The following is a 72,089-nucleotide window of genomic DNA, read 5'->3' as shown; positions in this document are numbered from 1 at the left end:
AATTAAAACAAATGAGAAAAGACAAATTCCACGAAAAAATAGAGAATCAGTGGAATAAAATATGGAAAAATAAAAATCAGATGAAGAAAAATAAAAGAAAATTTTAGAAATTATTTTGGGATTTTTTGGATGTAAAATGAATTTCCTATGAATTTTAAAAGAGAATGCAATTAAAAATGAAAATAGAAAGAAAAAAATTAATATCAGAAAAAACACTGAGCATTGGATCAAAGCCTCATCAATTGACGTGTCAGATCCAACACTCCTCAGGTTGGGGCGCACAATTGGATTTAGCTAAAATGAAACACGAGATTGCATTTAAATTGAACCAATCAGATTATTTCATTTATCCAGCGTTTATTGCCAAACTCAGATGACCTGAAACACTCCGGTCATCTTATCCAATGGTCCTCCACCGGAGTTTCATTGTTTGGTAAATTCAGGACATGAGACCACTACCAATGTGATCGCCTCCTCATCGTGAATTCAACCTCATGCTCCAAATTCATTTATCTAAACTGAGCACTGGGAATTTCAGAAAAGTTTCAAAAGAAAGCAAGTCACAAAAAATAAAATTAAATGATGAACACGATCAATCAACAGCAGATAAGTTAGGGGAAAGCATCAGAGAGTGAAGGACTACATTGTGGTAACTTGTTTGACTTCAAATGGTGCTCAGAACTACCTTGTCCAAATGGTGATCAGAAGTTGATGAAGTTCGATCTGGTTAGAGCACTTCAAAGGTCTCAGAGCTTGGGAATTGTTGCAAAAGTTTCAGAGGATGCCGAAGATGCTAATGGAATCAAGAAATTAGATTGAAATAAGCTGGAATTCAAAATACGATAGTTGAATTTTTCTGGAAAACTTCAGATTGCAGCAGGGGTTTCTTGGCTCTCCAAAGCTTGGAAATGAATGCAATAGTTTCCTCTATTTATAGGGAATGCGTTTGGATCCAAATACGTGTAGAATCAAGCTGAATTCATGTAAAACAAATTTGATCATGAAGTGAAAAAAATGACTTACAACTCATCAAAACTCAGACAAATGATACGTTTCAAGGGTCAATTAACTTTTAGAGACTTGGTTAACCATGTTTAGGTCCAAAACACATGCTAATTTGGCTTGGAATTAAGATTAGTTAAGTTCAAATTTCGGGCAATGGTGATTTCTTCAGTTCCAAGTCACCATATTCAACTCAATGGGTCATCTTGCTCACGAGGCTTTTTGGTCCCATTCTTTTTGCAATGTGTTGACATCATAATTCCAAGAAAGGTTGCATTTGGATGCTTGAGCACAAAGTTACGGCATTATGAAGTTGGCATGAAAAATTGATCATGTAACTTAGAAAAGTTTAAGTATCCAATGGCTGAAATTAACCTGTAATGTTTCAATAAATTTCATGGTCTTCCAAGCATATTTTGACTTTGATCCTTGAAGCAAACTTGTAGAGTGCATCATAAATGATAACGTGCAAAAAGAATCAGCCTCAAATGTTGAAACTTGAAGAAGTTACAATCCTTGAAAGTTGAGAAAAAATCACCTGAAAATAGGTCAAATTTCACTAAGTCCACAAATGACTTATCATGTCTCCAAACTTTTGATGATCCTCCAAGCATAATTGCCTCTTGTCATGTAAAGAGAAGTTGTAGAGGCTGTTGAGAAGAGTAATATGAAAAAAGAGTCATTCTAAAATATTGAGAATTTAAGGAGTTGTGATGTTTGGAACTTTGATTTAAAATGTTGACTTTTTCGTCAAACCACTTGGAACAAACTTGTGTACTTGGACTTTTCTTGCATTTCAAAGCACATGGATGATCATAGAAACTCAAAATAAGGTGTCCATGAATGTATCTTGATTAGGTTTCTCAAAGCTTGAGGTATCTTGGCGAAGATGGCATGGAAATTAACACATGAACCTTTGACTTTTCTTGAGAAGTAAGCAACAAAACTTTGATGTACTCTTGATTAAAATGAGATTGAAAGGTGCTTTAGAACCTTAGAGGTCATGCATTGAAATATATCCCCCTTGATAATCAATGGTTGACCCCATTTTATCTTGAGGAATCGACACAAATCCTAGTTGGGGAGCCCTGCTTGATACCCTTGATGGAAAGTCCTACCTTGCACAATAAACTTAAAGAAAACAAAACATGTTTTTTCTATTTTGATTAGTGGTTAGATAAGTAATGAAAATATAAACACAAAAGTAAAACACTAACAAAGAGGTGTTTTATGATCCTTGCAAAAGCAAAACCCAAAGATGAGAGAGAGGGGGACCAAGAGGTGACCTTGTTTGTGTGCAAGGATGCCAATGGTATGTGGGATCTTAGGATTAAAAATTAGGGTATGACATCCAACTTTATGTTTCTTCATTTCATTCTTCATCAACTTTCATCAGAAGTCAATGAACTTAAAGATAAGATCAAATGGGAATATGATCAAATAGTACATAGTATAAATTGAACATCCTCTCCACTACCTGATTTTATGGGCAAGGACAATACTATACATCACACATGTCACTGATTTTATGGGCGAAGGACAGTACACAATATCACTCATTTTCCATCCAACAGTGGACAATCGCTCTATGAGCTTTCCCCACTTTTCCCTCCAACGGTCTTCTTCTTATACTATATAAGTGAGACTTAGAGACTTGAAGAAAAGCGTTGGTGACATAATATTTTGACAAGTCTATTTTCTCTGTGAAATGTTATCATTTGTTTGTACATAATTTTTCTTTAATTGTTTGTTATTCATTTGTGTAAAATATGCTTGTATAGAAGCATCTTGTAACACACAAAATATTATTCAAACTGTCTGTTTGATTCCTTAAGGAGGTTATCCTTGAGAAGATAAAGAAGGTTGTTCTTTGTGAGTCCTTAAGGAGACTAGGGTATAATTGGATCCTTGAGAAGACAAAGAAGGTTATTCTTGTGATTATTGTAATCTATTGATTATAGTGGATTAAGTCCTTGTGTATAAGGCAAAATCACCTTGGCGGATGGAGGGGAGTAGCTTTGAGTTTCAAGTGAATCAAGAGAAAAATACTTGTGTTTTTATCTCTTTGTTATTAACTTGTTAGTGGTGTTCTTGTTTTGGAAAAAGCTTTTGCTTGTAAAACCCAATTCAAACCCCCATTTCTTGTGTTTTCACACTTTCAGTTTCCTTGTTCATACTGCATATAATCAGCTTCTAATCAAAACCATACAACTTCAAGAGATTGTCCTTCATAATAATTGAGAATACTTTCTCAATTAGTTGACATACACTCATCAGATTGCTCTTCATGCCAGGAGCATACCAAATATCCTTGATCAGAATAGTTTTTTCATTCTTCACTCCGACCTTGATATTTCCCATTCCTTCAGCATTCAAATACTTATCATTAGCACATTTGATCTTTGTCCTCTTTCTAGAGTTAAAATTAATCAGCCATTGTTTGTTTCTAGTTAGGTGATTTGAGCAGTCAATGTTCATATACCACCAGTCTAGCAAATATCCTCAATCAGATTAAGAAGCCATCAATAACACGGGTTCATCATCAGACTCTCCTCTGGCTATGTTTACTTCTCTGATTTCCTTTCCTTGTTTGACCAACAGTCAGCAGCAAAGTGACAAAACTTCTTACAACAATAACATTGAATCTTCTTCTTGTCAAACTTCTCATTTCCCTTCCGTTGTTTCTTCTCATCAAAGTTGGAGACTTCTAACTTCTGATAACCACCACCGTGCCTCTTCTTGGCCTCTGACCAATTCTTGTCCTCTAACCAAGTCTGCTTCTAATTCTTTTTACCAGAAGACACCTTCAGAGTCTGTTTTACCTCTCTTTTAGAGGTTCTCTCAGTCAAACACAACTCGTGTGCCTCTAAACTGCTCTGCAACTCTTCAATTCTCATGGTGCTAATATTTTTAGAATGTTCAATTGCCACAACAATGTAATCAAACTGAGGAGTAAATGATCTCAGTACCTTTTCAATGATTACTTGTTCAGAGATAGTCTCTCCACAAGATTTCATCTTATTTGTGATCAGAATCACTCTAGAGATGTAATCAGGTACATTCTCATTGTTCTTCATGTTGAGATTCTCATACTGCTTACGTAGAGACTAAAGCTTCATCTTCTTCATTGATGCATCACCTTTTAGCATTGTACCAGTGTGTCCCACGCAACCTTCTTCGTCGTTGAATCAACGATCTTCTCAAACACAATCACATATACACACACTGATGAATATAGAACAATGTCTTCTTATCCTTCTTCCTCGTTTCTCTATGTGTGTTTCTTTATGTTTCAGTTGCATTTGTTGCAACAGCTGTATAACCCTCATTGACGAGATTAAGAACATCCTGAGCGCCAAACAACACACGCATTTGAATCATCCATCGATTCCAATTATTTCCATCAAAGACTGGAAACTATGTGTTCAAGCTACCGTTTTCACCGTTCGTCTTCGATCTTGTGCAAGAATTCACTCAGATCTCACCAAACACATATGTTTTCCAATTCCTCAGAATCAAAAAATGTGATTCTATTATGATTTCGAACTTCAATTCACTGTGAAATTCAGAACCTAAATCAATCACACACGTCTCACGTTCACTCGTGTTTCTCTTGGTGTTTTCCGTGGATCTGAACTAGAGCTCTATATATCAATCGTTGGTGCACAAGAAGGAAGAAGATGAAGATGATGATGATGGAAGAGAGAAAAGTTGTAAGTAACTTTCTAACCGAATTTTGAAAAATTCAATTATGGATCAAATTCTCATTACAAACTAAAATCATACTTGATTTATATACTAATCATGATCTAAAGTAAATTCAAATGCAAACTAAATTAAAATAATCTAAATTATATTTAACAATATTATTCTCACCCATATCTTCCCTACGGAATACTTCTAAAATTGGAGCTTAAAATTAAAATGTCAAACGTGGTGCTATCACTAGCTCCCTCATTAGACAACCACACGCTTTGAATTTTATAAGGAGCTTAAAATTAAAATGCTTTATTTATTCTTATGTAACTGTCGGTTAAATAATTCAAGGAGAAATTGGGTATGTGGATCTCTGCGAAAGTATACTTCCAAATTCATTCTAAAAGTATATTTTCAAACCTTTTTTTTTACAAAATATAGGTATGACTCAGTTAAATATGAATTTGATGTATTTGAATATGTCCACAAATATATTTCCAAATTCAGAATGATATTTTTAAATTTTCAAATGATATTTCTCTACCACTAAGGATGGAAGAAGTACTCACCAAAAATTAAGGTCCTATAGCAAGATCATTATCAGAAACATCAATTATTTAATGAATCAAAATCATTTTTGTTACTTATAATAGTGACGAGAGAGTGTACCATTTTTGCAAGTCTTTCTTTTAAGAACATCAATTATTTAATGAATCAAAATCATTTTTGTTACTTATAATAGTGACGAGAGAGTGTACCATTTTTGCAAGTCTTTCTTTTAAGAAACACAAGTTTACAACAGTCATTCGTAATGGGCAGGAACTGCTAAAGGCTAAAGGTAGTTTCACATAAATGAAATCTAGATAGCAACCAAGTTTGTTTACAGATAGCATAACTACTCATCTCTTTTGTCATGTAAAATGAAAACATGAAACACCAAATCCTGCATCACTGCCATCTTTTTCATCTTAGTGGTTTATTTAAACCATAAATCAGTTCTAACTGCGAAAAATCTGTTTCTGTTCATGACTAAAATACGGATAAGTTGAATATTGATGCTCTGAATCCACATTTTTTTGTATCAAAGTTCTGAATCCTATAAGACCGTGTAACACAAAAGTCTGTGTCAAACTGATAAGACTCGCCTGAGCAAGTAGCATTTATATAAGGTGGCAAAAATAGGATTACTTAGCTCACATTTTAACACTTGGAGGAGATCAATAACAGACTCCAAATTCCAGAATTATTCAACTAGAAGCTAACTCCGCAATACAAGATGCAATTCTCAAATTCAAATAGTACATGGCACAAATAATCTCTAAAAGGAATTGGAGAAAAAATATCCATACATGACAGTATTTGATCTATATAAGGTGTTTACCAGGATATTGAGGAGTAAACAGAAGTCAAATAATTTATTGAGGAGTAAACAGAAGTCAAATAATTTATTGAGGACTTGAGGTTGTGATGTAAACATTACTGATCTATCGCCCGATACATGCTCTGCATAATCATTTACTCTCAGCATCATACAAATCCGTTCTGAGTATTGCCATTAAGGAGAAACATGACAAGAAAATATAGATTGACAGAAAAAGTAGTCGATGGACTCTTGAATTTGCCCAATTACAAGGTCAAAATTCTGAGTTAGAAACTTACAAGTTATGTTACCATCCAATGAATGAAATTTAACTCTAGTTATACAAGAAAATATAGCATATAAATTTGACAAGACTAGACAACATGTGAGTGGGAAATGGAATGCTTTCCACACATATATTTGGCCATTTATTAGTTATTGTATTCTACAGTTTGATACCTTTCAAAATCCAAATATTAATGAAGAATGAACATCTTTTTAGTATCACTCTGGCTTGCATATGCCCTATTTACTGTCATAACTCATTTAGGGTTAGATGTGGCTATGGCCATCAATGAGGGTGTGCAAAGCAGGCTACTGCACAGGATCTCATATTTTTCAGGGTTAAGCTATAGCTAAATGGAGCTCATAAATATTTGTTAGGTTAAATCGTAATTAAATAGAATCTTTATTTATTTTTCCTTTGGTAAACTGTGACTAACCTACACATTGTCTCCAAAATCATGAGACGGCTCTGGTAGTAGCAATGAAAATTTCAACATTCATAAACTGATCTTGGACTCCAACTACTTCTGTCTACATACATAATATCATGACTTTGACTTCTGGTAAAGGGCAATGTATGAGTAATGCATAAAAATGAAAATGCCAAACAAACCTTATTCGTCCATCATTGGAGTTGAAGTATTCCCTTTTTACAATACTATTGGACTAGTTAGCAGTCGGCAGTCCTAAATACCAATCCTCAACACCCTAACTGATCTTAACCCTTCGGCTACCTCCTCTAAAGTCAAATTATAGCATTATAACCGTAATGAATGAAGATTAACTGAAATTGGAAACAACAGTATTGAAAATCAATAAATAACAGTCATTGTTAGTAACATCTAGTAAACAAAAACAATAACAACAACAACAACCAAGTCTTATCCCAATAAGTGGGGTTAGTGATATCTAGTTGACACATAAAAATTATTTTGCGAAGAAATTCAGGGAAAGATACATAAGCTGTGATTCTAAGCCCCTTCTTAACAATCAAATTTTGACTAAAGTTAACGCTTCATTGAATATAGTGAATCCAGTTTAACAACAGAAAAATTACTCACCACACCAAAATTTTAGGACCTGATCAGTTTGCAATTATTTCTTGATTTCATTTCCTATATTCATTTTCAATTACAAAAGTACTATTTTGCTTTCCATTTTCTCTCTGTTATCCATTTTCAAAGTTTAGTATGACAAATATTCTGATTGTTTGCATTGGTTGCTACAGAAAACTTGGAAACAAGAAACAAAGTGACAAGATAAACATGGAATAAAAGTAGAAAACATTTTCTCAGAACAAATGGACCTTTAGGTGTCTCAAAAACATTATGGGAAAGGCGCTTCTATTTTTGGTGCTTAGCATTGACAATAACCAGATAAGATGAGGTCAGAGCCCTATCATGTTATTTCCCCTTTCTCTGTCTACTCACAAAAACCAACAAAGCAAAAGCTAACAAGTATTACATATCCAACCTCCAATAGACTCAGAGAAGCAATTCAAACTCTAGTAAGTAAAACACAAAACATCCATTCAAAATCCCAAAATGAAAAAGATCAGGATAAGACCTAATTAGATTGACTTACTTGAGCGGCATAAACACTACTTGTGTTAAGAAATGTGGTTGGATCTAACTCAACCCTACAAAACCGATTGGTAAAGTGAGGATTGTCCCTACTTATAAACACATGTTCAAACCATATATCGTCCGATGTGGGACTCTTAACACACACCCTCACGCTCAGGACTAGACAACTGGAGCGTGAAAATAAATGGTGGTTGGCCCGATAGCGGAAACCATAGTAGGTGGCCCACAGGATCTTAAATCAGGTTCTTGATACCATTTTAAGAAATGTGGTTGGACCTAACTCAACCCTATAAAACCGGCTGGTAGAGTGAGGACTGCCCCCACTTGTATACACATGTGCAAATCATATATTATCTGATGTGGGACTCTTAACAACTTGTAAGACTGTTTAGAGAAGTTATGAAAACAATTTATGATATTAGTTTTAATTTTAAGCTTATGAACATTAGCACTAAGATAGCTTATGAAAATTGTTTATAAGATCTAAAAAACAGTTCGACTTTATAGCTTAAACATAAACACTTATATGATAAGCCCTTATGCTATAAACACTTCATTGAGTCATCCAATTTACTGCATTCAGGGTTTTAAACACCGGTCGGGTCGCGTAAAGACTTTCGTGTTTTCGGTTGGTACAGGGGTAGCGACACTGATTCGGTCGTCACAGTATGAATTAGCCATAATTTGTTCTTTAACCTAACAACGGTGATAACAGTATCGGTATTGGCATTTGCAATACCATTTTGTCGCGACCATTTTCACGGTCGCAGACCGTTTTTAAAACCCTACAATCAAACAAGGGAAAAATATATCATCTAAACTAAAATATTATGCCCCCAAACTATTCTCAAACCTTGAAACCTATTTTGAAATAGAACAGAAAACCCTAAATATCAGTTTCTTAACTCTAATTGAGAATCTCAAGCATGCAATGACCAAAATTAAGTTACAATAGTATATCATAACATCTTTAGAAAAACTAAACTACCAACAAAAGCACATGCAAAATTCATATCATAACCATTGAATTTACAGAAGAAGAAAAAAAGGATACATCAAATAGCCTCCATGGGCCAAAGCCCCAACCAACACAGCTGTAAACAAACGATCTCTTAGAACAGGTTTACTCCGCAGCGACAAACGAACTGAAATTATATATAAAAAAAACAACAGAAATTAATTCATGAATGAATAAACAATAAATATTTGAATGAAAGGGGACAAAAATGAAGAAACTAACTTAGAGGTAGAACAGGTGCATATATGAGAGGCAAAAGGAACTTAATTGGGGCTCCATTGTTCTTCTTTCTAGCAACAGGTTCTCTATAGCAGTTAAGAAATGGAAAACGTGAAAAAGTTAATCATGGAGATGAATACGAAAAGTGAATAATTAGTGAATGGAAGGGTAGACAGAACTGGTTGAATGGATCGAACGGCGACGACGACGACTGCGGCGGCGCCATGGGTTTGGGATCGGTCGAGATCGAGAGTTGTTGATACGAGATGATGATTTTTCACGATACAATGAATAACAGCGATCGCTTTTTTCTTGTTTTTTGGGTATGCAGAGTAGCCATTTTTTTAATAATATATATTATTAATTATTAAATATTTTAGTTTTTTTAGTTTTTTATAATAAATAATTAAAGGTCTATAATTATCCAATGACAACTATTAAGCTTTATGACATTAACTTAGGGATCGATTATTTTCTCTTCGGTTGTATTCTCTTCGGTTCTATTCTCCTTACTTCAGAATTTATTGATCTTCTCTCTGTATGCTCAAATCGCTTAAGTCCATTTTCAATCATCTTCTTCACTATAGAGGTTATCCCAACACTCTCTCTAATATTTTAATTTTTAATTATATCATGTCGAGTCTTACCACACATCCACCACCTCATCCTCATCTTTGCTATACTTATTTTATTTTCATGTTAATTTTTAACCATCCTACATTCTGTTTCATATAAAATCGCATGTCTTACCGCTGTCCGATAAAACTTTCGCTTCAACTTGAACGGTACTCTTACATCACATAAAACACTTGATGCATTTCTCCATTTTAATTACTCAGCTTAAATTTGATGGTTTACATCTGCTTCTACTTCTGCATCATTTTGTATTACGGACCCAAGATTCTTTTAAACCGTGTTACTTGGGTGGTAATATGGTCTCCAACTTTCACCTCTAGGTTAAAAACGCTTCTTCTTTTGTTGAACTGACATTCCATATACACTGTCCTACTTCTATTTAGATGAAAATCATGTGTTTTTAAAGCTCATCTTCAAGTTTCCAACCTCTCATTTAAATTCTTCTTCGACTCTCCAAAAAGAACTATATCATCTAAAAAACATGCATCTCGATACTATGAGTCTATAATTATATTAGACTTTAAAAATGAAAATTAAATAAAAATATTTTTTTATAAATGAGACAACAATTAAAATTGAATTGAGTACTTTTTTATTTGATAGTATCATAAATAATAGTATGATAGTCTATGTTAATCTTTGTATATTTGGTTTTACGTTTTGGAGCATTTAAAATTGGTTTTGGATGTGTAAAATTGATTCTAATTCTAATATGTTTGATTGTTTTCGAGTTAAAATGATTATGTATTTTGATGAGATAGAATATATAAACTGAATGGTCTTGAAGCGGGTTGAATAAGTCATTCCCCTAATACAGATTCTTAAATAAATAAATTAAAAAAATCAGAGTTTTACAAATGAATGCGTAGTTTGCTAACTGAAGCGAAAGATAGCAGGGGTTTTACAAAACATATGATTGAATGAATATCACATCTAATTTAGATAATAAAAAATCACAATATTGGGAATAATTAAGTTGCTTTAACATGTAACTCAACAATTATCATGATTCAATTTTCACACACGACTCAAATTGAATTGAATTAATCGACTGATCAATCTATCAACAAAAGTATTTGCAGTCATAATTGCTAGAAATATTATCAAAATAAGTAGATCAATCACAAACCTAAGCTTATAAAATAAATCACTATAAGTAGATAAAATATATCAATATAGAATCTATGAAGACAATAATGAACATAAACATGCAAATTATACAAAAATGTAAAGAGATATGGATATATAGATTTGTACACCAAGTTTATACTGGTTGAACACTTTCGTCCTTGCTTTGGGTTTAGTTTAGTCTTGAATGGCAAATCACTGAAAATTCGTAAGGTCTACCAATATTTTACAAATTAATATACATAATTTTTGGTACAACAGATAATCTAGATAACATTTTACTTCAAAGTCAAGTAATGTTTAAGCCAACACATATCTAAATCTAGATATCCCTTATGTTATAGTAGAACACTCAAAACTGCTGATATCACAAGATCTTCCCTTGATCTTGGCCCAAATACCTTGTTAGGCCCAAATTTTCGCTCAAGATTATGTTTTGTAGACATATTTACTTGATTATATGTGTTCCTTGTTTGAACCCTTTTTCGACCCAAGGATCTTGGGAAGTCTCAACTTCATTCTACAACTGCCTTATTCTGATACTACAGAAGTCTTGAATGGAGTATAAAATAATATTTTCTTGTTGAAAGTCATACTTCATGCACCATAATCACAAAATAAAATCGTAAATATGATTCATACAAAATAAAAAGATTCCCTAATGTACCTTGTATGTACCATTCCCATTCATTCTTTAAAGTGGAGTGTTAGTGTAAGCTCTATAGGCCAATAGTTTTATTAAAAGTTGGTACTTGTATCGAATTATTTATTATTAATTAAAAGGAATTTCTTTATTATGTTTGTTTTTCCAAAATAATAAAGTCCCTAGAATAGCTAGTTTGTTTGATGAAATGTTAAGCGTGACTTTATCATGAGATCTCATTAAACATAAGAACATTATTCTTAAAGTATCTATAATCGAGTTTTATTATGAAGTGGGATAATATTAAAGCACTAAAACTATTATATGGGTAGACTGATGATCATATCTCATGGATCATGGTTAAAGAGTTATCAAGTCTTCACATATGCATGAATATTAAGAGTATTATTTATACTAGATTGAAGTTTTATGAGAATACTACATAGAATGTTATGCAAAATGTCATAAGTTATTCTTATTGTGATAGTGGTGTATACCACCTTTCAACATAAAACTGCTATGTACCCTAGATGTGGAGTCAAGTACTTTATTGTTGGTCAAACATTGTTTGTAACTGGATGACCATAAAGACAGTTGATGTGTACTCCATAAATCATGCTGAGGGACACGAGTGACCTAGATGAAATTTTCATATGTTGTGTAACATGATAAATGTCTAAGGGCCCAATATTGAATTGGAAAAGGGTGACACGGTCTATGACGTGTGTTAAATATAGACATAAGGGTATAAGGGTAATTCTACACACAAACATTATCACAAAAAGGTTTTGTCAAGTCACATGACATTTTTATAACTTAGATAGTAGTGATGCATTTCTAGATATCACTCACTATTTACTATATTAAATGTCTGATTTAATATAATTGTCAATGTCATGAGAACCTACAAAGTCACATACATAAGAACAAATTGATGATAGATAGAATAAATAAGAAACATCGTAAGTTATGGTGTACTTAAGAGAATTATGGAACTTTGTAATGTACAATGTACTTAAGTGGAATATGGAACCCCGTATAATATAATAATAATAGTTATTATTATTATAATAATAATAATATTAATAATAATGTGTTTATTATAAAAATAGTTATTATAATAATATAATATTATAATTATACATATGGTGCACTTAAGTTGGGCTTTTTCAGCTTATTACCCAGACAATTGATTCTATAAGTAGAACCCTTATGTAGAAGTTTTTATAGTTAATGAAAATAAGTTTGAGAAACCTTAGTGTAATCCCTCTCTCTCAAAGTCTTCATTCATAGTAACTAGCACTGAGATTGAAGGCACTCTGTTCGTGTGGACTGAGTAGAGCCATTGACCATTGTTTATCGCTTGTGATCATTCATTTGATTCTACATCAAAGATTTTAATCGTCATGATATGAAACTCTTTCTATCACTGATCATGCTCATTCTTAAGGACCGACTTAAGGGGAAAAAATTCGTTGTGTATTGTATCGAATTTCCCGTAAGTGGTATCAGAGTCACTTACGAAATCATGAATTGGATACACTACAAAAAAAATATGTAAATTGTGACGGTTTAATTATGGCGTTTAGCTGAAACCGCCACAATTTACGGTTGATTTAACCGGCCTAATATTCATAAATAAATGACGGTTTTAAATGCCATTATTTTCTTAATTGTTTTTATATTCACGTTTCCAAGCCCATTTTTTCCCTCTTCCATGTTTTTACAGTAAAAAAATAGCTTATTTTTTCTCACTTCCTTTTTTTAATATTCTCACTTTCTTATTTATACAAGAACTTTTTTTAATTAATATAAAAAAAAATTAATTCATTATAAATTAAATTTAAAAAAAACGCTAAAGTTTGTTTTAGATCCTTCGTCTCCAAAGAAACCAAAAACCTTTTCTTCTTCCTTTCTAACATTCGTCTTCCTTCCCATCTTTTTTATTTCAACTTTTCCTGTTTCCTTTCAAAATCACTCAAGCTCTAACCCTAAAAATAAGTTGAAATTCGAATCACATTTATTGGACATCAGTATCAATATCGAACCCTAACAATCAACCTTATCGCTTGAGCCTGCATTTTTGTTTCATTCAGTAGCAAATCCCCAATCGCAGTTCTGCAATCGGTCCTTATGTTGCTCTGTTCCACTTCTTCGAAATTCAGAGTTTCACAATCGGTCGTTTAGCTACTTGGAAATTTTCATTTCCGCATTCGGAATTTTAAGGTAAAGTCATGGTTTCTCTTTTCTATGCTAAATATGGAAATTTATGGACAAACATGTAAGGATTTATAAGAGTTGGATTTTCTAATATCATGCTTTATGTAGATCAATTTTCATACATTTTGTTTGATTTTGTCATTTGGTTGCTACTTTTATTTTTGAAATCTAGGTATTCTAAATATGTCTTTTAAAAATTTGAGTTTATAAATATACTTGATCATTTTCAACACAGAAAAATATTTGGGATACACAGAGGTTCACTTATAAATGTCCTATTATTTATTTACTGTATAGATTATATTATGATATCAAACTATATACTTATAAGTTGAAATATGGTTTATGGCCAAATATATACATTCCATTGTCTTTACTTGTTTCTTAGTGCCTGGTGATACTTTAAATCCACTTCTATAAATTGGTCTAAACAATTACATTCAAGAATTAACAAAAAAGTGAAATCTGGAAACATGAATATTTCATGTTGTGCGAATAGTTGAACTTTTCATTTTGTATGTTGAACGGATGAAATTTAAGAATTGAATGTTCTTACTTTTCAATTTATTTTTTTGGGTTAACATAAGGTCCATTACATCCAAAAAAGTCTGATAATACTTTATGCTGTTTTTTTAGCAGACTTTAGTGAGCATAAGATTGACCATGAACAATTTGAAGAAAAATGGAATAAGCTGAAGTCTATTTCTGCAAGATCAATTAGTAAGAAATTAGATCTATATCTCTCCTTTTTTATTTTTTCAGGTATATATGAACATACATCTATAAAAATGCAGCTTTTAGATATATCTAAAACACTCTTTATATTGATAAATAGATATTCTTATATGCTAAGGCCTAAGAGTTATCTTGCATTACTCTTTTGAATGTGTACAATGTTGGAACATAATAACGACCTCATAGTTGAATATATCATTCAAGAGGAGTTTCTTGTAAGTTAATGGGTTATTAATTCTTTCTAAAATAATAAGTATCTAATTTATCTTTAAACATATATTTTAGAAATATTATTTTGCGGTAAGTTTAGTAACATCCTGAAGTTATAAAGGATTCACATGCTTCTGAATCGTTCAAGAGTATCTGACATGCTTATGAAGTAAGAATATGTCACTAAACTTTTATAAGCATTTCTTAATTTGATGCCAAAAAGAGATTAATTCAATATATGCATAAGGACTCGTGGCTAGATGTGTTGGCTGGTGTAGTTTGGGATATATGTAGGTTTTAGACATAAGACTTCCAGTCATGTGTTAACCTTTCAATGAAACTTGACATTTTCCAGCTAATTTATTCATATTTGCATGCATTGTTACTTAATGATTCTGAATTGGAATGCTTGCAGGTAAACTTAATGAATTATTCTTCACTTGGAAATGGGTCCCTCTCTAGATGGGTTATAACCTTAAAGCTAAGTGGAAAGTTACTTTCTAACACCAGTAGGAAATGGGTCCTTCTTATGTTTTATGTAGAAGACAATGTACTTGTTGGTAATATTGTTGGCAACAATAATCATCTCTTTTATCCTTATTGCATCTTTTGTTCTTGTTGTATTCATTTCCAGTAATATACTTGATAGTTCCATGATGATTATTGAACAATATGATTTACATCAATCAAATTTCTTAATATTTATTCAATTCTATCATTTCATTATAGGTTAACCTACATTTGGTTTCTAAATGTAATGTCTTATATGTAATATCACATTTTATCTGAGAAAAATAATATATAATAGTATATAAAGTATAATTGTCATACTTTAGCATAATTCGTCTATTATGTAATGTTACATTTTAATAATTTGTTAATAATATCACAAGAATAAAAAAGTTAGTTTGGTGTTTTTGTGTAATACATTAGCATGATCAATGGTGTAGATATACATACTTGTTGCAGCCAGTGGAGGGACCAAGATTATTAGGAAAGTTAACCCCACATTTACTAGGGAGGCCAACAAGAGCATTCACAGTCAGTCCGGGCAGCATTATAGCTGCATTTTCGATACACATACAGACTGCTTGACGACTAGATTTCGTCGTAACATGGTTGTTTGAGACCGTAACGTCATTGCAACATGGTTGCAAGATAACATCTATGATTGCGGCCACGTAAGGGACGCACGGTGCTACGAGATTTTTTACTTGCTCTAGTCTCATGATAGGATTAATGGTTTTGCATCAATGCGTTGGGTTTGTTTTTTTAATCGTTTTGATTTACAGGAAATATATATGAATCATTGGTACTTGAAGCAGAAACTGATATGGATGTTGAATTATGTAAGTCAATTCTCTCTTCTTTTATGTTAGAGATGATATGAAACCATTGTTATAAGAATTTCACAAATAGTCTGTCATAAACTATTAACTAATAACAACAGTGATTTAAATCATGTTATGAAGTAACATGGCTCATGTTCTAATGAGTGAAGTCTTGTATACATATGTTTGTTCAACGCAAACATCTTATGTAGTAGTATGGATTCCTATTATAGCTATCTATATTTCTAGAGCAAATAACATCTTCTATCTCACAATTTTCTACTTCTTTGCCTATGTAGTGCGCCACTACGAGATTGTTTACTTAATTCATGACAAGCATGAAGAACAAGTTACATTTGTCAATGAGAAAGTTCAAGGTAATATTCCACCGTTTGCGACTTCGCATACATTTTTTTCCAATATTTTATAGAATGAGTTCATTAGGTTACCATTTCAACATGGCATTCATGCTAGTGTTTTTAAAATTACGGCTATAGTACCTTATATACCGTAACAAAATTTGAACAAATCGCTATTGTTATGTGATACACTATTTAGAACAAATTGTTGTTAAAAAAATAGTGCCACTATAGTATTGTTGTGTTTCAGAAAAAATCATTCTAATTTTTCTTTATCTTTTAATGAAAACATACTTCTGATTAATTTGGTTGTTTTTGTGATTTTTATCAATCATTGGCAGAGTTTTTGAGGGAGAAGAAATAAAGAGTGTGGGGAGATTCAAAGATTGGGCCATGAGAAGGTTTTCTTACAAAATACATAAAGTAATAATGCACACTACTTTTTGATTAATTTCAAGTTGGATGTGAAATTTATCAACGAGTTTAAAACTTTGTTGGACAAAGATGAAAGAGTCATTCGACATCTTTTGGTAAAGAGGGACGAAGCAATCACTGAAGATTTCCCTCCCATTCCCGGGTATAGCACAATTAATGATGAAGAACTTGACAATGAATGGGATGATGTAGCCGAAAAGGAAGATGACTTTAATGATGATGTTGGAGTAATCATCAGAGATGATGATGATTTGAGAATGTTAGAGAGTCAAATATTAAAATAACGAAGGATTGAGAATGCAGCTAAATAGGTAGTTTTTTCTTTGCCTTGAATTTTTTGTTCCTTTGTTTTTTTGTAGGATATAAATTACATTTGAACGTTGTGACTGTGACTCTAATTGAATGAAGATCATAGTTTATATCATATGTTTTTTAACTAGGCAACTTAGTGAAATAAATAGATGTTTGTTAATTGAAAAATTTAAATTATTTTAACATATTTAAAATATTTTTTTAAATAATTTATGTGAAAAATATAGCAGTTAATGCGAATGTAATTATTAGGAAATTCTGACGGTTTTAACGGACATGATATTTTTTATGCGAAATATAGGGCGTTTAAAACCGCCACTATTTCCAAACAAAAACTGCCCGTTTAAACTATGTATATAGCGGCGGTTGGTACGGCGTTTAATTGCTAACCGCCATAAGTTTCTTAGCGGTAGCCAAATTTATGGCGTTTTACAAAACGTCGTATTTGTTAATTATGGGGTTGAAACTGCCACAATCTTCTTAAAATAATCGCCACAATGTACACGGTTTTTTGTAGTGATAGGTGATTATTTTATGTATTTTATGTACTTTATGATTTAATTTGATTAAAACACATAACGAATTAAATAATAATTGACTAATTAAATATTGGCATTATATCGTGTATGATTTGGATGAATCGATGTTGATTATGCTTCGGAATCCAACTTCTGTATGGTGAAGCAATGATACATCGATTATTGATAAGTTACACAATATGATTGATCAATCTTATATATGATATAAGTAATTCTGGTGCGATGATGGTATATTGGATATATTGTTTCTGTTTCATCAATTAGATCATGTAATTATTGTTATTCTTTTGAACAATAAATGTTCATCTACTTCGGAATTCGACTTTAGTATGGTGAAGCAATGACCTTTTAATTAATCGAATTAAATAATTGATCGTTATAATCTTGATGGTATAAATGAATTGCATTAGAGTTTATGATGGCACAAGAGTTGTGTTGTCAAGAGTTATAAAATTAGATTTATAACGGCGCAAGAGTTGTGTTTTTAGGATTTGCAAAATTTTATAATATAATAATAATAATAATAATAATAATTATTATTATTATTATTATAAAAGTTGTTGGAATAAAATTGGTTTGTACCATAAGGTTTTGATAATAAGAAATTATTTAAAAAACAATTGGGTATACTAATAGATGTTCAAGTGTGCAGGATCATAAACTAAATTTTTTTATATAAACTTAGTAATGATACTGAAATGAACATTTAAAGAGAAGCTAAAAGATCTAGAACTTGAAGGATCAGAAACTGAGAACTAGATTCTGAAGACTCAAACTATGGAGGAGGTCAACTTCTGAAGACCAAACTCTGAAGAAAGTAAATCTCTGAAGACTCAGACTCTGAAGGATCAGAACCTGAGATCCATACTCTGAAGGCTCAGACTCTGAAGGAGGTCAATTTCCTCTAAAGTTCTCAGACTATGAGGTCAGCCAACGCAAAGATCTAGAAGACTCTGATAAGTCATTATAAGACTCATAGTGCAATTTGTCTTCTTCTGATCACATGCAGATCCAAACAAAAATCTACACATACAACTGAGATGTAACACATAATTCCTCTTGAAGCAAATTGATTTCAAATATCTTTTCAACGACGTTAAGCATATCAAATAATATTCTAACGTCTATGATCAAGCTTCTCCAAGACTCACTTGTGCCAGCTCTTCTCTTCAACGACTTTTTTGTGTGTCTCTATATAAGGAGTTGGAAACTTGAAGAAAGATAACCAATATTTGACAATAAAAAGAGTTTTTACTCTGTCAAACCAAAACACAAGTTTAATTTATAATTTCTTATCATTTATATATTTTAGAAATTCATAAGTCTTAAGATTTTTTTAGTTGTATTTTATTTATACGTCTGATTGTATATCAAGTGTAATATTCAAACAATCTTTTAAGTTAGATTATAAGAAGTCTCTTTCTTGTGTGCTTGAGAAAATGAAGTCTCTTGCCTGTGTGCTTGAGCCTTAGAAGTATCTTACTCGTGTGTTTGAGCATTAGAAGTCTCTTACTTGCGTGTTTGAGCATTTATAATCAGTTGTGATTATAGTGAAATCCCTTGGAAGTGCAAGGGAACTGGACTACTCTCATTTTGTGGGATAATCCAGGATAAATTTGTGTTAGACAATAGGCGACGATCTAGAGGGGGTGATAGATCCCAAGTTAAAAACTTTACAAAAGTTGTTTTGAAAAATTTAACGGCTAGTGGAAGTGACCCGAATCGAATCGTCTAAACCAAACCACTATCAAAAAGCTCGGATATGATAATGAGAACAAAATAATCAAAATACGTTTAATCATAATCACTTTAATGTTATTATAATAGTAAAGATTATTCCCAATGACAAAATACCCAAAAATGTTATTGAGACAAATCATCGAACACCTTGTGTGCAATCGATTTTGTTTAGAATTTTGTATGGATTTGTTGATTTGAAAATCCAATCACAATCTAATAGATTGTGATCAACTCAACGAAACCTCTTTCAAAAGGTTATCAATAAGTTTAGCCAAACATATTGATCACACAATCGATGAATTCAACAATTTGCAAATGAAACGTAAAAGAGATAAAGAGAGTATACACAAGGATTTGGTTATGCAATTCCCCAATCGGCCTCGCTATGGGTACGTCTGCCCTTAAATCGAACTCGAATTGAGATAATGAAATTTAACCTTACTTTACAAAATTCGTTTATAAGAGAAATATAGCAATCAAACACTACAAACCCTATGTTTGATGTTGATTCTAACACTTTCTCTTCCCTTGATCTGAGCTTGATCAAGTCACAAAAAATTACCAATTTGATCCACCGTCTCACGCTACTCCTTTGCAAGAAACCCCCATTCTTCAAAGCTTTCACTTGATCGAATCCAAAATGTGAATTGTTGTAACCCAGGATGATCCACTATCTCACGCTACTCCTTTGTAAGAATCCCACATTCTTCAAAGCTTTCACTCGATCAAATCCAACTTGTGTAATCTTGTCCAAAACCTTCAAATCCCTAATTGATCTTGAAGGAAAACCCCAACTTGGTTTTATTATTTTAAACCCTCAAAGATCTCAATCCAATTTACAATTTAACAACCTAAATTAGACGTTAACAACACTGATCCTATATGGTACCCAAACAAAGAAAAATTATGTGTAGTTTATTTGTGTGTATGCATAAAATGTAGGTTGAAGATGAAATGAAAAATTTGAAATCCCAGTTTCCTGTAGGTTTACTCTAGAACCTTACTAGAAATGATGCATTTATTAAGTATATATATGTGCGCAAGTATGAAGCAAAAGGAATTCAAGAAGTTTAGAAAATAATGCAAATTTTCAAGATTTTTAATGCATGTCCCGACCTATGTAAGCCATGTGTCGACACATACGATGCATGTGTCTACATGTATAGGCGGCACATCAAATAGAAGTTACATGCTTTAAAAATGACTTACATGTGCTGACCTGTAACTCGTATGTGTCGATACATAGGAAAATGTTTCTTCTATATGTCAGCTCATAGCATATATGTGTCGACACATATACCTATTTTTCATATAAAAACTAGTTTTTAATGCATGAAACCTTTTTGTAAGACCCCAATTTAAACCCTAAGATCCCTTATGATATCTCATCATATGCATTGGCTTTGGGATCACACCTTGGCATCCTCGTTACCCTTCATTCATTGGGTTTGTATTAGGAGAGATCACCAAGCACTTTTGATTGTATCATACTTTGCTTTTCATTATTTACTAACCAAAATACCAAAACTATGTCAATGTATAGTTTAACTCTTTTGTATGTAGTGTGTGTGCTCACCTATGCTCCATCAAACTCATATATAGGGTTTGAGACCCTCAGTGCAAGGATACTAATCAATAGATGGTTCACATTAACTTTAGATATCATATACGGCTCTCCATGATCTTCACATATCATTTTGATCAAGAAATCATCAAGAGTTTGAAGTTTGTTTGCGTTGGAAACCCTAATTCATCTAGGTATCTTGTGTGATTTCCTCAACAAATTTATTCATCATTTGATCAAATATTTCAAGGGATACTTCATATTACATCATATTATACATATATGATCCTCCATGAGTCCCAAAAATCAAGATAATGTCAAGCTAGCAAGACGATTCATGTTGGTTGACCAGGGAAAATCAACTAGTCAAAACTGGGGTTCCCTAGACCCTATCTCCTAGAATTTGTGTCATATGAAAATGATTACAAGATCAAAGTTACTCATAATGACATTCCAAACAACTTTCATGTTGAAGTCTAGATCTAGTTTTTCTTGGAAAGTCATTTTTCATGGTGAAAGATTATAGGTCATTTTGTTTGAACCCTAGTTAGGAGGTCAACTTCCCAAGACCTTAACTTGCTAATTTTTTTATGATATGAAATCCATTAAAACTCCATGATCAACTTCAAGATTTCCTCTTCAGCTTTTATGTTTATAATAAGTTCAAATTAAACTTGCAAATGCATGTGCCAAGAGGAAACATTATAGGTCATTTTGGGCCATTACCATTGAACAAGTGATTTTCCTCAACTTCAAAAATACATAACTCCTTCATGCCAAATCCAAGTGAGGTCAAATTTGTGACCAAATTTAATAGGTTTGAAATAGATACAACTTTGATGAATGATCTGTTTCCATTTGAAGTTCATAACAAAAGTTATTTAAGGTGGAAGAAGTGAACATTTGACTTGGTACTTAGAAAATTTTCAAATATGTTTGATTTCCCAAACTTCCACCTCAAAATTCATCATGATACAAGATTCAAATGGAAAAGTGTTCAACATGAAAGTTGTTCCCCTTGATCTCACCTTTCCAAAACGTCTAAAATCATCTCATTTGGATCATTATTGAAGGACTTGCGCATGGGTGCAATGCATGGTACCATTTGGATGTTTCTCATGTTCAATTTCATTCCAACATTGCATGGCTTAATGCATTGCTTCCAGCATCACATGTGCATGATTTGGACCTTTTCCAATCATTCTTTGGGCTTTGTACATGCCAATGCAAGTGCATGATGTAATTGCTATTTTTGGATTTCAAATGGAAGTGTGTGGAAAGCATTTGAATTGGCTATAAATACAAGTGCAATGAGCTCAGAACTTCATCAGTACCTTGACCAAGCTTTGCCAAGACGATTCAAACCCTTCATTCCATAGAAATTATTGATGATTTCATTGAAATCGAGTTTGAATTTCACCTTCTATTTTGAAATTCAAACTCCAAGAATTCATTTCCCTTCCATCTCAATTGATCACTGCAAGCAAGAGGAAGAGGAAGAGGAATCAAGCAAATCCAGATCAAAATCAAGTAAATTTGAAGCAACTTGAAGGCAAAAATTCAGAAACTTCATCTCTTCGATTCTGTCTTACTTCTTCACTATTCTTTGTGATTTTTGGTTTGCTGAAGTCCTACCAATGTAGGCAACAAGGTTGAGTTGCTTTGAGGTCAAATCGAAGCAAATCAGATCATGAACCTCAAATTTCAAATCCATGTATCTTTCAATATACTTGGAATTGGAAGAAATGGAGGTCAGATTCATGTTCCTGAGTATTTTTTCTTCAAATTAGTGTATTCATTTTTTATTTTTCATGAAGTCTTGGTTGGACCAGTCTGGTGGTCCTCACCGGAGAAGATGACCGGAGCTAGGGCTCTGGTGGTGTGTTGACATGACATGAACCATCTGATCTTGGTCCAACGTTTTAATCTGAGCCATTCTTCCTGATTACCACGCGTGTACATGTGTTGACTGCTGAAAATGATGGAAGCGCACGCTTGGCCATCAGATCTGCCACCTCAATTAATGAGGGAGATCTGATGGCCCTTGTTTATTTGAATTTTATTTTTATTTTCTGATTTTTCATTTAATCATTTATTTTGTTTAATTCATATTAATTTCATTTTTAATCCAAAAAATATGGGACTTTCACCAAAAATCTTTAAATATTTTTCTCTTTCATTTTTTGAATTAAAAATATTTTTTGGATTAATTTTGATATTTTTCAGGAATTAAATGTTTTTGTGCATATTTTTAATTATTTAAAAATACTTCTGAACTTTTAAAAATCATGATTTTTTTGTCTAAGGTCCTTTGACCTTGTTTGACCAAGGATAAATCTCTTAACCATTTATTTGGTGTTTTAAAGAGGTGTTAGGTTTTGACCAAACTAATTTGTATTTTAATGCATTTTTAATTTGATTTTTAATTGATTAAATGTGTAAAAAGTATGTTTAGCCATTTTTATTGTCTTGTGATGTTGGACTATTTGTTTGGGCCTTGGTCAAGGTTGATTTGACTTTTATTGGATTAAAATCATTGGATTTAGGGGATTGGTGAAATGTACATTTCATCTCCCAAAATGAATTAATGATTTTAATTTCAGGTATGTTCCTAGAATAAAAAATTAAGAGGAAAATGATTTGGCACAAATTGCTCTAGGCTATCAAGTCTCAAAGGAAAAGTTAGAAGAGTTAATCGAAGTGAGGGAAAAAATGATTTCGACCAACCTTCCCCCTTCATAATTGTCAACGACAAATTTTTTGGGGGCATAAGAGTTTAGAGAAATGACTAACTCTGGAATTTTTGAAATTTTTACCATTGACAATATTTCAAAGAATGACTGACGAAAACTCATTATGGAGTAATTAGAAAACCCAACATGAATGACAAATTGAAATACCAAATATCGAGCTTTAAGTTACATCATCATTGAGAATGAACTATTCAAGAAAAATCCATAAGGCGTTTTATTTAAACGCCTAATTGAAATGGAGGCTTATTTAGCAATCTCTGACATCCATCGTAGAGCATGTGGCCAACCATGTTAAAAGGTTGTATCGAATTCGCCAAGAGTTTCCAAGAATGTCAAAAACGCGAAGACATTCAACACGTGCCAGCAAGTGAATTGCACTCAATAATCAAGCATTGGCCATTCAGAGGTTGGGCTTTAGACTTAATTGATGAGATAAGGTCACCATCATCTAAACATCAGAGATATATCATAGTAGGAATAAATTACTTCCCCAAATGGATAGAATCCATACCCTTGATTAATGTCAACCAAGAAGCGGTTATAAACTTTACCCAAAATCATATTATTTATAAGTTTGGAATCCCTCAAACAATAACCACCGACCAAGAATCAATACTCACTGGTCGAAAGATGGTGCAGTTCGCTTTAGAACCAAGGATCAAGTTATTAGCGTAACACCCTATTATGCACAAGTAAATGGCCAAGTTGAAGGAGCCAACAAGATTATAATTGGATTAATCAAAAATCATGTAGGCCATAAGCCAAAGAATTAGCATAAGACCTTAGAAAAATTCTTGTGTGCTTGTCAAAATTCTCCTAAGGAATCAACTAACTCAACTCCATTTCGAATGATGTTTGGACACAACGCAGTGTTTCCTGTCGAGATCTATCTGGAATCAGCTTGGATTCAGAGGTAAACAGAAGTTACAAAGTTAAATGGAAGATTGGATTTGAGTCTCTCAAAGTGAGCCTTGGCTTCTCCAATTCAGGTGTTGGTCAGCTGGGCAATGCCAATCAATCCCTCGATCTCCATATCTAGATTGCTGATGTTGTCGAAGTGGTGAAGGTCAATTTTAGCTCTCTCGTCCAATCTAACCAGGTTAGCATCATTAATTTCATATTTATTTTTCTCAACCTCCTATATCTTCGACTATAACTCTTCAATTTGCTACTTCCACTTTAGAATATCAACATTATAAGAGGCGGTCTTGTTAATCTCTTATTCTAGTTATTCGATTCGGCTTTGAGATTCAACGGCCAAAGCCCACTATTTGCAACAAACATTAGCTTGTGAAGTCAACTTGGCTTCAACGTAATTTTTATTCTTAAAATCTTGGGTTACTATTTACTTGAGAATTCGGAAAACAATCGTTAGTCTTCCCAAACAGGGTCACTCGCGGGATTGACTAGATTGATCCCAGAACCTACGTGCAAAAGTTATGATTATCATGTGTAGTGCCTGTCATACCCTAAAATTCACCTTACCCTTCATAATGTTCATCTAGGTCACCAACCCTAGTCATATGCATATCCTTGTGTCATTTATTTCATCTGCATAGCCATGGTCCAATACATGAGGACATGTATCTTGGATTCCAAACTTTGTGCTTTCACCTAGTGGAAACTAGGGTTTCCTAGAAGTTTGAGGTTCCTCAGTCAACCAAACCCTAATTGGAGGTATCTCTGGATGCTTGTGTGGTGCTTGACATTGAAGATTCAACTGTGGCTTCTTGGTGAAGCAAAACCTTGGTTTGGGATTCCTACTTGATCATGGCCTCATAAACCCTAATTATGACTACCACTCATAGGGTGTACACCTAACCCTAATTCCATCTAAGTCCTTATCATCCATTATGCTTGCTTGGCCAAGATTCATTCAAAAGCCCACTTGTTCTTATTCTTGAGGTTTCATTGGTTGGATTAAGTCATTTCAAGTCCTTACATGTTCATATATTGCTTAAGGGCATCCTTTGGTCCAAGCCCATTCTCATGGCACCATAAGTTCCACTTGTCTCATTCGTGATCATTTCATCTGGTCATTGGGCATCCAAATCCACTTCATGCCATTTTCAATGCCTTGGTGATTTTGTCCATGGATCTTTGGTTCATTCATGGCATTGCCCATCCATGTTTTTTAAGGTCTTAGTTACTATACTTCTAACATTGGATTTTCATCCATTTCAAGTCCATTCAATTCAAAACATGTTCATGTCAATCCATTTAAGTTAATTCAATATCATTTCAATCCATACAATTCATTCAAAGTTAATTCATATCAATTCAAATATCAATTTCATTCATATAAACCAAATTCCATCTATTACAAACCATCAAATTGTCCATACATGCACAATTACACAGAAATGACCATTTTCTATATAAGTTAACTTTTGGTCAACTGTTGACTTTTTGGTCAACCAGTTGACCAAAGTCAACTAACCTACCTTGACTATCCTAAACCCTAAATCTTTTGCTTCATTCTTCCATGATCCATCAAATGTCCATGATCCTTTGCTAACTTTCTTCAAGCCTATTTCACTTGGTCATGTTTACACATCCCACAAAACCAAGCCATAACACATTAATCATGTCATACCATATGCCATACCCCAAAATTTACCCTACTTATTTCAATATTATATGGCTTATTGCTACATCCCTCTGCATACATAATCGATCATTCATCTGCATATTCATACCAATTTTTTTATCCAAGCCAATCATTTCATCTGCACTTTATATTCATCCGTTCATCAAATCACCATCAACACCTTTTGGAATAAAAGTCAAAGTTTGACTTAGTTGACTTTTGTTACTGATTCGTGAACAATTGATTCAAAATTCATTTGCATTTTCGCATCTTTTGCATTTTTAACTTATATCAAAAAGATAATTAAGCTTACATTTTCAATATTTATTTCAAAATATCAAATTTGTTTTTGTGTTAATTAATTTCTAGCATAAGAACAAAATAAAATAAATGTCATTAGTTAATTCAAATAATTGTTTATTTCACCCTACATTTTAATAAGTCATTACATTCAAGTTATTTCAAGTATAGTCCCATGGAAATCAAGTGACATTTGAAATCAAGCCTAAGGTTCTACAACACATCTATAACATATAAAGTAAAGTGAAAGCCAATCATCAAATCTCTCCTAAATTCAAAGAGTCATATATCCTTCTGAGGTCAATGCTCAGATATTGGAGAATGCAGTGCGCGTAGGTATCAAAGGAAAGAATGACCAGAATGTGATTGAGAGGTTGAACAAAATGGAGGGTCTTGGAAGGATTTCTATGTCTGCTCACCATGATGCTTCTTTCATTGCAAATGAGTGTCGTCAGTCGATCACCAACATTCATCATACCATTCAAAACATTCATATGCAATAAAAATACCATGACAATGCAAGCCATGCGATGATACTATCGAACCTATTAGTCGGAAAGAGAATAATGGTTCCGGTGTAATCAAACGATGTAGTTCTGTCAAGGAAGCCAAGGATGTGAATGTGGATAACTCTACTTTTTTTCTCATCTAAAAACAAAGAGTGAACTTGCAATTATAACCATTGTGTACATAATTTAATGCATGAAGAACACTTCATTTTTTCCGATCAAATTTATATCACAGCCAGTTACAATATGCCTCACCATCGGTTTCTTCGACATCATCATCTGTCCCGTCTACAGCTTTGCCTTCAGCAGCAGTGTCTACAACATTAAGCACTGCCATGACTAGTTCAAGTTTCAGTATATATTCTAATCACATGTCAAACTCATCTATACATAATCCCATGTTTTAATATCCATTCAATAAATTATAACATTTGTAAACCAATTAACAGCTTGTAGACTGAAGTTCATAACAGAATAACCAGAATTCAAACAAATCACCTCAGAATTGCAATCAACATTTTTTACACTTTCCAACTAACATCCATTACTAACATTCGGAACCTCACTCTGCATAATAAACGCATATCAATCACGCATAGAAAAACGCACGCATCAGTCTTACAAGCACAAAGAAACAAAAGAAGTACGTAGAAGATGAATTAGAAGAAGCATATAATTCATACCTGTTTTTGTCTTCGCGTCGAAACCGGTGAGTCTTCGCTTCGATCCACAATTCGTTAGTTGTTGTTGATTTCATGAAGCTTCGAATCGTTGAATACCTCTTTGAATCCAAAACATAATCCATGAAAGATATCAAACGCAATGCCGTGAACCAATGGAAACGCGACACTGTTAAGGTTGGATGCGAACTGATGCGATGCGAAGAACAAATGCGAGCTGTTACGATGAAACGTGAGGATGAACTCTGAAGATGCAATCCAAAAAACGCAATGATTCGTGAAACCGAAGGTGCAAATCGCGTTGCTGCTCTGAGCTTTTTGGATAAGAGTTTTTAGCTTGGTGGTGTTCTTTCGTATTTGTTAATTTTTCTTTGCAGAAGCGCTTTTCCTCTTTTGCTGCTCAGCCCAAACTTTCTATGCATACATGCTTCATAGAATACACCCCCCTTAGGTTCATCATCCATAATTGGGCCTGGAACCAGGCCCAAGCGAATCTTTTTTATTTTTCTGGACTCAACACTACCTGATCAGGGCCCGCACCCCTTTCATCTTTTAAGGCCCATTTATCTTGTATTTAATCATGATCGTTTTGTATTTTATCATGATAACTAGTTTAGATCATTAAGATATTAGAGATTAATCAGGTTTTAGAATTAGATTTAGAACATTAGGTTAATTAGCATTTTAATTAGAATGTTCATAAGTAGAAATTTAAGTCTTAATTAAATTTTTTAGAATTTAATTAATCTCAATTAGGCTATGTTTAGGTTTAATTAGAATAATTAGAATATTTATATTTTTTTTTTGCATAATTAGGTATAATTAGGATTAGTTCTTAATTAAATATTGATTTTAGGAAACAATTTTTTAATTAATTCATTTTTTGGCATATTGACTATTTTGCCCTTAGGGCTTAGAAATCCTGTTTTTTTGCATGATCCCTAAGCTGAACCATTTGATTCAATTAATTGATTAATTCATTCAGGGTTGTACATAGCCTAGCCAATCTCTATGAATCCCACTGATTAGTGTTAACCAAAGGTCAATTTGGTCAACCAAATCCTTTGTATTGTGTTGTAATCCCTCAAGCCTATTCAAGTGATCAAAAGACCTTTGATCACTTGATTGGGAAAGTCCATGATGCTCAAGCTATATTGGATATACTGAATCTCAGGAGCTCAAGACCTCAAGGTTCAACTGCAAGATCAAGACTTCAAAGTCAATGTCAATCAAGCATAGTTGACAAAGTGGACTACTTCTCAAGCACAACAAATGTCAACACTTGTCAATCATAATTCAAATTGTGTGGTACGAGCCTAGGGTATGGGATGAATAATTAATCTTAAAGGAGAATTCCATTAACTCATTTTGAATATCTTTGGGTACGGGACGAATGACCTAGTTGCTCATCGCATTCACCTTTATTCATAGACTTTAGCACAACTCAAATAAAATGATTGTCAAGTCTTATTCTATAACAAGTAGCATTGCATCACCAAGATCAATCATCAGGATCTCCTGTCAGCAACTTGTCAATTCTGATTCAAGTTGTACGTCATGAGCCTTAAGTAAAAAAGAATAATAAGAGTGGAAAATTTTTATCCTTGTCTAGGGTATCCTTGGGTACGGGACGAATGACCTAGTTACTCAAGGTATTCACCTTTGTTCATAGACTTTAGTGCAATTTAAAACATATAATTGATAAGTCTTCTTCAGGAAAGCATCAATCATTCAACACTTCAATAAGGAAGTACTATTGCACATCAATCATTTTCTCCTTAGTGGATCATTAATCATACTCTCTTTGATATTCAGATATCCTTTGGATCAATTCCCTTGTGATCAAGTCTTTGAACCATAATCAATCAATGCAATCATTGTTTGTCTTGTCAGTCCTCTTATGCTTTGGCAAACCTTATTCAATCATTGTGAGCCTTATCAGACCTCTTGTGCTTAGGCCCACTCTAGTCAATCATTGTTTGCCTTATCAGCCCTCTTGTGCTTTGGCAAACCCCCAATCATTATTTGTCTTATAAGACCTCTTGTGTTTAGACAAATCTCTTAAGCTCTTTTTCCTTGTAAACCCTCTCGAGTGTTGTTAACTTATCTCCTATTCATTGTTCTCCTCTTAAGACCTCTCGTGCTTAGGCAAACCCGTTGAGCCTTTTGCCTTGTAAGTCCTCTTGTGTATTGGCAAACCACCTCTTATTCATTGCTTGTCTTATAAGACCTCTTGTGCTTAGACGAAGCTCTCATGCGTTATAAACCTTTCTTGTGTAGGCCAATCATATCTCATTTGTCACTGTGGTTGATCACCATCATTGGTTAATGCCGCACTCTTGCTTTTTAAGCAATTTGCTTTGCCTATAGGAAATCCTATCAATCTTTTCCTTGTGCCGCATTAGTTCCACGAACTACAGAGCTCTGACTTTCTCATTGCACGATGAGAATACGTAGGCACGAGGGTTCAAATCCTCCGTCGAGCACCATAATCATTATTTCATATTTATCCATATTTATTCATTCTTCCTCCATTCTCCCATTCATCTCCATGGATCATTAATCACTACCTTTATGCAATACCTACTACCTTCATTCACTCCATGTGACATATTGTTCTCTTTAAACCAAATACAATTCTTCTTTGGGTTCCATGCATACTTTTGGGCAAATAACCAACGCCTGCCTCTGAACCAAGAGCCGATTTGTTTGTCTTGTTAGTCCTCTAGTTCTTTAGACAAACATCTTCTTACTTACTTTGCAGATGTATACTGTATATAGGAAATACCCTTATTTTTGGCCCAACCATATATAGTGACACCATGCCTTAGGCCCCTCACTTGTTGGTTCGTGCCAGTTTTACTCTTGGGTTCATATTTCATACCTTTTTGGAGTTCAAATTATATAATCCTTTGGTTCAAACCATACCTTTATCACAATTTCTTTCACCTCTCAAACTAGTTCTATGAACTACGGAGCTCTAAATTCCTTATTACATTATAAGGATACGTAGGCATGAGGGAACTAATCCTCACCAAGCACTTTATCTATTCTTTTCTTTTCCCTTCTTCTTTCGTCAGTAATATTTAGATATCACACCCATTCGAGCAAGAATAACCAAAATGGTTCCTATTGAGTACAACAGATGTTAGGGGTGCTAATACATTCCCCTTACATAACCGACTTCCTTACCTAATAATCTTTTTCCCTCGGGTTTTATCGATGTTTTCCCTTTCCTTCGGGAATAAATAAAGTTTGATGGCAACTCTATTGTATGTTCGTTAGCTTCACCATGCAATTCAAAAACCAACAAAGTCATTGATAACACGAAAACGTATCGTATATTTGGCTTCATATGCATTGCTTTTTACTTGATTAATGGTTATTATTATGCAGTATTTTATGTTTATTGCTGGCATTTATCGAATGAAAGGTGTACAAGCAAGCAAAGTGGAAAATAGCAAAAGGAAAGAAAAAGAGAAGAAAATGGAGAAAAATAGAGAGTATGGGGCCCACCACACCAAGTGGGCATGTGACGCCCATGACTTGAATGTGTGGCGCCCGCCACACGACCTAAAAGGAGTGGTGGCGCTCGCCACAAAGCAAGGAAGTGGTGGCGCCCATCCCTCAAAAGGTGGCGCTCGCCACAGAGACCAAACTAGGGTTGTGGCAACCGCCACAACCCGGTCTTCCATACTTTCTCTCCACAATTTTAGCCACGATTCCACTCGCCTTTTCACTACAATCTAGGGAAGTGGAAAATATATAAAGGAGGGTCGTTTATCCTTTGGACACGCTTTTGTTTTAGTCATATTCTTTTTGGTTAGTTTTCTTAGGCATTTTTCTTACTTTGTAAAAGCAATAGATTCTCCACATCGGGGACTATTGCAACTTATTGTTTACGCATTTGAATTCGATTGTAACGTTGTACGCGATTGCCAAAGCTTGTCGACATTATTTAATTTGAAGAATCAGGATTCAGTTCAAGTTCTCAATTCATAGTTCAGGTTTTATTTTAATTGCCATTTTACTTATTTATGCTTTATTGTATGTTTGATTTTCTGAATACCATGTCAGTTACCAGATCCATGTCCGGCTAAACCCCTAGGTATCGGTATGTAAAGACCGTCGAAACGACGGGATTCGTAAATAATTGGTGTTGGATTTTATAAAAATTATTTTTTCGGTTTTAGTTTCTTATTTTAGTCAAAACTGTTTTTCGTACGAGAGTACAAAACAAACAAAGGTTACGGTCAACAAGAACGAGAGTTTGAGATTTTAACCAGATAGTTGAAACTAGACATTAATCCTAAACACAACGAGAGCGCTTTAGGGTTAATTAGACTTTATTCATATTCAAAAATTACTTTTAAATTTAAAATGAGATCGCGAGAGCCAAGCATTCTGGTTTAAGAGTATGGTCAGAGTCAATAAAATGAGAGTGTGAGACTAAGTCCTTTTTATAAATAATTTCTACTAAAGAATATTTTGACCAATAAGATTACACCAACTATCTATCGAATCCCCTAAGTTTGATGCGTTACATACCGATATCCCTTTATCAAATATTTTTATTAATCTTCTATTTACATTATAGTTATTTCTCTTTATCCCTCCAATCTTAGAACGATCATCAGCCTTAGATTTACATAGTAACATTAGATAACGATACATTTGATTAATAGTCCTTATGGGTTCGATAATCTTTAAAACTACGCAATACGACTGTGCACTTGCAGTCACGATTCCCATAGACTCACTAAGTCACGAGAACAAGTTTTTGGCACCATTTTCGGGGACTAATTTAATCGATATCGTAACTCCAGTGTTGTCTAGTATAGACTAAGGCAAACAATTATAGTTCCCTTTCTATTTTGTCGAGTGTATGCCAAGTACTCGCTCTTAAGGCGAGAAATTAAAGCTATCGTTAGACGAACCTGAGCGTTATCTAAGGTTAGAAGGTCGGATACGAGACTTGATACGAGAACATCGTATCAAGCTAAATCTTTCCGATCCTCATATCCCTATTCCTGAACTAGTTCTTCGACCAGAGATGGCTGAAGGACCGCAAAACCTTCCTCTTTAGTACTATGCAATCCGTTCGCAGGATGAACCACATAGCAACATCGCTGCCCCTGCCATCGAGGCCAATAATTTTGAGCTAAAACCTTCGTTGTTGTCAGTTGTACAACAAAACAAATTTTCAGGTAGTCCCACGGAGGACCCGAACCTACATTTGTCAGTGTTTTTGCAATACGCAAACACAATGAAAGCAAATGGTGTCAGCTCCGAAGCTATAAGACTACGTATTTTCCTATTCTCATTAAGAGATAGAGCTAGAGCTTGGCTCCAGTCTCTACCATCCAACTCTGCCACTACGTGGAACAAGTTGAAGAAAGTTTTCTTAGCATAATATTTCCTACCTAGTAAGACGGCTATGTTAAGAGCCCAAATAAACGGGTTTAAACAAAAAGATAATGAATCACTTTTTGAAGCTTGAGAGAGATACAAAGACATGGTTAGGCTTTGTCCATATAACGGTCTAGAAGAATGCTTGATCATCCATACCTTTTACAACGGTCTCTTGTACAACACAAGATTGACAATAGACGCTACCACAGGTGGCGCACTGATGGATAAACCTTACAACGAGGCCTATCAACTTATTGAAAGTATGGCCCAGAATCATTACCATTGGGGAAGCGAAAGAATATCCGTAGAGAAACCTCCAGAGAAAGGCGGTATGTACGAATTAAGCAGTCTTGACCCCGTCAACGCCAAGGTAGACTCTCTTACTCAAAAGATACACAACTTGACCATAACACCCGCAACCATTGTGGCTGCCGTAGCACCAAACTGCGAGATATGCGGAGTTCCGGGGCATGCTGCCCCAGAATGTCAACTCTTGACAGGAACCTCCATAGACCAGGTGAACTATGCTCATAGAAACCCTTACTCAAACACCTATAACACAGGTTGGAAGTGTAACGGGGTTTTCGTTACCTTTAGATTTATTGACTAAATCAAAAGTAAATCATACAATTCGAGTCGCCACCGCACTTCTATTTATCCAAAGGAAATGGTAGAAAGCGAAAAAAATCGAGAAGTTTTATCAAATAAAAAACTAATAAAAATGTCAGAGATCTGGGTAAGGGGGTTGGTTATGCAATGGGAAGGTTTTAAGCACCCAAAACATCCTTAGTACTCTAAGGGATCCCTTTTTACAAATGTTGTAAAGGTAGGTTGGTATTTGTGAAAAATATTTGTGCAAACATGATTGGGGAGATGAGAAGAGAATATACAAGTTTATTTACAATTTTTGTGTTTGAATGGATAAACCCATTGCCTACGTACCATCTTAAAAAGGTAGGATCAAAACCTTGTAGTTCGGGGTAAAAATATCAAAAAAAGAAGTTGGTGAATTGATTGGTCAAAAGCCTTAAGGTCTTTTGTTATCAAAGGGAGAAAACTCAACCTAAAACCACAAATCCACCATGTGAGGAGAGCTTCAACATGCTAGTGAGGGGTTAACCCTATAATAAGCATGGAAGACTTATAGTCCATCACTAAGGATATAAGTGAGTATTATATCAACCTCTAGGATAACTCAAACCTAATAGCTAATATTTATGAAAAACTTTAACACAAATGGTCATTAGAACCACAAAAACAGTTGAGTGAGTTATATTTACAAATGAAAAGTATTCACAAAGTAAGGTCAAAGTTGACTTAAGGTTCAATTCAAAATGAGTGTTATGAAAAGAGTTTGAAAAAAAAAATCAAAGGCATAATGCCTAGGTTTCTAATTTTTGAAAACAATGTTAATGTTTGCACAAAATTTTGGCTTGGGTTAGAGTGGAGAGAAGAAGAGAAGGGCTAGGTCCTAAACATGCAAAGATGAAGGAAGAGAAATAAAACCACATTGGAGTTCCCTTCTTGAGATCATAAAGATGATCCAAGTTGCTCCATTCCTTTGGATTTAGCAATCAATAAGCAAATAACTCAAGCAATCAAGCAAATAATCAATCAAGCTCCTAGGAATCCTCCAATTGGCTTTTGTATCTCTTAACTTGGATGTCCATGACAATGGTTCTTCTACTTGGCTCAAGTTTAGGATCCCTAGCACACAAGAACACACAAATCAAAAAGTTCCACAATGCAATAGAAAGAATGGACAAGAGTGAGTTTAGAATTAGGGATCATTTCAATGTCTTCTTCAAGATTAAGCATTCTAAAGGCATGGGGCCTAGTTGCTCTTTGATAATTTTAGCATTCTAAAGGCATGAGGCCTAGTTGCTCTTCAAACTCCATTTAGCATAGGTAAGGTCCTAAAATCTAAGTCCTTTCTCCATTTGCATTGGGTACAAACAAACAAAACAAGCACAATAGTATATACACAATAATGTGCTCAAGTGAGCAAAAGGGAAATTGCATTAACATAAACATGAGCTCATGTGAGCAAAGGGCAAATACAAATGAATTAATATGCAAGAATTTAAATTGCATTATGGTAAATTGCAAGAATTAAATGCTTGAATTAAAAGTTAGTAATTAGTAGTTAGTGTTAGTGTGCCATAAGGCAATTTAGCGCTATGTTAAGCAATCGTAAGTGGACTAATGTAGTAGTCACACCTATCTGAGGCCGGTCAATAAAACTATAGGCAACAAACACAAGTTAGAGACCATGACTAGTAAGCCAAGCTCCTACAACTTGCCATGCCAAAAGAAAAGAAGAATGATCTTGTATGGATTTAGGTTTTTTGCTTGACCAAGAAGCAACCTATCTCTAATGCAAAGCAATTCACTTGATCTTTGATCAAGATGAATTTGATTTGGATCAAAGAAGGTTAAGCCCCTCATATGTCAAGGCTAACCACCAATCATTAACTCATTGATCAAAAAGAAAAAGAAGAAGAAGAAGGAGAAATGGAATATACATAATTGAAATTCAAATGACATAAGCAAAATACATTGACCAAATATGAAATGAATCAACATCAATCAATGGTAAACAGAAGCAAGATGAAGCTTAGAAGTCAAGAAACAAATAAAATATTTTTGGTATTTTTTGGAATTAAAATAATACTTGAATTAAAATAAACAAATAAAGGTCAAACTTCAAATTCATTTCAAATCAACTTGGAAAAGTCCAAATGGATCATCCTAAGTTCAACAAGGTCAAACAAGGTTTGACAAAAATTTTCATCATTTTTTGAAAACAGAAACTAATTTTAAACAATTAAAAATGAAAAGAAAATAACATAATTGAACTAAAATCTCAAATAAATCTCAAATAAATTAATAAATTGATGAGAATATTTTTCATAGATTCATCATCATTCAAAGATGTTAAGAAAATAATTTTGGCATTTTTGAATATTGACAACTATTTTAAATGAATTAAAAATAACCAGAAAAGAGAAAATTCACAAAAAATATTAAATGGACTCATAAAAAATATTAAAAATCATTTTCAGAAACTAGAATTAAAAAGGGAAATAATGCAATTGGTCCCATATTTTTTGGATTTAAAATGAAGAAGTTATGCATTTTTGAAAATAATTGAATTAAAAGAAAATAAAATCAGAAATTAAAAGTGCCAAAAATCCAGAGGCGTCAGATCTAGATTCATTAATTGACGTGGCGCATCTGAGGGCAGGGAAACGTGCGTGCATGGTGTACTTGAGTCAACAGCATCACACATGGCATTAATGAAAGTCATAACATTCAAAGGTTGGGATTAAATCTGGAAACAACATCCAATGGTCCATAGCTTATCCACGTGGGGGCGGTGGTGTACACCACCGTCTTCTCCAGCGAGACTCACCGTTCCGACCAAGATTTGCAGGTTTTGAAAACTTCACCAAAATGCACGATCTATATATCTTTAGAAAGCTGGGGTGATGTACATCACCCCTGTGCCATTGGTTTCCACTCAAGATCTCTATAGAGAGAGAAATCTGAGATGGAAATTTATGGTGTTCATACTGAACTTGCTCAATTCATGAAATTAAATGCACAGATAAATTGCCTCTCACATGAGGACTTCAGAGGTACCAGCAAACACAAGAAATGATCAGTATACAAGTAGTTTCGAATCAAAACAGTTTGAGGGAAAACCTTTGAAGAGCAACTTTCAAACACTTGATCTACTCCAATTCTTTGATGCAACCTGTTCTTGAGATGGCAAGGAAGCAAGGTCTAGGAATTGAAGCTCAATGATCAACCAACGAAGTTGAAAATTGAACTTGAAAATTGAAAGAGAAAAGCAAAATTCCTTTTAATGGAGGTTGGGATTTTACTTTTGCAGCAATTCAGGCGCCTTGAGGTTGTATTTTGAAGAGGAATGGAGCTTCTATTTATAGCCAGGCATGATGCAAGCAATGAAATACTCATGTGCATGTGAAGTTGGATCCTCCATGCATGGGCCTGTACAGGCGCATGGGAGGCCCAAACTTGATTGGTTTTGCATGCTGATGATGAAACAAATGAAATTGGATGTGTACATGGCAAGGCAATGTGGTGTGCAAGCAATTTAATCATGTTATGCATAATTGAACACAAATCTTCAGCTCTTCGAAAATACCATTTACCAAATTGAAACATAGGCACGTGGGTAATGGTTGGAAAGGTCTTGACATGAGGAACAAATGTTATGTTGAACAAAAGTCCATTTGGTGTTGGGAAATTATTGAAAACTGATCATGAAGTTCAAGGTGCAAAACATGTATATGGAAATTTTGCCAAAATGGACCAACTTCAAGCCCTTCTGTTTCAATGATTCAAGCCTCAAATGACAAAACCTTATACATAAAAGTTGTATATATTTTCAATAAAATCAATTTGGACTTAAATTTTGCATCATTTGGATTTTTGATGAGAAAGTTATGGGCACTTGAAGTTGGACTTTTTCACATTTCAATGACTTTGGTCCAAAGTGACCTATAATGATTTGTATTATCACATGTGTTTCTTTTAGGATTATGAAATTTTGTCCAACATAACAAATTAAGTGGACATCTTGAAATTTACAATTAATTTGATCCCACCTCAAAATCATAAAAAATGAAGGAGTTAGGTCCTTGGGAAGTTGACCCAAAATTAGGGTTTCAGTCAAAATGACCTATAATGTTTTGAAATGAATGATGACCTTACAAGTTTCAAATGGATTTTTGATGAACATGAAAGTTGTTTATATGGTTCTTAAGAACATGTTTTCTCTTGGGGTCATCTTCATTTGACAAAAACATCAAAAGGTAGGTCTCAGTGGATTTCAAAATAGTTAGATGAATTGACTGATCAACTTCTCAAGTCCAAACTTCAAATCTTAATGAATTGATGATTTAGGACAATCACATAAGCCCAAATATGCATAAAAATGATGAATGAAATAACTTCCCTTGCTTGTATTTGATTATGGGTTGAGGTTGCTTCATGAGCAAGGCACAGTCAATGCATAGTTGAATTAGGGTTTCCTTGGGAAACAATCCTCAAGCCCTTTGGTCTATCTTGATCAAATTGAAAAATTGAGATACTTAGGAGGCATATATGATGATTGAGAGCTTTGTGAACCATTGTCATGCTTGTTTTCCACTTCATCTGGCCATTCTTTGAGCATAGGAGCCTCCTAGGAGCCTTGGATCACATGATTGCTCAAGCTTCAAAACAAACAAAGTTAGTGACATATTTTTGTGATTTTGGTTAGTAAAAAAAATAAGAAAAGCAATAATATACAATTCAAGCATGCTTGGTGGTATCAAACCAACTCACACAAGTCCCAACCCTAGGGTTAAGGAGCCAAAATGCTATGATCCTTGAGGCAAATGCAAATGAGCAATGAAATGATGCCATGAGGGATCTTAGGGTCAAAATTGGGGTCTTACAGGAAGAACCATCCTAACTTTTCATACAAAAACAATAATGCATTTTATGCACCTAACCAAGCACCTACTATACCACCAGGATATCATAAAGCTGCCACAAATACTCAAAATGCTCCTAGGAAGTCAAACCTAGAAATAATGATGGAAAACTTCATAGCTACCCAAACCCAAACAAATAAGGATTTCCTAAATCAAAACATACACACTAGTGAGCAAATCAAGTAGTTAGCAAACAAGGTAGACGCATTAGCCACCCATAACAAAATGTTAGAAACACAAATCTCGCAAGTGGCTCAACAACAAGCACCTACTGCTGCTCCTGCAGGCACATTTCCTGGACAACCGCAACCAAACCTGAAAGGTCATGTGAATGCTATTATACTACGAAGTGGGACAGAACTAGACAGACTGACCGACCCTAGAATTCAAAACCCATCCATGCACCAAGACCCTGGTAAGGTAACTAAGAAGGAAGATGATCAAGAGGAAGATAAAAACGAAGAGGCCGTAGAGAAAGAAGAACCTTATGTGCCTCCACCACCGTATAAACCTCCTATCCCTTATCCTCAAAGACTTGTTAAATCTAAAAGTGTAGGGCAATTTAAAAAATTCGTAGAGCTTCTAAAACAATTGAATATCACACTACCCTTTACAGAAGCCATCACTCAAATGCCCTCATTGTTGGTGTAAGCCCTAGAGGCCAATACTTTTGGTACTTATATCGAATTATTTATTAATAATAAAAGGCTTTTTCTTTATTATGTTTGTTTAATAAAGTCCCTAGAATAGCTAGTCCGTTTAATGTATCAAGTGTGACTTAATCATGAGATCACATTAAACATAAGGACACTATTCTTAAAGCATCCGTAGTCGAGCTTTAATGTGAAGTGGGATAACATTAAAGCATTAAGACTATTAGGTATATAGACTGATGATCACATCTCATGGATCATGGGTAAGGAGTTATCAAGTCTTAAACATAGGTATGAATATTAAGAGTAATATTTATACTGGATTGACCCGTTATGAGAATACTATATAGAATATTATGCAAAGTGTCATAAGTTATTCTCATGGTGATAATGGTGTATACCACCCTTCGACCTGAAACCACTATGGACCTTAGATGTAGAGTCGAGTGCCTTATTGCTGATCAAACATTGTCCGTAACTGGATGACCATAAAGACAGTTGATGGGTACTCTATAAAGCATGCTAAGGGACATGAGTGACCTAGATAGAATTTTCCCATCCTGCGTAACAGGATAAAGGTCTATGGGCCCAATATTGAACTGGACAAGGATGACACAGTCTATGCCTTGTGTTCAATATAGACATAAGGGGAAAAGGGTAATTGTACACACAAGTATTATCACAAAAGGATTTGTCAGATCACATGACATTTTTGTGTGTTGGGTAGCAGTGATGTGTTGCTAGATACTGCTTACTGTTTATTATGTTAAATACGTGATTTAATATAATTGTCAATGCCGCGAAAACCTACAGGGTCACACACAAAAGGACGGATTGATGAGAGATAGAGTAACTAAGGAACACCGTAAGCTACAGTGGACTTAAGTGAATTGTAGAACATCGTAAGGTATAGTGTACTTAAGTAGAATACGAAATATGGTAAGGTACCACGCGCTTAAGTGATTTTGGCATATTATAAGATATGGGCCACATACACTTAAGTGGGTTTTTTAGCTTGTAGCCCACACAAGTGGTTCTATAAATAGAACCCTTGTGCAGAAGCATTTGTGCAGTTGCAATTTCGTTTCTCTCTCTCTCTCTCTCTCTCTCTCTCACTCACTCAAAGCCTTCATTCGTAGCAGCTAGCACTGAGATTGAAGGAATCCGTTCGTGTGGACTGAGTAGAGGCATTGTCATCGTTCAACGTTCGTGATCGCTTCGTAGATCTGCATCAAAGGTTACAATTGCAACAAGAGGTAACGATTCTATCACTGATCATGCCCATTCATAAGGATCACTAAAGGATAAATTTTTTAAATTCCACTGTATTTTGGATCGAACTTCTCCTTCAGTGGTATCAGAGCCACTTACGAAACCATGCATCTGATAGCTATTTATTTTTTGTACTTCCTGTATTAATACGATTAAAAGACAAAATGAATCAAAGAATAAACGAGTAATTAAATTTGGCATCATGTGTGTACGATTTGGATGATTGATGTTGACTATGCTTCGGAATCCGATATTAGTATGGTGAAGCAGTGATACATCGATCGTCCATAGGTTACGCAATTGATATCGATCAAGTTATATATATGATATAAGTAATCTTGATGCAAAATACGGTATATATGATATACTATTTCTGTTTCGTTCATTCAAACACTTAATGGTTGTTTTCCTTTGAGCGATCAATGGTCGTTTGCTTCTTGATCTGACATTAGTATGGTGAAGCAATGACCTGTTGATCAATCATACTGAATCAACAATCGAGGTGTTTTTAACGGTCTGAAATTGGTGCATTAGGGTTAATGACGGCATAAGGGTTGTGCTGTCAAAGAGTTATGCGATTAGGGTTGTGACTGTGCAAGAGTCGTGCTTTAAAGTATCAAGTGTTGATGCGAAAAACGACGTTGATTTTAAATGAATTGTTCATTAAAAATTTCAGTCGGGTCAGTGGAACCACCGTTCGCTGACCGGGCAGCGGAACCCCCGTCCGCTGACCGGGCAGCGGACCCCCGGCTAACTCTGCTAGTATGATTGGTCGCCAAAATTTAATTTGGTTTTAATTAATTAAAAGAATTAAAAAAAATAATAATAATGTGTTTATTATTATTGTCTTGTGGTGATCGGTTATGGCCTTAGTTTTCCTTTATTTTGTTTTGGGATTTTAAAATACGACCTGCGTGTCGTGCCTCTCTTTTAATCTCTTAATGTAACTTCTTTTCTCATCTCACTCCCTCGTATGTAAAACGAGTTTCTTTTATGTAATCTAATGTTATGAAGAAAGAGAAGAATTCAATATCAAAGGAGGACAACCTTGAAGATCTTGCTTGGAGAAGCTTAGATCGTTATTAGGTTAGCTTAGGTTCTCTCATTGGCTTGGGAGAACAATTGCGCTAGGGGCCATGACTGTTTCATTATGTATGTTGATGCATGTGAGAGACGATTTATATGATAAATAAGCCGGTGAGATCTTAATAACTGCAAATTCCCTCAAATTAAATATTAAGTTTATGCTTTCCAAGTTTTAGCACTCATCAAGACTAGTATCGGATAATGTAGGTTTTGCCTACGCGAGGTGCATGTTCTATATTAGTAAGGTGCGATGGGATAATTGTAATATCCAATTGCTAAAACAATGGGTCAAACTTAACTAAAAAAATTATAATAAGATTATATATGTTTAGAAGCAAGAGTTGGAAATGATCCATGTGATGGATTGGAATAAGGAGTTATTCACCCAACTAAAATATTCGAGAGTTGTATTAGATACAATTGGAAGGAGTTCCTACCTAAATAACCTAGTTTTGTGTAATCCGCCTACGCGGACTTAAAACAAAGTGAAATGTGGATCTCGACCCACTAGAAAATCTTCCAACGGGATTTTCCGAATCAAATGGTGAGGGTCATTTGTTTTGAGTAAAATAGTGGGAGCATATTTAATTAAAGGCCTAATTAAATATGTTATTGATACTTATATTTTCATTATTTTCATATAGATTACTATGACAACAAACACCTCTAACAAATGTTACGATCAATCCTTGACAAGGAAAAATTGTCTGGGATAAATTTTCTGGATTGACACCGAAATCTGAGGATTATCCTCAAACATGATAGAAAGCTGTATGTCTTGGAGAAACCTGTTCCTGAAGAGGAACCTCCTAGTTCTGCACCTAAGGCAGAAAGAGATACTTATAAGAAGCATGTCGATGATGCCAATGAAACTGCTTGTCTCATGCTAGCTACCATGAACTCAGAGTTGCAAAAGCAACATGAGAACATGGCAGTGTTCGATATGATCGAACACCTGAAGATGCTCTATCAAGAGCAAGAAAGGCATGAAAGGTTTGAAGTTTCAAAAGCCCTTTTTCAAGGCAAGTTAGTTGAGGGAGCCCCTGTAGGTCCCCATGTGCTCAAGATGATTGGGTATGTGGAAAACCTTGAGAGGTTGGGTTTTCCCCTCGAAAGGAACTTGCGACTGATTTGATCTTGCAATCGTTTCCAGATAGATTCAGTTAATTTGTCCTAAATTTTAATATGAACGATATGGACAAATCTCTTCCTGAACTGCTAGCCATGTTAAGAACTGCTGAGCAGAATCTGAAGTCAAAAGGGAAGTCCATTCTGATGATCGGAAATGGAAAGAGACAGAACAAAAGACCCACCGAGCAGGGTGATAAAGGGAAAGGAAAAGAAGTTTCCAAACCCAAACTCACTGTTGCTGCTTTGAAGCCTAGTGGAGGCATTGCAAAGGAAGGCACCTACTTCCATTGCGGTAAGACCGGACACTGAAAGAGAAACTACCGAAAGTACCTGGAAGATAAGAAGAATGGAGTAGAGACTTCAACTTCAGGTATTTTTGTTATTGAAATTAATTTATCTACTTCTGCGTCATGGTTATTAGATACTGGATGCGGTTCTCACATTTGTACCAATGTGTAGGGACTAAAAAGGAGTAGAGATTTGACAAAAGGTGAAGTTGACCTACGAGTTAGCAATGGAGCAAAGGTTGCTGCTTTAGCCGTAGTGTAAGACCCCAATTTTGACCCTAAGATCCCTCATGGCATTATATCATTTGCACATTGCATTTTCCTCAAGGATCATAGCATTTTGGCTCCTTACCCTAGGGTGGGAACTTTTGTGAGTTGGTTTGAAGATCACCAAGCATGCTTGAATTGTATATTATTGCTTTCCTCATTTTGTTTACTAACCAAAAGCACAAAAATATATCACTAACATCTTTTGTTTGTAGCTTGAGCAGTCACAAGATCCAAGGCTCCTAGAGGCCCCCTATGCTCATTGATGTGGCCAAGTGAATGTGAAAGAAAACATGGAAATGGTTCCCAAAGCTCTCATCCATCAAATATGCCTCCCAAGTATCTCAATTCATCATTTTGGTCAAAGCAAACCAAGGGGTTTGAGGCTTGTTTCCCAAGGAAACCCTAATTCATCTGTTCATCAACTGTGCCTTGCTCATGAAGCAACCTCAACCCATGATCAAATAAAATCAAGGGAAGTTCTTCAATTCATCATTTCATGCATATTTGAGCTTATTTGAGTGTCCTAAATCATCAACTCATCAAGATATGAGGTTTGGACTTGAGAAGTTGATCAGTCAATTCATCTGACTATTTTGAAGTACACTGAGACCTAACTTTTGATGTGTTTGTCAAATGGAGATGAACCCAAGAGAAAAAATGTTCTTAAGAACCTTATGAACAACTTTCATGTTCATAAAAAATACATTTAAAGCTTGTAAGGTCATCATCCATTTCAAAACATTATAGGTCATTTTGATTAAAACCCTAATTTTGGGTCAACTTCACAAGAACATAACTCATTCATTTTTCATGATTTTGAGGTGGAATCAAATTAATTGGAAAGTTTAAGATGTCTAATCCAATTGTTATGTTGAACAAATTTTCAAAATCCTAAAATAAGTACATATGATAATGCAAAACATTATAGGTCACTTTGGACCAAAAGCATTGAAATGTGAAAAAATCCAACTTCAAGTGCCCATAACTCTTTCATAAAAAATCCAAATGATGCAAAATTTAATTCCAAATTGATTGTATTGAAAAGATCTACAACTTTGGTGTTGAAGATTTTGTTATTTGGAGCTTGCATCATTGAAACAGAAGGGCTTGAAGTTTGGCCATTTTTGAATTTTTCACATGTACATGTTTTGCACCTTACACTTCATGATCAATTTTAACCAATTTCCAAATGTCAAATGAAGTTTTGGTCAACATAAAAATTGATCCTCATGCAAAAATATTTCCAACCATTACCCATAAGGTTATATTTCAGTTTTGGAAATGCTATTTTCAAAGAGATGAACAAGTTGGTACAATTTTGGAAACCATTTGAAATTGCATTGCATGAGTTGATTACACACCATCCGCACGTCCAAATTATATCTGCTGATGTTAAGCTTGCAAATCTAAATGGAATTGGGCCCTCTATGCGTCTGTACAGGCCCATGCATGAAGGCCCTCTCAATCCATGCAATGCTTTGTTCATGCAATCAATCATTCCTTTGCTATAAATAAGTGCCTCCTGCTTCTCATTTCAACAACCTGAAGGCGCCTTACATGCTGCACGAATCATTCCTCAACCATACTCAAAGGAACTCACCATTTCTTTCAAAATTTTCCAGATCTAAACTTCAATTTCCTTGATTGATTTTTAGATCTACAGTTCCTAAGCCTTGCTCACCTTGATCCATAGAACATACTGCAAACATAAGCATCAAGAGATCGTGCTCTCAAGCTCTCCATTCAGAGGTTTACTCATAATTTGTTTTCTTCGAATCTCTTTGTATATTGCTTGTTTCTTGTTGTTGCTGTGTTGTCTGAAGTCCTCTCCATAGAGGCATTTGATTTGGGCTTTGAATTGTTGAAATCCAACAAGTTTCAGTTGAACACCACGAAATTCAAGCTCTGATTCCTCTTTCTATGGAAGCCTAGAGTTGAATTGGTTGGTACAGTTCATTTGGTACCTGGATCGTGGCATTTGATAAACTTTTATTCTCTGCAAATTTTGACCGACGCCGGAAGTTGGCCGGAGAAGACGGTGGTACCGTCCAGTCTCCAGATTGAATCACAGCCGTGCGATTTGTTTTCCAGATTTGATCATAGCCACTCAATGTTATGACTCAATTAAAGGCTGTGTGTGATGCATTGACTCACGTGTTTGGTAGGCTCGTGCTGTGATCCACATGATGCGCCAGCTCAATTAATGAGCTCCATCCAACGCTTCTCGTTTTTTGCAATTTTTAATTTCAGATTTCATTTTCTTTTTATTTCTTTAATTCCTTTTCATTTCAAAAAATCATATCTCCTTCATTATTGGTCCAAAAAATGTGAGACCAATTGCATTATTCTTATTTTAATTTCTAGTTTCTAAAAATAATTTTTAATATTTTTTATTTCATCATTTAATATATTTTAGGAATTTTCTCTTTTCTGGTTAATTTTAATTTATTTTGAATAGTTTTTAATATTCAAAAAATACAAAAATATTTTTCCAACCTCTTTGAATGATGATAGATCTATGAAAAATATTTTCATCAATTTATTAATTGATTTGAGATTTATTTGAGATTTTAATTCAATTAGGTTATTTTTATGCATTTTTAATTGATAAAAAATAATTTCTGACTTCTTAAAATACTGAAATTTTTTGTCAAACTTTGTTTGACCTTGTTGAACTTAGGATAATTCACTTAGACTTTTCAAAGTTTATTTGAAGTGAATTTGAAATTTGATCTTTCTTTATTATTTTAATTCAAGTATTATTTTAATTTTGAAAAATACCAAAAATATTTTATTTGTTTCTTGACTTCTAATCTTCATCTTGCTTCTGTTTACTATTGTTTGACCTTGATTTCATATATCTTTGGTCAATGCTTGTTGATTATTTCATTTCATTTCCATTAATGCACTTTATTATTCATCTTCTTCTTCTTATTCTTCTTTTTCTTTTTTGATCAATGAGTTAAAGATTGGTGGTTAGCCTTGATGTATGGGAAGTTTAACCTTCCTTGATTCAAATCTAATTCATCTTGATCATGGATCATGTGAATGGCTTTGCATTAAGGATAGGTTGTTTCCTAATCAAGCAAAGGACCTAAATCAATACAAGATCATTTCTCATCTTCTTTTGGCATGGAAAGTTGTAGGAGCTTGATTCAATAATCAAGATCTCTAACTTGTGTTGTTGCCTACATTATTATTGATCGACCTCAGATAGTTGTGACTTCTACATAAGTCCAATTACGATTGCTTAACATAGCACTAAATTGCCTTATGACACACTAATACTAACTATTAACCATTAACCATTAACATTTAATTCTTGCACTTTACATTTATGCAATTTACTATTCTTGTACATATTATTCATTTGCTTTTTCCCTTTGCTCATTTGAGCACATGTTTATGTTAATGCAATTTGCCTTTTGCTCAGTTGAGCATATAATTGTGTATATATTATTTTGCTTGTGCTTTTGTTTTGATTGTTGTGGACCAAATGCAAAATGGACAAATGGACTTAGATTCTAGGACATTCCCTATGCAAAAATGGAGTAAAAAGGCCTTGATGTTGAAGATGGATTAGAAGGACTAAATCTCTAAACTCACTCTTGTTCATTCTTGATTTGCTTCATGGAACTTTTTGATGTGTGTGCTTTTATGCTAGGGATTCCTATTTGAGCCAAGTTGAAGAACCATTGTGATGTTCATCTAAAGTGAGAGATCCAAGAGCCATTGGAAGACTCCTAAGAGCTTTGCTTGCTTGATTGATTGCTTGAGTATACAATTATTTGCTTGCTTATTCCAAAGGATGGGAGCTACTTGGATCATCAATATGATCTCAAGAAAGGAACTCCATTTGTGGTCTTGTTTCTTATCCTTCATCTCTTGTATGATTAGGACTCTCGCCATTCTTCTTCTTCCTTTCACTCTAACCCAAGCCAAAACTTTTGTGCAAACATTAACACTTGTTTTCAAACATTAGAAACCTAAGCATTATGCTTTTGATTTTCAAACTTTCTTTTCATATCACTTATTTTGAATTGAATCCTTAAGTCAACTTTTACCATATTTTGTAAATACTTTTCATTGGTAAATATAACTCATTCAAATATTTTGTGGTTTCAATGGTCACTTTCTTATCAAAAACTTTTCATAACCTTTAGCTATTAGGTTTGAGTTATCCTTGAGGTAGATATAATACTCATCTATATCCTTAGTGATGGTCAATGAGTCTTCCATGTTTATTATAGGGTTAACCCCTCACTACCATGTTAAAGCTATCCTCACATGGTGGATTTGTGGTTTTAGGTTGAGTTTTCTCCCTTGGATAACAAAAGACCTTAAGGCTTTTGGACCAATCAATTCACCAACTTGTTTTGAGATTTTTTACCCCGAACTACGAGGTTTTGATCCTAATCTTTTTTAAGATGGTACGTAGGCAATGGGTTTATCCATTCAAACACAAAATTGTAAATAATTTGTACATTCTTCTCTCATCTCCCCAATCATGTTTGCATAAACAAATTTTCACAAAAATACCAACCTTACAACAAGTGTGAAAAGGGCTCCCTAGGAGTACCTAGGATGTTTTGGGTGCTTAAAACCTTCCCATTGCATAACCAACCCCCTTACCCAGATCTCTGACATTTTTATTAGTTTTTGATTCGATAAAACTTCTCGATTTTTGTTCGCTTTCTAACCTTTACTTTGGATAAATAGAAGTGTGGTGGCGACTCGACTTGTATGGTTTACTTTTGATTTAGTCAATGAATCTAAAGGTAACGAATACCCCACTACAGAAAAGTGGCGACTCTGTTGGGGAATCATTTTCCTAGTGGGTTTTGCCTACTTTTCACATTTGTTGTATTGTATTGTATATTATTTTGTGACATATTTTTGTGCAATTTGGGATTACTGTATTGTATGTAATGATTGAATTGCTTGATATATTAATTCCTTGTATGCTTGGTGATCTTTGTGAGATGAGTTCTATACCCGAACTCGAGTGCGCTTAGGATAGGAGAATGGCATAGTCTTGTTAACTTGTGTGGAGTTATTCCTTAGAAAGTTGACTTGCAAGCCCGTTCACTTGGTGGAGGTCATATTGGGATCAATAATGTCACACGAGTAGTCGTGGTTAGGCATTACTCTTTCCAATATAGACCTTAGAAGCCAAGGACCTTAGTTTACCAAGCCCATCTTGGCCTATTTTTAGGATGTAGTGCGAAGGTCGTTCAAGTGTAAGACTTGATACGATTGTTACACGATACTACACTCATAAGAGTCTCTCTTGAGAATATTTTTGGAATACGAGTAGTCGTTTATCCGATAATATCCGAAAGATGGGATGATGACTATGGGAACCTCTTGTAGAACATGTTTGGCAGGTTTAAACCCTAGTACACTCCCTTTGGGTGGTTCTTAACCAAGACTCCATGCTCGTGACTTGCAACAAACCCTTGATTCATGGTTGATCCGTTCATATATCCTTAATATCAATGGAACTTGGGTGTTGATAAGGTGTAAACCATAATCCACCAAAATGGATGATTGATATTAGGGATGACTTGATCCATCCCATGACCTTTGTGTGGTGTGCTTTGCTTGATCCTTGAGTGTGATTGTTGCATCATGCATTCATGCACCCATTTGCATCCATATCATCAAGAATGAGAAAATTTTCAAGGAACTTAAGAGGTCTATTTGCAAATTTTTAGACATGGAAATACAAAGAAGGAATACGAAGAAGTACAGTTTCAGACAACCCGACTTGAAAGAGCTAAGGAATTTGACATCCTATGTATTAGATCCCTTGGATTTCAAGGCTCGTCATGGGAAACTTATATATATTCTTGCTACTCAAGTGAATGAAGGTCTGATGAGTGTGTTGGTGCAGTTCTATGATCCCTTGTACCGTTGCTTCACATTTCCGGATTTCCAGCTTTTGCCTATGCTTGAGGAGTATGCTTATCTTGTGGGTATACCTATCCTAGATCAGTTGTCGTTCAGTGGCTTAGAGAGGGTTCCTACTTCTCAAGAGATAGCTGATATGTTGCATATAGATGAATCTCTGGTTGGTGCTCATATGACTACTAAAGGTGGAATTCAAGGTCTCCCTTCTGAGTTCCTCATTGCTCAAGCTACTATGTACGGGAAGGCCATGAGTGAGGACGCCTTTGAGGCCATATTTGTACTTCTCATTTATGGGCTAGTGTTATTCCCCAACATTGATAAGTTTGTGGATGTGAACGCTATTAGGATTTTCTCTACTCTTAATCCCGTTTTGACTCTGTTGGGTGACACTTACTTTTCTTTGCATATGAGGAATACAAAGGGTGGTGGTACCATTGTGTGCTGTTTGCCTCTGTTGTACAAGTGGTTTATTTCACACTTGCCGCAGACGGTCGCCTTCAAGGAGAACAAAGGATGTCTACGGTGGTCCACGAGACTTATGTCTCTCACTAATGATGATATCTTTTGATACAACCGTGTATATGATGGTGTGCAGATTATCGACTCTTGTGGTGAATTCTCCAATGTACCTCTTCTTGGTACATGTGGTGGGATTAACTACAACCCTATTTTGGCACGTCGTCAGCTTGGGTTCCCCCTAAAGGATAAACCCAATAGCATTCTGCTAGAGGGTGTGTTCTTTCAGGAGGGTAAAGATCCCTAAGGCTTGAAGGGCAGGATGGTCCGTGCTTGGCGCAAGATCCATAGTGTCGCAACGCGAAAAACAACCGGCGACAAATACAGAGCCGCCACCGACGTTATTCATCCTATGACGGAAAGGGAGCGCAGGACTAACCTAAGAAAGGGAAAGGAATGGTCTTACTGTAAGACCCCAATTTTTTCCCTGAGATCCCTCATGGCATCATAGCATAGCATTGCATAGCCTCAAGGATCTTTGAGCATCTTGCCTTCCTTTCCCCTTGGTTGGGATCTCTCCTTGAGAGTGGTTTGAGATCACCAGGCATGCTTGCATTGTATATCATTGCTTTTCTTGTTTTAATCACTAACCAAAAGCACCAAAAATATGTCATCTAACATTTGTTTTGCAGTCTAAGCAAGCACAGGTCAAGCAATTCAAGGATTTCCATTGTACAAGAGTTGTTGGTATTTTCTTGATGTGAGGACCACATGATTATCATATTGAGCTTATATGAGCTATGGTTTCATTTTGGAGCATTTTTCCCAAATGGTTGAGGCTCAAATTCATCAGAGCATGTCAAGGTCATCTGAGGACCATTACAATCAACTGTGCAGTCAATTGAAGGCTTTGAGGTGGGGAAGTGATTTGAAACACTCCATTCATGTTCAAAAAAGGCCTATTCATCATGTCAAACATCTATCTTGAAGATTTTGAAGCCATGGCAAAAGTTTCCCAAAATGGAAAGTGACATGTAATTTCAAGTTTCCAAAAATGGCAAGTTTTTGGTCCAAATTCAACTTGACTTTCCAACATCAAAGAAGCTTCAAATGAATTTTTGGTCAACATGAAAGTTGAAGATCTTTCTCTCCTCTTTCCAAAAAGTCTAAGATCATGATCATCTGATGAGGGGTTGAGAAGTTATGGTTCAATGATTGCAAAGTGTACATGGAAAGTTCAACATGCCATAACTTTTGATCCAAAGCTCCAAATTGAACCACTCTTTTTGCAAAATGCTCCTTGTAACCAATATTTTCCAAATCATTCATTGCATTGCATGAAAGAGGATCACATGACCATTTGCTCATTCAAGTACATTTTGGAGGGAAAATGCATAATTCAAATTTGGTGCAAGCTACATGCAAAATTCCAATTCCATCATGTTCATGAGCCGATTTTAAGTGAAATTAAACCCTCATATGGCACTGTTCACGTGCTCATTTACCATGCATAGGTGTATTTACCAATTTGGTCATGCACCTCATTTTCTCTTAATTTCAATTAGCCAATGCCTAATCTTGATTACAGCATGATTAAGGGACCATATAAAAGCCAATTTGCTAATCACAATCAAGGGGATAACAGAATTTGGATCAGATTTTTCACTTCCCTCTCAAATTTCTCTCTCTTCAATTTTCAAATTTCTTCATCCAATTCATTAGAATTCTTGTATAATCGTGTTCAGCATGTGTTATTGAGTAGGATCAAGCTATTGGATTGAAGAATTGGAGCAAGAATCAAGCTACATAAGCATATGAAGATGAACATGGAAGCTTCAATTTGAGCTAGATCCAGGTCGTGTCAAGTGTTAATTTGTGCATAGAGCTTCATATCAAGGTTGAGGAAGGAGATCTGGAAGATTTGAGCACTTGAATCCACTGTTTCAACTCACTGCTCTTCAAAGAGGTTGGAATTCGAATCTCTTGTTTCTTCATTTTATTGCCATGATTAGATAGGTCTTGATTCACTGATGATGCTGATATAAATATAATTGAATTTGGTGAAGAATCGAGTGAGATACATGAACTTAAAGTTTTGGTATGCAAAATGTTTTCCTTCGATTTGCTTTAGCCATGAAGTTCTAGGCTTAGATAATTATAGATCCATGTTCCTGGTAGTAAGACCTTTCCAACGGTGTATCCTATGCTAAAATATGGAAAAAAATGATGAATGCTCGCCGGAAAACCGTCGGAGAAGACGACCGTAATTACTATTCCGGCCGTCTGGTGCGTACGCTAGGGTTCCACTGTTTAGCGCGCGTTAACATCACTATCCTCGGTTCGATCCTTCGCACGACACTTATTTTGTTTAATTTTCTTTGAAGCGCGCCTTGTACATCATAAACCTGTGTTCGATTCCAGCGTTTGCTTGTTTTGATTTTCCAATTGTTTTACTGAGCGCGCCTATGACCTTACCAACCTGTGCTCGAATCCTTGCTGATGCATTTCCAAGTTTCATTTCATTTTCATTTCCATAATTATTTTCAATATTATTTCATTTTGTTCATGCAAATTCTAAAAATCATAAAAAATATCACACTAATCCAAATTGATTCAGATTTTTTTTCATGTGTTTGTTTCAATGTCTATTATTTGTTGATGTTCATTTCCTGATTTTTGGATTGCTGGAATTTTAAATGTGCTTAATTGTTTGAACATGATACAAAAATGACATGTTGTGCTAATTGACTTGTGAAATTCTCATTGATTATCCAATTGTCTTGAAATTTGACATGCTTATTCATGACACGTTACATGATTTTTGAGCTTTTGTTTGGCATTTTTAGCACATTCCATCACTATTTTGGGAAATGAACATATGATGTAGCATTTGGTGTCACATTCTTGACCTTGCTTGTGTTCATTTTCATTTACATGTCATTTGATCTCTTCTGATTCCAATTTTTTGCATGATGCTTGTGTTTAACATGTTGATATCACATAAAAAATTTCATGATCATTGGACTCATTTCTGTTTTAATGTGGATTTTCTATTCTTGATGTCCAATTATGATCACCTTTGCTTGCCTTTGCCTTATCTTGATTAATTGATGGCTTTGCCTTTTGATTTGGCTTTGATCCTTTTTAGGACATGTTCTTGTTTAATTAAATGTGCTTCATGTTGAATATCAACTTCTGTTTTGACTATTTGCTTTGCCTTTGACCCTAGTCGTGGTACTAGTGGTTTGTACTCACCTTTTGAGCTTTGTATTTCAGGTTCAAGCATCTAGCTCTAATGGTTGATGTGATCTCATTACTTGAGATGAAATTTGCTTTGGTTAACTAACTTTGATTGTGTTGTAGGTCCTTTGATATGGTGAACTCACTTGAGTGATTGTACTCATGACTTACATTGTGTACATATTGGAAATGTCTTACTGTTGTTGTCTGTTTGATTTGTCTGAGTACTATATTGACTGTTTGGCTTTTGTACAAGTACATTAGTCGCTTTTAGCTCTTGCTTGAGCTTTTCTTTGGAGTGTGGTTGGTACACCACCTAGGTAGCCACTCTTTTCTCCATGTAGTCTGGAAGCCCTGTCGTTTCTTTTGGCAGGCATTTGGCTGAAGTCCTCCTTAAGAGGCAATGACTGTGTATGTTTATATTTGTGCTAAAGACCTCCTTGTTGAGGCATGTTACTTGTTAAGTCCTCCTAAGTGAAAAGGCAATTGACAGATAGAAGGGATTAGCAATCAATCCCCTGTTAATCAGTTGAGTATTTCATTATGCTCGCACTATGTGCTGATGCTTTTGAATAAACACCCAAGATCTTGTATAGAGTCAGTCATGTGGAATAGGGTCCCTCATTCTGGATCCTCACACCTTATTTGATTCCAGCTCACCCAGGCCAGGGTTAAGAGCATGAGGTCTAATCCTCATTTCCCCATTTCATCTGCTTCACCCTAACTCTCAATGTTAGTGGTTAAGAGCATCAAAACACCCCTACAGTTTTGGCTTGTTTGTCGAGGTTGATATAACCCCTTGACTAAAGCCCAACACTTGTCTGAGCCTCTTGTTTGTGTATAGAGTGTGATACTTGATTGCTTGTTTGCTTATTTGTGAATCTTTCATATGTTTGCTTTTCATGCATGTTTGTTTGTTTGAGGAGTCAGATGTAAGACTATTGATTGGCTATCTGTTTCCTGTTTCTTTTGTGGAGCTAGATGTAAGACCATTGATTGGCTATCTGTTTCCTGTTTCTTTTGTGGAGCTAGATGTAACACCATTGATTGGCTTTCTGTTTCCTATTTGTTTTGTGGAGTTAGATGTAAGACCATTGATTGGCTTTCTGTTTCCCGTTTGTTTTTTGGAGTTGGATATAAGACCATTGATTGGCATTCTGTTTCCAGTTTTGTTTGTTCTCTTATGAGACTTTGCTAATTGTTTTGCCTTGTGTTGCCTGATTCCAAAGGAACTTACTTGGATCATTTCTATGATCTTGAGAAAGCAACCCTGTTTGTGGCTTTGTTCCCTTAATCCCCACCTCTTGCATGCTTAACTTTGATCCATATTTTCATCCTTAACCCAAACCAGAAAACTTTTGTGTAAACATCTGACTTGTTTTCAACATTAGAAACCTAGGCCTTATGCCTTTGATTTTCAAACTTTCTTTTCATGATACTTATTTTGAATTGAACTTTAAGTCAACTTTGACATGTTTGTGAATACTTCTAATTGGTTAATTCCACTCACTCAATTGTCTTTTGTGGACCTTGTCCACTTCTTAATCAAATTTTCATGCATTAGCCATAGATCTGAGTTATCTTAGTGGTTGATGTGAATCTCACCTTTGTCCTTAGTGATTGAATTGTAAGACTTCCCTGCTTATTATAGGGTTAACCCCTCACTAGCATGTGGAAGCTGTTCTCACATGGTGGACTTGTGGTTGTTCAGGTTGAGTTTTCTCCCTTTGATAACGAAAGACCTTAAGGCTTTTGTTTAAAATCAATCCACTCATTTGTTTTGAAATTTGTTAGCCGAACTACGAGGTTTTGATCCTATCTTTTTTGAGAGGGTACGTAGGCAATGGGTTCATCCATCCAAACGCAAAATGTAAATAAACTTGTATATTCTTTTCTCATCTCTTCAATCATGTTTGCACATAAATAATTTCATAAACAATAACCCTTGCAACAAGTTGTGAAAATGGCTCCCTAGGAGTACCTAGGATGTTGTGGGTGCCTAACACCTTCCCATGACATAACCAACCCCCTTACCCAGATCTCTAACCCTCTTTTACTAGTTTTGTTTGTAAAACTTTATTGGTTTTTGTTCGCTTTCTAACCATTCCTTTGGATAAATAGAAGTGCGGTGGCGACTCGACTTTGTATGATTTGCCTTGGATCTAATTAATATTTCCAACGGTGACGAATACACCGCTACAGAAAAGTGGCGACTCTGCTGGGGAGGGGGTCATCTCCCTAGTGGGTTTTGCCAACTTTTCACACATTGTTGTATTATATTGACTATTGTTTATGACATATTTTTGGTGCTATTTGAGATTACTGTATTGATTGTAATGCTTGAATTGCTTGATATATCAATTGCTTGCTTGCTTGGTGATCTCTGTGAGATGAGTTCTATACCCGAACTTGAGTGCACTTATGATAGGAGAATGGCATAGTCTCGCTGACTTGTGTGGAGTTATTCCTTAGCAAGTTGACTTGCGAGTCCATTCACTTGGTGGAGGTCATGTTGGATCAATGATGTCACACAAGTCATTTGTGGTTAGACATTATTCTTTCAATATAGACCATAGAAGCCAAGGACCGTAGTTTACCAAGCCCATCTTGGTCTATTTTAGGACGTAGTGCGGGAGTCATTCAAATGTAAGATTTGATGCGATTGTTACGCGATACTACACTCATAAGAGTCTCTCTTGAGAATATTTTTGGAATACGAGTATTCGTTTCTCCGATAATATTCGAAAGTTGAGATGATGACTATGGGAACCTCTTGTAGAACATGTTCGGCAGGTTTAAACCATAGTACACTCCCTTTGGGTGGTTCTTAACCGAGACTCCATGCTCGTGACTCACAACAAACCCGTGATTCATGGTTGATCCGTTCAACTATCGTTAATATCAATGGAACTTGGGTGTCGATAAGGTGTAAACCATAATCCACCAAAATGGATGATTGATATTAAGGAGGGTTGAACCGTTCATATATCGTTAATATCAATGGAACTTGGGTGTTGATAAGGTGTAAACCATAATCCACCAAAATGGATGATTGATATTAGGGATGATATGATCCATCCCATGACCTTTGTTTGGTGTGCTTTGCTTGATCCTTGAGTGTGATTGTTGCATTCATGCATTCATGCATTCATCTGCATCCATATCATCAAAAAATGAGATTTTTTTTCAAGGAACTTAAGGGGTTTCTTTGCAAAAATTTTCAGACATGGAAAGACAAAGAATTATTCAATGAGATATTTTCCATAAGCGATAAAATGATTAATATTTCAAAGTTTGCAAATAAAACCCTAGAGTTCCTTTGAAATAAAAATAAATCATATGCACAAGCATTGCATGCATCATTTGCATAAGCAGGTGTTGTTCTCAGCCTCTGGTCTTGTGGTCTGACTCTGTGCTCTTCATTTATTTTGAAGACAAGCTGACTCACCGGTACTACACCAGAGCCAACTCTTCCAGATTGATGGATCATCTAGAGCAAGAGAACCGTGAACTCAAAGAGGAAGTTGCCAGACTAAGTGCTTTTGATGGAATCATTCCTGGTTAGCCACTTGTCTTCCTTCTCATACATAGATGCTGAGGATGAAGTTGGAACTCCCTTCCAAGCTTTATCTATAGACTGTTGAGAAGAGAACGCCTTCATTTGCTTCCTATCGAGATGCGAAACTGGCCATTGAATGTGGTGCAATTGCTAGTCTAGGAAAGATGATTGAGCTTGAAGACAATAAGTCCCGGGCTGGCATTGGCTTCTCTTCTGGGGTCTTCAATGAGAAAGGGCTGTTCAAGAGTGGAGGTTTCATTCACACCGGTCAAGATGAAGATGCTGCTGCTGTTCTAGAAGAAGATGCTGAGGATTCTGACAATTTTGTCATCCCTGGAGGGATCTGCCACAATTGGGTCGCTGTGGATGTTCCTACAGTTATCCATAAATCAAAGTAATAATCACTTTGTTTAAAAACCCTTCTCCCATGCCAAAAGGAGAAGTGATGACATTATTGGCAAGCATAAATACAATGATGTTTTCATTCAATAAATTCATGTTAAATGTTTGTTTTTCCATTGTTTTCACTTTTTGCTTTTTTGCATGAAAATGGTGATCACAAAAAACCCTAAAAAACAAGAATAAAAGCAATCTTTTCATCTGCATAATGATTGCCTTGTTTGATTTCTAAAAAAGCTTTTCACATCCAAAATCATTATGCAGGTTGATTTCTAAACCCATTGAACATAATGATCCAACGCCATATCCCAATTTTGAATTCCCTGTATTCGAGGTAGAGGAAGATGATGTTGAAGGGATTCCTGATGAGATTACCCGTCTTCTTGAGCACGAAGAGAAAATCATTCAGCCGCATCTTGAGAACCCATAAACAGTCAAATTGGGGTTTTGCAGATGTAATATCAAAAAGGGGGTGAAAATCAATAAAATAAAAAAATCAAAAAAATCAAAAAAAAAAAAGTGAAATGAAAAGAACGGCGCCCTCAAACCCCAAGTTGACTGATGCTGAATGGGTTCAGAGTCGTTACGACCAACTGAATTTGATCGAAGAGAAGCGATTGACTGCCATGTGCCATGGTCAGTTATATCAGCAAAGAATGAAGAAAGCCTTTGATAAGAAGGTCAAGCCTCGTGTGTTCCGAGAAGGTGACCTTGTGCTCAAGAAAGTCTTGTCTTTCGCGCCCGATTCCAGGGGCAAGTGGACTCCAAACTACGAGGGTCCTTATGTTGTCAAGCGAGCCTTTTCAGAAGGTGCTTTGATGCTCACAACTATGGATGGGGAGGATTTCACTCGTCCTGTGAATTCAGATGCAGTCAAGAAATACTTTGCCTAAAAATAAAAACAGAATAGCTCGCTAAGTTGAAAACCCGAAAGGGCGACTTAGGCAAAAATGAGCGTCTCGGTGGATTAAAAACCCGAAAGGGCGATCCAGGCAAAAATTAGAGACATGAAAAAAACGAATATTTGCATCCCGCTAGATCGAGTACCTCATCCTGGGGCAATCTAGGCAAAAATTAGGGATTTGGCAAGTAACTGCACCCTGACAAGACTTTGTTCTACATCTGTCATCCGCCAGAAATTCTTGATTCGTCGTCAACTGAAGCTTCAAATACATCGTGTCGCATCCGCGAAAAACAACCGGCGGGCTTAAACAAAACAAACAGAGCTGCCACCGTGCGTTATTTATCCCAAAAAGGGAAAGGAAACGCTCAAAGTAAACCTGGAAAAGACATGGTCTCGCGACCAAAGAGAGATGGGATCGGGAGTCGGTTATGCGAAGGGAAGGTATTAGCACCCCTACGCATCCGTCGTACTCGACGGGATCCACGCTCAGAAGGAAAGAATAAGGTTGCTAAAACTGCTCACAAACATCACACACACACACTGGAAACAACACAGGTGGGAGAAAAGGGGAAAGGGCTCGCTAGGATATCGCATCCTATACCTACGTATCTCATCTGGAATGAGAATCAGAGCTACCGTAGTTCGGCTCACGCACGCCAAACAAAACACACGCAGGAAACCGACTGCCAATCGCTGGACTTATATCAGACTCCACACACACCGACAAACATGGAAACCGAATGCCAATCGCTGGACTTACATCAGACTCCGAACCAACAAACACACACAGGAAACCAACTGCCAATCGCTGGACTTACATCGGACTCCGAACCAACAAACACACACAGGAAACCAACTGCCAATCGCTGGACTTACGTCGGACTCCACACAAACAAACACCAATAGGATACGGACTGCCAATCGCTGGTCTTACATCCATATCCTAACACACACAAGAAGGTTAAACAACAAAACAAGTTGCTAAGGAGTCTGGCACTCGAGCCTAGTAACTGTCAAGCAAACACACACAAAAAGAAAAAGGGTGCCCGGAGAGATCTCGTAAGACCTCCTGCCTACGTACCTCATCTGGTATGAGGATCAGGGCAACGTAGTTCCCCTTAACAGGGGAGAAACTTTCTCCTAACCAGAGACTGGGAAATGACAAACTAGAAGGGAGACTAACTCGAGCCTAATAGTTATCATGCAATCCACAATGGTCCTAGGTTGAGTTTTCTATCCAACTTGCACAAGCAGCAAGCTATCCTAAAAAACACAAGCAAAGCAAACATACACAATTAGCATACACTATATACAAACAAAGTGGGCTCACACAAGGTTAGGCTGTGAAACACAAGCCAACTGGAATCGGGTGTAGTTAGCTCTTAACCCTAACATTGAGAGTTAGGGTGAAGCAGATGAAATGGGAAGTGAGGATAAGACCTCACAGCTCTTATCCCTGGCCTGGGAGAGCTTCAGACAAATGAAAGTGGGAGTTCAGAAAGTTGGAACTCTTCTCCACATATGACTGACTCAACAGGATCTTGGGTTAATATCTACAATGCATCAACATGTAATGTGAGCAAAGGGATGACACACTGAATAGCAGGAGATGGATTACACATCTCTTTTATCTGCCAATTGCCTTATCAAAGGACTTTTCCTGCTTGGCACAAAGATAAACTAACACAAGCATTGCCTCTTAAGGAGGGCTTCAGACAGGTGCCTGCCCAAGTAACAGGACAGGTCTTCCAGACTACATGAAGTCAGAGATATTATACCTCACTGGTTAAGCAACCAAGCAAAAGCAAGTTCAAAATGAACTTAAGCAACTAATGTACCTGTTGAAACATCACACAAGTCAGTTAAACTGTACAGACAAACAGACAACATGAATATCAACAGTCAAACCCATTGATCAAAGGCATAAGCCAACAAGTCAAACTCAAATGAGTTAACAACCCTACAAAACACACAATGTTAATAGTCAAAAGCAAACACCAAATGCTCAAGTGAGGTTGCATCATGAACCATATAACCTGGATGTTCAACCTGAAATCAAAGCTCAAAGATGAAACAAACCACTAGGTCAAGGCCTAGGGTCAAAGAGGGAGAAAAAATTCAAAACAGAACATGAAAATTGACATGAATCAACTTCAATCAATTAGGAACATCATCCAAAAGGTCTCATCTCAATATCATTCACCAATTTCATTTCATGAACAAAATATGGAAAGATATGCACATTGTAACCACATTGTGACAACAGAATGAACAAATGCACAATAAATAAAAAATGCTTCAATTAATTTTGGCAAAAATCATGGGTAAACAGAACACATAACATGATTATCACACAAAAAATTAGAGCAATTGGACATGATTAGGCATGGTAATAAAATTCATCAAGTCAAGGCAAGTAAAACAAGCTCAAATGAGGCACAATTTGGTACATCAACTTAGCACAAGCCTAAAACAGAATTGGCAAATGCTAAAAACTTCAAACCTCTAGCATGTCTAGAAACAATGTGCAAAATTTCACATTCATATGATAAACAACCATCATTTCACAAACAAATGAAAATCATGACTATTCAAAAGTTCACAAATGATCATCCAGAATGAAAAATCCCAATCAAATCTGAAATGATTCCAAAAATTCCACAAAAAACTATGAGCATTCACAACACCTATATCAGGCATCATACAAAAAATCATGGCAATTGGAATTCATTTGATAGGGTAAACACATAGCACAAGATGAACATCACAAGGTGTGACACAAATTGTCACACCTAACTTAGAAAAATCATAACTCAGCAATGGCAATTGGTAAAAATGCAAACTCAACACCAAAATGTCCAGCAAGATGTCTAGTTTCACCATGTAAAATTTCATAATCATTGGATAAGAATTGAGTATTTTACAATTGATATATCAAAGCAATGTCAAAACATGACATGTATACACAAAGCCTAGGGCAAAATTAAATCCAGCCAGACACAATTTGTGAAAAAAATGATAAAAAACTAGACACAAAAAGAAAATCAATGCAAAAATCCTCACATTTTTTGAAGCATTATTCTATTTGTTATGATTTTATGAAGTGAGAAAAAAAATGAAAAATGTATGAAGGAGCATGTGGAGATAGCATGGAGAAAATATGAAAGTGAAACATGAACATGTGGCCTGGCAGGATCGAACACGGTCCCTTTTCAAACCAAGAATGGCGCGCGCTGCATGGCTATTCCATGCAGCCAATCAGCGTTCAGTTTTAATGCCAACCTAAGGCCACGTTTTAGAAGCACACAAAAACGTTGCCTAAAGTCCAGCTTCAGCGCGCGCCTAAGGCCACGCTCCAACAACACACAAAACCGTTGCCAAAAAACTAGTTCATCTTCTTCACGTGTTCTCGCGCCATGAACAGTAAAACCCTAACAACATTGATGAACATTTTTCTTATTTCTTAAAATTAAACATACTAATTGGTAGATCCTTCATCACATAACAATAATCCACAATTAATTTAACACGAAACAACACAATATGCAAGAATCGAAGGTTTCAAGTTTCACTACCAAAACTTAAAACGCATGTAACTTCATGAATATTCCACCAAATCACTCGATTCAAATTGCAGAATCATCACCATTAAGAGATCTACAAGAATCACACAACAATTGCAAGAAATAAAGAGATCGAAAAAGTGACCTCTTGAAGTGCAACTTTCGAATCCACGTGTTTCAGCGCCTTGCAATGCTTCCAATGTGTTCTAGCAAGCTTGTATAAGTGTATGGATGAAGTCTTGATGTTCAATTGGCCTTGATTCAACAGAATTTGAAATTCACCATTGATGAACAAGCTTCATGTATGCTTCCAAACTGCACGAATTGGCTTGGTTCCAGCTTCAATCTTGCTCACAAATGCTTAAGAATGATGAATTAATCAAGAAAAATGCATGAGATGTGAAGAAATCTTGAGAAAAAATGAGAGAGAATTTTGAGAGACTTTGAGAATTTCTAGATCTAGAATTGGAAAGTGTGAAAATTCTGTTATGATTTGTGTTATATATGAGCTCCTAATCATGATTAATTAAGTTCTAATCAAATGCTAATGAAAAATAGTTAATTTGGAGGTGTTTTGCAAAAATTGGGATTTCACCCTTATGCATGGGATGCATGTGAATAGTGCACGAATTTGCAATGTATTTTCACTCAAAATGATGTTTTAAGACCAATGGAAATGTTAAAATGTGAAAACAATGCATTATTTTTAAATTTTAATTTTCCCTCCAAAAGTCAATTGAAAATGCAAATATTTATGTGAATGGAATGCATGCCATGTAATGCCAATTTTGGAAACTAGAAGTTGAAACAAGAATGTTGCAAAAAGAGCCACATGATTTGGACTTATGGTTTGAAAGTTATGCCCCTTTGAAGTTCCATGTTCATTTGACCAAGATTTGACCATATCTCTTCAACCACACATGAGAAATTCATGATCTTGGACTTTTTGGAAATGGGAGAACAAGATCTACAACTTTCATGTTCAACAAAATTTCATTTGAATCATTTTTGATGATGTAATCTTGAGGAGAAAACCTTTCCATTTTTGGCAATTTTGAATTATAAGTCACTTTCTATTTTTGGAAAGTTTTGTCCTGACTTTATTTTCTTCAATGTTGATGTTTGAAATGTCAAATGAGACTTGTTTGAACATGAATGAAGCATTTCTAACCCTCTTCCACCTCCAAATCCAACAGTTGACTTGTGGTTGACTTTTGCAGTTGATAGATGACTTGGTCATGCACAGATGAACTTGAGCCTCAATCTCCTGATGAAATGGCTCCAAAATGAAACCCTAGCTTATACAAGCTCATTAAAACCATATGATGGTCTCTATCTCCATTAAAACCTCATCTCCTTGACGAACCCTGATTGGCATAATGCAACTGATTAGGGTTGACCAGAGGTCAAAACCCTAATCCCAAGGAACATGATCAGGCACAATGAACCTCTTGGTGATGATAAGGCCATGATGATGGTGATGTACCATTTCAACCAAGATAATTCCCAATCTCCTTGAGGAACCAAGAAACCCTAATTGAAGCACAAACCCTCAGATGATTAGTGATCAATTCAACAAGACCATCAGGCTTGAATCTTTTAACCTCTTTATCTTCTGAGCAAGACCTAGGAGGATGACTTGCTCAATGTTTCCACATGATATGCAAAGATGCAATGACTAATGTCCTACAAGATGAAATGCAACATGTTAAGCTAGTCCCAAGAGAGGAGGGCAAATTTTGAGGTGTTACAGCTGCCCTTATTCAATCCACTGTGAACCTGTCGATATGAATAGCCTCGGCTTTCAGATGATCAGGGTGAAGAGTGATTGAATACCAAGAACAGACGAACAATTTGCACTCTGATGGGAAATAATTAACCATGCCTGTCAGAATCGGCAAAGAAGCAATCTCAAAAGAAACATCCGTCTGGTACGGAGAAAGTCGGCCTGAATACCGAAACAGAGATATGTCTGGATACCAAAATAAATGGTAACACAAGAACCACCATGGCCTGAACACCACCTATCCGTTGGGGATTATTATTACTTTTTTTTTACTTTTCTTGAACCCCGAAACTTTCTGATGATTTCCTCTTTTTTCGTTTTTCTTGAACCCCGAACAAATATTTTCTCGCGTATGATCCCGGATCACCGCAATTGAACCCCGACAACTTCATAATAGTCTCGTTTGCCAAATAATGAACCCCGCTCTCCATTTTGAACCCCAGTCGCCTGACGATAGCTCGCGATCGCCATTGTGAACCCCGTTCTCCAAAAAACACCTCGTGTCTCCCTTTCTCCATTTGGACCCTGTTCTCCAGAAAATGCCTCAACACTTCCTTTTCTCCATTTGAACCCCGCTCTCCAGAAACTTGTGATAATTCCGCTAGCAATATCGGAAATAACACCACAACACCACTCCGATGGCGACATATCAGAGGGTACACCTTCACAAAAGGAAGGTAACATGTGCATCTCTTCCTCAGAAGACACCCATAACGACCTCTGTCGGCCTTGGCCAAAGTCTTAGGTGACACATGAACAGAAGATAATCCTGAGGACCTCATCCCGGATATAATCTTCAACTCCAATCTCCATTTGAACCCCGCTCTCCAGAAAATGCCGCAACACTTCCTTTTCTCCATTTGAACCCCACTCTCCAGAAAATGTCTCAACACTTCCTTTTCTCCAATTGAACCCCGCTCTCCAGAAAATGCCTCAACACTTCCTTTTCTCCGATTAAACTGTATTTTCGCGCTGATCGCGTAACGTCCTTTGATTTTATTTCCATCTCCGCCCGACGGAAAAGTTTCCTCCAGTATCGTACTACTGGGGAACATTGCTAACCTGACGTCATGATGCGAAACTCCTCAGAGTGACACCTCCAAATTCTATCTCGCACGACAGAAATTTCCTCCAGTATCGCACTACTGGGGAATATTGTTGACCCAACGCCCCGATGCTGAACTCCTCGGAGTATCATCTTCACCGACCGGCAAAACCCATTCTCGGATGGTAACCACGACTTGGGATAACTGATGCTTGCAATGCTGATGCTGATCTTCCAACCAGCGAAACCACTTCTCAAACGGTAACCACGGCTTGAGACTAGCTTATGCTTGCAATGATGATGCATGATTTTTTAGCGCAATGCTCCCTAATTATGGAAATGCTACGCAATTTATTATGCAATATGCTATGATCTCTTAAATGATGCATGCATAAAAAGTATCCCCTTCAAGGGACTCTTCTGGGGAGCTCGAGGCACTCCGCTGAGGAACTCGACAATACTCCAATCTCCACCCCGCTGGGGAATAACACTGCTGCTGGGAAAGGACCACCCTCATCAGGGAAAACCTCCTCCGCACCCGATCCACTTGGGGACTTCGTTGGGGAAAGAACCACCAATGCACTCTGTGGGGAAACCAACAATCTCTGACCTGTTGGGGATACAACAATCCCGACTCTGCTTGGAGAAACCACTACCAATAGATACCTCCGCCGGGGAAATAGCAACCTCCAGGCCTGGCCGCTGAGGAAATACCGATCTCAAACCCGCTGGGGGAGATAACCATCCCGACCCTGCTAGGGAAGACACATACCGTGAATCTGCTGAGGAGGTAACAATCCCCACCCTGCTCGGGGAAACCAGGAAAGTCCGGTACTGAACACCCGTCGACTCGTCGAACCATGGCATTCAACTAAACCCCATGTCAGCTTTCCAATTTTGAGAACTCCCAGACTCGTCTGGACTTTTCTGATTCATCACCTTGCATTCTCGACTGCTCCGTCCTCTACAGAGAACAAACTCCTTAGATTGGTACAAACTTTCTAATCTTCAGACTTTGAAGAGTCTTCTTGATTAATATCCAGGATCGTCATACGTCCTCACCGTCTTTTCACCATTCTCCGATCCCTTGTCCCTGATTGGACTCCGTGGGGATTTTTTTTTCAAAAGTTTCCACATCACAACCTGCAAGTGAGTGAGGATACCTAACAGTACCTGCAAAAGAGATCGTTAGATAAAACCGTGCCCCAGGCGTGTCAAGATTTTAACACTTGGGTCGCTCAACCTTCCGAATAAGATTTCAAGCTTTCAATCTTATAAACATGCATTGGAAGGGACCTGTATGTCTTAAAATGCAAAGATTCTTTATCACAAACAATTGGATGTTTTTGCAATCAAAGCGGTAATGAAAACAAAAACAAAATTATTTGACTGAATATGCATTTTATTGATTGAAAAAGTGTGGCTCAAATTGAGCAATACAAAGGAAGCAATTCCTGAAAAGAGGTAATTGCGCACAAAAGGAAAAAATCTATCCTAATGGCAATGTGAAACCGTGATCTCATCGAGTTTCAACTCGGTTACACCCTATATGTCCTCAGACTCTCCGTGCTTTCTGCCTTCTGAAAAAGACGCTTCCGACTGATCCCCATCGGGGACTATCCATGTCATATCCAAAGTGCAAACGATCATGCTGGACGCAGTTGTTCGTTTCAATCCCTCTTTTACCTGGACCGCCCTTTCGGGTTTGCAGTCCACCGGGATACCCTTTTTTGCCCAAGTCGCCTTTTCAGGTTTTCGACTTGCCGGGTGCACATTTTTCTCTTTTTATCCCTAATTTTTTCCCGAACCTTTTCATCATCTATTTTCGGTTCGCCGGGATGCCCATTTTTGCCTGGACTATTTTATTCTTTTCGTCCAGCGGGTCTCTTTACACAAAGTATTTTTTAACTGCGTCCGCATTCACTGGGGATGGAAAATCCTCACCATCCATGGTCGTTAACAACAAGGCTCCGCCAGAGAAAACCTTCTTGACCACGAATGGACCTTCATAATTAGGTGTCCACTTGCCCCTACGATCGTTTTGAGGAGGAAGGATCCTTTTCAGCACCATATCACCCACGTGATACACGCGAGGTCGTACCTTTTGGTCAAAAGCACGTTTCATCCGCTGCTGGTACAACTGCCCATGACAAATGGCCGCCAGCCTCTTTTCCTCAATCAGGCTTAACTCTTCGTACCGGGTCCTTACCTATTCAGCCTCTTGCAACTTCACGTCCATCAGGACTCTCAAAGAGGGAATTTGAACCTCAACTGGTAGCACCGCTTCCATTCCATATACAAGCGAGAAAGACGTTGCCCTAGTAGATGTACGCACCGACGTTCGATACCCATGCAATGCAAATGGCAACATCTCATGCCAGTCTTTATAAGTCATAACCATCTTCTGCACAATCTTCTTTATATTCTTATTGGCCGCCTCAACCGCCCCATTCATCTTCGGACGATAAGGAGAAGAATTGTGATGCTCGATCTTGAATTCCCGGCACAGTTCAGCCATCATCTTATTGTTCAAATTAGAACCATTATCAGTAATGATTCTCTCGGGAACCCCATATCTGCAAATGATGTCTCTCTTGAGAAATCTGGCAACGACCTGCTTTGTCACGTTCGTATAAGAGGCTGCTTCCACCCACTTGGTGAAGTAATCAATAGCCACTAATATGAACCGGTGCCCATTCGAAGCCGTAGGCTCAATCTTCCCAATCATATCGATGCCCCACATAGCAAACGGCCATGGAGACGACATCAAGCTCAACGGATTTGGAGGCACGCGCACCTTGTCAGCATAAATCTGGCATTTATGACACTTCCGCACGAAATTGAAACATTGGGCCTCCATTGTCATCCAATAATAACCTGCTCTCAGCAGCTTCTTCACCGTTGCATTCCCACTGGCATGGGTACCGAACGACCCCTCATGAACCTCTTTCATCAATTGACTTGCTTCTTTATCATCAACACATCTGAGCAAGACCCAATAGAAATTCCGCTTGTACAAAACCCCATCCTTATTCAAGTAGAACACCATGGCCAACCTCCGTAGAGTCTTTCGGTCCTTCTTGGATGCTCCCTCAGGATACTCTTGAGTTTCCAGATAGCGCTTGATATCGTAATACCACGACCTCTCATCATCAGGCGCTGTGTCAACAGCAAACACATAAGCCGACCTATCCAGACGTCCCACCTCAACACTGGGGAACTGATTCCACCACTGCACCTTAATCAAGGCAGCCAGAGTAGCCAAAGCATCTGCCAACGGGTTCTCTTCTCTAGGCACATGATGCATTTTCACCTTGGTGAAAAACATCAACAATCTCCTCGTATAATCCCGATATGGCACTAAATGAGATTGATGCGTATACCATTTTCCGTTAACCTGATTTACAACCAAAGCTGAATCTCCATATATAACAAGGTTCTTGATCCTCAAATCAATCGCCTCTTCAATCCCCAGGATACAAGCTTCGTATTCAGCCACGTTGTTGGTGCACTCAAATGTTAGCCGGGCAGCAAAAGGAATATGGGATCCTTTCGGCGTAACCAAAACAGCACCCACTCCGCTACCATTCACGTTAACGGCCCCATCAAACATCAGAATCCATTCGGATTCAGGGTCAGGCCCCTCCTCCGAGATCGGTTCCTCACAATCTTTCGATTTGAGAAACATGATGTCCTCATCAGGGAATTCAAACTTCATCGGTTGATAATCCTCAATAGGTTGCTGGGCAAGGTAATCAGACAATACACTCCCCTTGATTGCTTTCTGAGAGGTATACTGAATATCATATTTAGTCAAAACCATTTGCCACCTTGCAACCCGTCCGGTCAATGCTGGCTTCTCAAAAATATACTTGATTGGATCCATCTTGGAAATCAATAAAGTGGTATGAACCAGCATATACTGTCTCAGTCGGCGAGCAGCCCAGACCAAAGCACAACAAGTTTTCTTGAGCAGTGAATATCTTGATTCACAGTCGGTAAACTTTTTGCTAAGGTAGTATATGGCATGCTCTTTTCGACCAAACTCGTCATGCTGCCCCAATACGCACCCCATAGACCCCTCGAGGACCGTCAAGTACAGAATTAACGGTCGTCCCTCCACAGGAGGCATCAGAATCGGAGGTTCCTGCAAATATTCTTTATCTTTTCAAATGCCGCTTGGCAATCATTATTCCACCTGACCGTTTGATCTTTTCTCAACATCTTGAAAATCGGTTCACACGTGGCTGTTAGATGAGATATGAACCGTGAAATGTAGTTCAATCTACCTAAGAAACCACGAACCTCCTTCTCCGTTCTCGGTTCAGGCATTTCTCTTATTGCTTTTACTTTAGCAGGATCAACCTCGATTCCTTTTTCACTTACAATGAACCCCAGCAATTTACCGGACCGCACCCCGAAAGTGCACTTGTTCGGATTCAACCTCAGTCTGAACTGTCTCAGCCGGTCAAACAACTTGGCCAGATCTACCAAATGCCCCTCTTCTGTTTGGGACTTTGCTATCATGTCATCAACATAGCATTCAATTTCACGATGAATCATATCATGAAACAAAGTCACCATGGCTCTCTGATAAGTAGCACCGGCGTTCTTGAGACCAAATGGCATCACCTTGTAACAAAAAGTGCCCCACGGTGTGATGAACGTTGTTTTCTCCATATCATCTGGCGACATTTTGATTTGATTATAGCCAGAAAAGCCATCCATGAAGGAAAACACCGAGAATTGAGCTGTATTATCTACCAACACATCAATGTGAGGTAATGGAAAATCATCCTTCGGGCTAGCTCTGTTCAAATCCCGGTAGTCCACACACATTCTCACCTTCCCATCTTTCTTCGGTACTGGCACAATGTTCGCGACCCAAGGTGGATAGTTAGTGACAGCTAGGAAACCAGCATCCCACTGTTTCTGCACCTCCTCTTTGATTTTCATGGCCATCTCGGGTCGAGTTCTGCGCAACTTCTGCTTCACTGGAGGACAATCTGCTCGCAACGGTAGCTTGTGTACAACGATATCGGTATCCAACCCTGGCATATCTTGGTAAGACCAGGCAAAGATGTCGACATACTCTTTCAACAATGCCACCATTCTGCTCTTAACACTTTCCTCCAAAGCGGCCCCAATTTTCACTTCTTTCCTGACTATTTCGGTACCCAGATTCACAACCTCAATTTGCTCTTCGTGCGGCTGAATCACCTTCTCCTCTTGTTTCAACAACCTGGCTAATTCCCCCGGCAGTTCACAATCTTCTTCGCCTTCTTCTTCAGCATGATAGATCGGATTGTCGAAGTCATATGAGGGTGTAACAGGATTGTTATCAATGAGATCCGGAGAAATATCGCATTTGCATGAATGTTGATTCATGCATTGCTTTAGAACCGGAGCGAGACAAATTGAAAAGGAAAATGAAAACATTGCCATTTTTATTTTGTTTTATTTTTAAACTGCAAAAATAAATGAAAAACAGGGAACACCGCTTTTAATTGAAAAACATCCATTTATTTATGATGCAAATTTTGCAAAAATGAAACATGAGATGGCCCTTACAATGAACCATTACGTTTCGGGCAAAACGTATGGTTTCCATGCAAATAAAATTGAAAACAGAAAATATTACTCTTCGAGCAGAGTGACAGTGATGATCTTTTCAGCCTTCCAGTTCTGGACTTCCATCCCTGGTGCGCACGGCTTTATCCATTGGTCAATTTCACAGTCACCGTCAACTTCTTCATCCACCATACAGATGTGATCTGGATCCAGCATTCCAGCACTGGTGAACGTGAATGACGGACGACGTCCTCTACGTTGTCCCAACGAGCCTCGGCCCGACTGATAACCCACTCCGAATCTATCCTTCTTGGCGGTGACGTCCATCATCTTCCCCCAACCTGGAGCTTCCCCACTCTTCACCACCTCAGCGGCCTGTTTATACGAAGAAATGGACGGCTTCTCCTCATCTTTGGCAAAAAGAGCATTCTCCACCTTAACGGTTTCAAATGCTTGACTCAGCGTCTCCCATATCTCACCGTCCATTTCAACATATTTGAACGATGATAGGTGGCTGACAAAGATGTCCTCCTCTCCACAAACGGTGACGACCTGCCTGTCCCAGATGTACTTCAATTTCTGGTGCAAAGTCGAAGTCACTGCCCCAGCGGCATGAATCCATGGGTGACCCAATAGGCAACTGTATGCCGGCTGAATATCCATGACATAAAATACTGACTTGAACACCTCGGGTCCGATCTTCACCGGGAGCTCAACCTCTCCAAACACAGCCCGCTTTGAACCATCAAAAACCCTCACTATCAGGTCGGTGGGCGTCAGGATCAACCCTTCATAGTTCAGCTTTGCCAGGGCTTTCTTTGGCAACACATTTAAAGAGGAGCCGGTATCAACCAACACATGCGAAAGCACAACCCCTTTACACTCCATTGCGATGTGTAAAGCCCGATTATGATTCCTCCCATCCACAATCAGATCCATATCAGTGAAACCCAGCCCATGGCTGGCATTGACATTTGACACCACCGTTTCCAACTGATTGATTGTGATCTCCTGGGGAACATAGGCTCTTTTCAGTATTTTCAATAAAGCCTCTCTATGCCCCTCGGAGCTCAGCAATAACGACAAAATCGAAATCTTAGACGGCGTCTGCTACAGATGGTCAACAAGTTTGTACTCTGACTTCTTGATGATTCTAAGGAATTCTTCCGCTTCATCATCAAGTTATCTCTCCGACCCACCAGGCGCCGGTGTCACCACAGGAGTACCTTCATTGATTACTTGTTTCCCTCTTGCCCTGGCTAAAGCCTCGGCCTTTTCTTTCTTTTCTTTTTCCCCTTCTCCACCCCTCAAAGCATCAGGGGAAAATAACCTTCCACTACGAGTGAAACCACTAGGTCCGGCATTATCCACCTTTGAAACGGTGGCTTCACTTGTAGTTTGATCCTCCACTTTCTCTCCATTACAATACACCTCCCCACCATAATGCCACGGCACAACATCATCTTTGTCATAAGGAATTGGCCCAGGTACCGTGATAGTAACTGGAGCCTCATCAGCTAGCGTTGACAAATCAACCGGGTCGAAGTAGATAGTTATGGTGGAGACATCTTCCTTCACCAAATCAGCCTTCTCGAACCTGAGGCTTCCCTCATCCATCAGCCTCTGGACAGCCTCCCTCAATGATATACACCCATCAGGAGCAACAGTGCATGCAACACAACCATTATCACAGCCCGGGAAGACCCCATTCTCTAACAGTAGTCTCTTGACCTCGACCAACGGAGTCTTCAACTGATCAACACTCAACAGCCCAATTCTGCCCTCATCAGAGATTGCATTCACCCCCATTTGACCATGCGCAGGCATGGGATTAGCATTAACGTTTGGAGACGGTGCAAAGTTGATTGCCTTAGAATCCACTAAGTCCTGGACCACATGCTTAAAAGCTTTGCAATTTTCTATATTGTGTCCAGGTGCACCCGAGTGGAATTCACACTTGGCATTCTCATCAAAACTGGCTGGCCTTTGATCAGGTCTCAAAGGAGCCAAAGTTCTCAGTTGAACCAACCCCAAATCCTTCAGCTTTTTCAACAAGAAAGAATAGGTCACAGGCGGCCTATCAAACTGACGATCATTCATTCGTCCTCGCACCTGATACCCAGCCCTCTGCGGCCTCTACTGAAACGGCTGTCTTTGTTGTTGCGGTTGTTGTTGTTGTTGT

General features: G+C 36.5%; 1 protein-coding gene and 2 long non-coding RNA genes across 4 annotated transcripts; 1 reads left to right on the top strand and 2 right to left on the bottom strand.

The window, feature by feature from the left end:
• Positions 1 to 5,844: 5,844 nt before the first annotated feature.
• Positions 5,845 to 9,506, bottom strand: LOC127073612 (uncharacterized). Of its 2 annotated transcripts, XR_007785813.1 has the most exons (5): positions 9,346 to 9,506; positions 9,170 to 9,252; positions 8,984 to 9,074; positions 6,154 to 6,240; positions 5,845 to 6,123 (listed from the first exon to the last, which is right to left on the bottom strand). XR_007785813.1 is itself a non-coding variant. In XM_051014786.1 (4 exons), the coding sequence occupies exons 1-4, from the start codon at positions 9,390 to 9,392 to the stop codon at positions 6,210 to 6,212; spliced, it is 252 nt and encodes an 83-aa protein (XP_050870743.1). In that variant the 5' UTR covers positions 9,393 to 9,506; the 3' UTR covers positions 5,845 to 6,209. The 2 variants fall into 2 exon arrangements, 1 of the variants encoding a protein (XP_050870743.1); XM_051014786.1 differs by having other exon boundaries at positions 5,845 to 6,240.
• A 6,091-nt stretch (positions 9,507 to 15,597) lies between these two features.
• Positions 15,598 to 17,217, top strand: LOC127135237 (uncharacterized). The gene is made up of 3 exons (XR_007808475.1): positions 15,598 to 16,087; positions 16,369 to 16,446; positions 16,770 to 17,217. It is a non-coding gene; the product is annotated as an uncharacterized LOC127135237 (long non-coding RNA).
• A 10,146-nt stretch (positions 17,218 to 27,363) lies between these two features.
• On the bottom strand, positions 27,364 to 28,236 carry LOC127073611 (uncharacterized). Its single transcript, XR_007785812.1, has 2 exons — positions 27,854 to 28,236; positions 27,364 to 27,737 (listed from the first exon to the last, which is right to left on the bottom strand). It is a non-coding gene; the product is annotated as an uncharacterized LOC127073611 (long non-coding RNA).
• Between the last annotated feature and the right edge of the window lie 43,853 nt (positions 28,237 to 72,089).

This window comes from Lathyrus oleraceus, chromosome 4 (genome assembly GCF_024323335.1).
Source record: "Lathyrus oleraceus cultivar Zhongwan6 chromosome 4, CAAS_Psat_ZW6_1.0, whole genome shotgun sequence".
Lineage (NCBI taxonomy): Eukaryota > Viridiplantae > Streptophyta > Magnoliopsida > Fabales > Fabaceae > Lathyrus > Lathyrus oleraceus.
The sequence above is the reverse complement of the archived record's forward strand: the minus strand, read 5'-3'. Positions and strand labels throughout refer to the sequence as shown.

Bases quoted from the DNA above. Each gene is read 5' to 3' on its own strand.
- LOC127073612 (XM_051014786.1), bottom strand. From the start codon at position 9,392: ATGGCGCCGCCGCAGTCGTCGTCGTCGCCGTTCGATCCATTCAACCA. The intron at 9,253-9,345 runs GTTCTGTCTACC...TAACTGCTATAG, and splicing joins CCGTTCGATCCATTCAACCA to AGAACCTGTTGCTAGAAAGA. The intron at 9,075-9,169 runs GTTAGTTTCTTC...ATATAATTTCAG, and splicing joins TGCACCTGTTCTACCTCTAA to TTCGTTTGTCGCTGCGGAGT.